This window comes from Anabrus simplex, chromosome 7 (assembly GCF_040414725.1).
Source record: "Anabrus simplex isolate iqAnaSimp1 chromosome 7, ASM4041472v1, whole genome shotgun sequence".
Taxonomy (NCBI): domain Eukaryota; kingdom Metazoa; phylum Arthropoda; class Insecta; order Orthoptera; family Tettigoniidae; genus Anabrus; species Anabrus simplex.
In genome coordinates this window covers 320,210,964-320,283,052 of record NC_090271.1, presented here as the reverse complement: position 1 = coordinate 320,283,052, position 72,089 = coordinate 320,210,964, and the positions used below count along the sequence as shown (strand labels likewise).

General features: G+C 39.2%; 1 protein-coding gene across 1 annotated transcript; it reads left to right on the top strand.

The window, feature by feature from the left end:
- Positions 1–28,452: 28,452 nt before the first annotated feature.
- Nedd8 (Nedd8 ubiquitin like modifier) lies at positions 28,453–65,904 on the top strand. The gene is made up of 4 exons (XM_067150955.2): positions 28,453–28,593; positions 28,701–28,718; positions 48,649–48,761; positions 65,438–65,904. Exons 1-4 carry the CDS (start codon positions 28,576–28,578, stop codon positions 65,520–65,522), a joined length of 234 nt encoding a protein of 77 aa, XP_067007056.1. The 5' UTR covers positions 28,453–28,575; the 3' UTR covers positions 65,523–65,904.
- Positions 65,905–72,089: the final 6,185 nt, after the last annotated feature.

The window sequence follows — 72,089 nt, the reverse complement described above, 5'->3', positions numbered from 1 at the left end:
CTTATAAGAGACTAATGAACTAGTAGCTTCATATTTCTATGAGGTCAAGTTATTACGGACGAACTGCTAGAATTAAGATTGGCTCAGGTTAGGAATTCTAAAACTATATGTTGTCCGTGTGATAGGGTGAAAGAACAGTGACTGAGAGGAGTGAAGAAACTATTGTGTACCAGGTTAAAACTCTGAACGAGACTTGGTTAATGTGACGTGTGAGACACGATAGTAGTGGAGACCGGCATCGAGTTTGGACAGTCTGTAATATATGAATTTATTTTCAGTTACCCCAGCATCAAGTCAGAACGAGTGTTTGACATCGTCATTGCAAGGAAGCCACAACCAGGAGCTGAAGCCAACACGACAACGGGCATCGATCCAGGAACGTTGGGAGCACCTGATCAGCACAACGTCGAAGGGGACACCTTCCAACTACAGAGGGAGCTGTACGAAGACGCAACACAAGAAAGAATGTCTCCAAGTGGTCAACAGTGTCTGAGGCCAGCGCCGCAGTCTATCATGAGGTGGTAGATTCAGTGGTCCACAGGGATGGCCGCTCCGTAATGTCAGCGATAACATAAGGTCAGAGCTTTCCAATTCTGTTTCAAGCATGTCATTTAAATTTAGATAGGAATATGGGGGCCGTCAGTCAACAGATTAGTTATGGTAGGAAAATTTTCCTTGTAATTTAGAGCTAGGCCTCAAACTCGAACCCCGTACATTAAGGTAGATGTTATTTGTAGAGTCCTTATTAGCGTGTTCATATTTCATTTTGATTGTGTTATTTTAACGTACGTGTGATTTTATGGGTCTGATCGAACTCCTTTGGTCATAGGAGGTTAGTCTAACAGATAGGTACTTTTATTAGATCGCATTTAGGCATTTGTTTCTGCAGACGTAGATGTGTATAGTTGTGACCAAGACGTGACCAGTAATTCACCCAGATTCACTAATAGAGCGAGCGAGTCCGAATATTTAAGAGATATGAGCCCATGATAGGCAGAATTAAGATTTGCGATTGATATGAGAGAGCCCAGCACAATTGAGAGTTTATTGAATATGGCCATGTGACTATCGCTTAATGATTAGTGTTTTTGTAGCACCAAGATTTTGCCCATGAGAGGCATAAGTAAGATTTGCGATACTGCTGGAGATATTAAGATGAGGGCAGATAGCCCAGGTGTATTTAAAAGAGGGCTTTAGCAGCAGATTACGTGAGGTGTTTCTTTGAAAGGCGAGAATTTAGCCTGCCGCCCATTTGAGCTCATAAATTAGGGGACTGCCGCGAGTGAAGTGGTGAGGGTGGAGGTCATTGAGCTTGACGTCACAGGCTTGTGAGTTGGTTATGGTCGTCTGCAGTGTGTCAAGTGTGCCAGGGGGAAGAAACGACCTTCATGTTTTGAAAGCAGGGAGAGATCTTTTTTATGTCCTCTTTGTTTTACGTAATTTTTTTAACACTGGCCCGTTTGATACTTACACGCGTGTATATGTTGATTGTGTCCTTTTTATTTTGTTTGCATAGGTATCTTTGACGCCTTACTCGTCATGGGACTAGGGTTCGTGACCGAGTCAGGTCATTGTACATTCTGTGGTGTTTTTTGTTTGCACCGGGGTTCGACGGCGCGAGGCATTGTAAATTTTATGGGAATTACAGTATATGAGTATTTAAACGGATATCCATCTTTCTAAACTTCGTTACTTACACTATTGTAACATGCTTGTTGCAGCACAACTGTTTTCGTGAAGACAGTGAACTGGTTGTCATCGGCTCAGCGTTATTTTACCCTGTCATAATGAAAAGCTCTATCCTTTGTAAATAATTCAATTTTATGTAATAAATCCCTATTTGTTAAACTTTGAATGCAGCGATGTTTCTGTTAGATATTTTATTTTATTTTTAATTTAGCCGAATCTTACCTGATTTGTCACATATCCTCTTGTTTATCTTTTGTTGCCCCGTTATACCCATGTTATCCCTGAGAAGATTGCTTATTTGGCTGAGTGAAGAGGATTGTGTTCAGGTAAGACTATGTGCACCAGCTCACGTTTGTGAGAGTTCTTTCACTACCGTACTCTGGGTTCGAGACCGGCTTTCGCCTGGCCGGAACTTCAGAGTCCAGTAGGGCACAGTACTATCAGACAGAAACAAGTACCCAGAAGGACTTTCCAGGAATCATTAATGAAAAAGGGGAGTGTGTATGTAAGGATCTTCAAAAGGCAGAAGTATTCAGCCAGCAGTATGTAAAGATTGTTGGTTACAAGGATAATGTCCAGATAGAGAAGGTGAATAATGCTAAAGAATTATTAAAATTTACCTAAGATAACAATGACCTTTAAATTAAGATACGGTACAAAATGTGAAAAATAAAAAAAGCGGCTGGAATTGATAAGATTTCGGGGGATAAACTGTACTAAGGACAGTCGGTTGGGATGTAGTTCCATATCTGAAATACCGGTACTTATTTGATTATTGTTTCCATGGAGGTGCTGTATCAAATGGAGAGTTGCGAGCTGGTTTACGTCGCACCGACACAGATAGCTCTTATGGCGACGATGGGAGAGGAAAGGGCTAGGAGTGGGAAGGAACCGTGCCTGATGTGAAAATGGGAAACCATGGAAAAACCATCTTCAGGGCTGCCAATAGTGGGGCCCGAAGACACTACCTCCCGAAAAGTGGATACTGGCCGCACTTAAGTGACTGCAGCTATCGAGCTCGGTAATGGAGAGTTGCTATAGTAGCCCCTGTGTATAAAGGAAATAGTGATTGACATAAAGCTGAAAATTACAGGCCAGTCAGTATGACATGCATTGCATGTAAGTTTTGGGAAAGCTTTCTTTCTGACTTTATTAGACATGTTTGAGAAATTAATAACTGGTTCGATACGAGGCAGTTCGGGTTTAGGATAGGTTATTCCACTGGAGCTCAGCTTGTAGGATTACAGCAAGATATAGTAGATATCTTTGGATTCAGGAGGTCAAATTGACTGCATCGCAATTGACCAGTCTAAGGCATTTGAGAGTAGATCATGGGAGACTACTGGCAAAAATTAGTGCAATTGGACCAAACAAAAGAGTGACTGAATAGGTTGCTATATTTCTAGAAAATAGAGCTCAGAGAATTCGAGTAGGCGAAGCTTTATCTATTTTTTTGCTATTTGCTTTATGTCGCACCGACACAGATATGGCTTATGACGACGATGGGATAGGAAAGGCCTAGGAATGGGAAGGAAGCGGCCGTGGCCTTAATGAAGCTTTATCTGACCCTGTAATAATTAAGAGGGGAATTCCACAAGGCAGTATTATTGGACCTTTTTGTTTTCTTATATATATGTAAATGATATGAGTAGAGAAGTGGAATTAGAGATAATTCTTCTGTATAGAGTAAAAAAATACAACGTAAGTTACAAGATCGTGAGCAACAACATGACCTCGGTAATGTTGTAAGATGGACAGCAGGCAATGGCATGGCAGGGGGTTAAAAGTCAGGTTATGTGTTTCACAAATAGGAAAAGTCCTCTCACTTTTAATTACTCCGTTGATGGGGTGAATGTTCCTTATGGGGATCACTGTAAGTACCTACGTGTTAACATAAGGAAAAATCTTCATATGGGTAATCACGTAAATGGGATTGTAAATAATGGGTACAGATCTGTGCACATAGTTATGAGGGTCTTTAGGGGTTGTAGAAATGATGTAAAGGAGAGGGCATATATGTCTCTGGTAAGACCCCAAATGAAGTATGGTTCCAGTGTATGGGATCCTCACCAGGATTACTTGATTCAAGAACTGGAAAAAGTCCAAAGAAAAGCAGCTCGGTTTGTTCTGGGTGATTTCTGACAAAAGAGTAGCGTTACAAAAATGTTGCAAAGCTTGGGCTGGGAAGACTTGGGAGAAAGAAAACGTGCTTCTCGTATAAATGGTATGTTCCGAGCTGTCAATGGAGGGATGGCGTGGAATGACATAAGTAGACGAATATGTTTGAGCAGTAGCGGCGATTGGAAACTAAAAGTGCGGGGGCAAAAAATATACGAACAACAAACAGTACCAGGGTTTGTGAGGTATAGCGGATGGGAGTGGGGTTATATATATACGTCAAAACCGAAGAAACAAGCTACTAAATGGTAAGTTTTTAATGCTGTCTGAGCGAATTTAGACAGAGAGGTAAAAGTTATCATTTTACCAACTAAAGTGCGGTAATCATAGTTTTTTTTTATTTTGATTCAATATTACACAATAAATCTTTCACAAAAGTAACAATATTGCGCATTTATTACAGTTAAATAGAAGTACAGCGTGATTATACAGTGACAATGATTTAGTATTTGAGTACACACTAAGAAACTAACAGACACTAAGGAGACTGCCAATCTGACGAATGCGCGTGGCAAGCGAGTGAATCGTACCTCAGTGTCCATAACCTTGGCAAAAAATATATAAATATATACACCACTGGTACCCTTTCTCACAGCACGTGCAAAGTCTCCATTACTTGCTGTGGCGCTGTACATATCGGTTAGCCGGGACGAACGATATGTTGTGCGTATTTCCACTAATAATTTTTGTTAGTAATTGTACCGGGAGGTACACCCCAACTCCGCACATTCAAAAGGAGCGCCTTAATAACCCCTATCTATCCAACAAAATGTGAAACTGCTATTAGAAGAAGTTGGGACTTTAATCAGAAGATGTCACTACTGAAGTACTGAGTAACTGTGTTGTTGTGAAGTTGCCTAAACTGACTTGGTTTATTTGCTTTGTGTTTGTTTACTTCAAGAAGTTTGGACATTTCTCTATAGATGTCACTACCAAAACCTATGGTCATGCACTCTGGTGCAAGGCAAAATTAGCTGTTGTTGAAAGAAATTTTGTGTTCATGGGTTTTCTCAAGTAAATTAACTTTCATTTGCTTTTTGTATATATTTCAAAGTTTGCAACACTTCTTTCTCATTCCGCCAGTTTTAAACTAGCCAATAAGTATTTTATGTAATTGTTTTTCAGCCCATCACAAGCTTCTTTTTTGTTCTTTGGGTGTAACTTTTGAGTCTGCCAATACAATTGAAAGGGTGTGTCCGGATTAGTCCAGAATCCTCTCGGACCTTCCCTTCGGGTATATAAAGTACGGCTGCTCTGACTACGTTGTCTATTGATCGTCGTCTTTCTGAGTGTGTGTGTTAAGATAGGAGGCGAGGCGCCTCATTCTTCGGCAGGCACAACATCAGACATGTAAAGGCCACCAATATTTTACCTTTCTAGCTGTCTCCACAAACGTATCCGAGGGGAAGGTACGAATTTCTGACTATGTAACCGTTTAATGTAAACTTCTTCCTTTTCATATAAAATTTCATAAAATCTTTAACTGTAAATCGGGGATAGAGAGTACGTTACCCACTCGAGTTCCCCTTCATCTTGGTTTGAGGTGACTACGTTTTCGTAACTGTTTTCTTTCCTGTAATGTATTAAATTAACTTTCATTCGAGTCACCTCAGTAGCTTGGAATTAGCCCCTGTATCACCGGGTCGAGAGCCCTGTTAGGATTTTAATACTTCATTATCTAGGAGCGCAAGAGTACGCCTCCATTCAGTTTGTGTTCGGGCCATTTATTTAACCTGTTCTTTTTCCACAAAGGCCCAGTAGGTTGGGTATTAGATACCCCCGTGTACTGACTTTTGTGAAGTGTAAATTGCGCCTAGAGGGGCCAGAGACTGTAAGGTTTTGTAATTTTTCCTTAAGCGGGCTGCATGAATGTTAGACAGCATGTAAGCTCTTTCCTAAATTTCTGTAAAATTGAGGAGTGCTTCTGGAACGCTGTAATTTGTTGGAGCAAAGTGCTCTTAAATTGGGGTATTCCTGTCCTTGTCTAAACATTGAGATTTTGCAAAGTTTTGTAAACTGGATCCGGTAACTCAGAATTTGTAAACTAAGAGCTTGAAGCCCCAAATCTGTAAAATTCGCTAATCTTGGATTTTCCAAGTCTTGTTTCAAGATTGCTATTTGTACCTGTCCTGTTGTTATGTTCACTCAGTGAAAAAGATTGTTAATTTTATTTTTTGAAAATAAATATAACCTTTTAAAGTTTTAATTCAATTTTTGATATCGTAGTCAGACCCATTCAAGCCCACACCTTCTTTCATCTCTCTGCGTCCACCAAAACACGGTAACAGTAATTAAAGAAAACAAAAGAAAGAATTAGCTGATAAGACAACAGGGCTTGTACAAACTGTATTGTTAAATAATTCTTATAATTCCTAGTTTCAGCCGGCTAAAATGCGAACACAAATGTAATATTTCTCAAAACGTTGGGGGAGGGGAGGGGACGAGGCGACTGCCTTAAATACATATCAGCGGTGACTGACTGATTGGTCGCATATAACACGATGCACCCGGTCACTAGCGGCACGATTTTAGCGTGATCGCATCCGGCAAGGTCGCTTCTGGTACGTAACCATCTCCAATAAGAGAGGACAATGTTCCAAATGTTCAAATTTGTTAGAACAAATAACTTCCCTCGGGTCATCAATAAGTTCTTCAGCATTGTCAGATCATCGCCGTCTGCTATGCTTCAGCTGAAATCCCGTACGTGCTGTATTGTTACAACCCTCCGCTAGTAAGTTCAAAGCGCTGCAAGGGACTCTAGGATAGTGTGGCTAACCACTAACATGCAAAACTGGAAGATACACACTTAGCAACTGACAGAATGAATGCTGATTCTGAAAATTCTTTGTTGTAAATGAAGTTGAAAAATAAACTTAATTCTTTATGACATTTATAAGTAAAACGTGGTTTCATTGGTCTTTAGAATGTTCTGGAATAAACACTTATTTTCAGAAATTATTCTCATATGAAACTTAAAGTCTCTCTAAATCAATGCCTAAAGTCTTTTTCTAGGTTTTACACTTCACAGTGATATTTGAATAATCGGTAAATAAATTATTTTGAAGCACCTAAAATCTTTCTAAATTAATGCCGAAAGTATTTTTAAATTATTAAATTAATTATCACACGAAAATGAACTTTCATCAACTGACATTTATAATTTGTGATTGGTAACGTAGCACTTTCAAAGAAGGATTTGAAAATAATAAAAGTGCCTCTTCTGTAAGTCAGTAACTGTGTAGTGCAATAGTTTTTAAAGTAATCACTAAGTTTAAAATGCTAAATGCACTAATATCACCTGAGAGTGTTTGTAGGCTGCAACTGGTGAATGCTGCTACACGAGCAGCAATCGGAACTCCAACGATGTTGTCAGCACCACGTCGAACCACGTACCATCTTCAACGTCGTACCACGTTCCATTTCCCTTGCTGTACCACGTATTACATCCCTCGTCGAACCACGTACCATCTCCAACGTAGTACTATGTCTCACGTCGCGTTAGGTGTTGAGTTTATATGAGGCTTAACACTCGGTCAAGATTTCTGGTGTCGTATAATGTTGTGGACACACGAAAAAGATCAATTGACACTGGATCGTGAGTGTTAAAATATAGCAATGTCTGGTTAATTGAATATTTGCAAGTCAAAAACAAATAGCATTCGTAATTGCACTTAGAATCACGTGAATTTTGAATCACAGTTTGTAATGTGCACTTTGAAAGACAGTCCGTTATCTAACTTCAAAGTTGTGCTCACTATTAGAAATAGTTTTGGCTTTTAAAATGAATTAAAGCACAGACTGCAGCGTTTGAAACACATGTCACAGTTCGAAGTATCCACAGTTTATAAATATTCACAATTCTTAAATAACATGAGTTTTTCAAGACACAGTTAATATAATGCAAGATATTTACACTGGAACACAATGTTCTTGACATTCAGAACTTGTTGTATCGGGTTCGAAGCGAAACTCAACGTTTAAAGTTTATGGAAATGGTGAGTATAAGTCCAGTACATGTCCTATACACACGATGCGTTTAACTGTCTCTAGCTGTCACCAACACAGGTCTTAAGGAAATTTTCAACGTTATTTAGCTTCACTTAAGTCTGTACTTCCTCAAAATGGCATAAAATGTCTTTAAGGTTTACTCAATTGTTTGCTATCACTGTTCAAACACTAGTCATATCTGAGAAAACTGTTCCCATTCGGCTAAGATAATTACAGTACTGAGTTTCTGATTATCAAAATACTCTAAGTTATGAGAAGTCACAGTTCAATGTTAAACACACGCAGAAATTTTATCAAGTTCGGAGATGCACCGATAATAATAGAGTTCAAATCATCACACGCAGTCTTTTTCCAAGTCTGTAACACTGTATTTGAGAATACCTGAGTTCAACTTAATGCACACCGATTTTTTACGATTCCGTAACACAGCAGAAAATTTATAAGTATCGCCTTAGTACACGCCGAATTTTCCTAAGTCTTTTAGCACGGTAGAAATCTTATGACTTCGGCGAATAACTTGGGGTAACGCGACACGACGAGAATACCATCTGACATGGTCGAGTTGTGCTTTGCAACTGCCTGTACTCTTCGAGGCGAGGCTCTTATACCCTATACTGAAAGCTGGCTGGCTCTCTGCTTCAAGCGAATAAAATGTGTTTCTTCTCCACCTTAGTATCTCGGAAACTAGTAGGCGGATTTCCTTCAAATTTTGGCTACTTTACTTTTCAAATACGAGCTTCACGCTGGTGTACTTCATATTTCCGTAGTTAACGGAGTTTTTTTGCTAGGGGCTTTACGTCGCACCGACACAGACAGGTCTTATGGCGACGATGGGATAGGAAAGGCCTAGGAGTTGGAAGGAAGCGGCCGTGGCCTTAATTAAGGTACAGCCCCAGCATTTGCCTGGTGTGAAAATGGGAAACCACGGAAAACCATTTTCAGGGCTGCCGATAGTGGGGCTCAAACCTACTATCTCCCGGATGCAAGCTCACAGCCGCGCGCCTCTACGCGCACGACCAACTCGCCCGGTTTAACGGAGTTTAGTAGATATCAAAATTGTTCGAGTACATTATAGACGGGTAAGTCAGAAGCACGTGGCGATTACGTCACCCGGCCGGTTCTCTGCCTGTGACTTAGCGCTGTCTCTCTCACTCTCATAGCGAGCAGCTGAGTCTCGAATGTTCGCTCGGCACGCTGACTCCAAATGCTAGAGCTATCAACTCGTAAATAAATTATGAATTAAAATGCAATATGTCAGGCCGTAGGCATTCCTCGTACAGTATGCATATATCAAAATTAAAATTTACGTATAGTTTGATAATATTTATTGGTATATTATGGTGTGTACATTCATGTCATCAGGAATACTGTAGTTAAAAGCTTTTATAATAAAGAAATCATAATTGTTTAATGGTAACTTTTCATTCGATCACATACATTATTCCGTCTCTGTGTATGCCATATGCATTATAATATAAAATGCATATGGCATACACAGGCCTCCGTACCAACACAGAATTTCTAACTTCTTAAATAATCGTGCATTTTACATGCCATGTGTATACCTAAATACTGTATGCGAAGTCTTATGATACAATAGGTAGTCTAAATCTAAATAGGACGAATACTGATATACATACAGTATAAGCAAAACACCGAACTTAATATTCTTTATTGAAGTAATAACGATATCACTCTCATTCACCTAGCAGCTGATTGTGCACTTGGCTAAAACATGGTGACTAAACTTTTGATATACATGTTTTATACTTCTTTTACTTATTTATATTGTACATATGTATTGTAATATGAAAAATTGGAAAATAAACGGGGTAATTTTCAGGGGGAAACACAACGAGGTGCATATGCGGATCTCCCCTGGGGTATCAGCCTTGGAGTAGCGGTAACCCAATCAATAATGATACTCGCTAATAGAACTCTCTCTACAAATAGCACTCAAATAAAGAAATCTCATATGGCTGAAGAACGCCGTAGTTGCGTTGGCGGCCCACCCTCTCCGGAGGGAGTGAAATGACCCCGTGATGATGATGATGACTGGACTGGACTCGGCCACATTTTTCCTATATAGAGTAACTGTAGTCCTTCGATGTCTTCACGCCCGATTTAAGGTTTTTCCATTTAGATATTCTCAACATGTTCAAATCGCTCTATTTTTATATAATCAATGTTATCAAGAAAGATTAGAATTGCTAGTTCACAAATCATGTCGCTTAACTGCTGGTCAGAAGATGAGGTGTACATCAGTAAAGGAGAATTTTTCAGTATAGGCACAACAATTTCGCCCATGCATACACTCTCGTGGGCGCAAACTTTGCAAATTCACGCACGAATCCGAAAATTATGAACAGTGTCCACACCAGTTCTTCAGCTGGATAATGCAAGTTATTTGATGTGTCTTCGATGTACATTAATTATATCTGTCTGTGAGAAACTAATTTTTCTCTTGCCGATAGCATCATTTACATTAAGTTTTCTTTTGCACTTGATGTACTATAAAACCTGCAGTGTACATTATCGGCGCCTGTTCCATGGCAACGAATCCAAAAGTTAAACTTTAGGTAGACGGTGAGTGCATTAAAGTAAACATAACAGAAGACGAATAAAGAGTGTGGGGAAATATTACGAATAATTCAACTTATGTGAAGGTCAGTGGCGTATGCTGCGATCAAGATGTGGACAACCACTAGACTTAGGTTACTCCTTTTCAATAGCTGGTTTAGTGAATTCAAGCCTTAAGCTTTTTGATCTACTAGAGTAGCTTGTTGTGTTGTCAAAGCTGTTTCACAAGTTACTGTCCTGATCTCTGCCACTTTCAATATTCAACACCTGATCAGTGGAAATGGTAGCCTCACGTTTAGCAAATTTACGTCCTTGGCAAAATAACTCCGACTTTATGGCTAAATGCGTAGAATGTTAGCCTTTTCTTCGATGACCCCGGTTCAATTCTCGGAATCAATCTCCGATACTTTTGATTCCCTTGGCTTTGGAACTGGGTGTTTATTACGTCCTGGGCATTCGTTTCATCCTCATTATGTCACCATCAATCCTTTCTAGAGGTTATGCACCATTATTATTGTTATTATTAATATTATTACGATATAATAGGTCAGATAACTTGTCTTGATATGCCTGTCGCAGTCATATTGTTTTGCCTGCTCTTTTCAATAATTTTATCAATATTAATACCAGTACTGTGGGCGATCAAATCTGCGATCAAATGGTGCAAATCTAACAACAGGAAATCTCGGTTATTAAGTGATTCGAAAGCTGCGTTGAATGCTATAAGCAACAAATATGATATGAATCCAATATCTGTAGATCTTAGAACCACAGTTCAACAAAGTCCGCACATCTGTTTTGGCTGGATTCACGGTCATTGTGGAATATCTGGAAATGAGAAAGCTGATCTTCTGGCAAAAGCAGCGGCTACATCTACTTCGGAAATTACTTATGACAAAACGACACCTAGCTACGCTAAAAACATCATAAAGAAGCACGAAATCCATCAGCGGAACTAGAGGCCAAGGCACCAGAGAAATATTCTTTCCTGAGGTTTTCAATCGCCTACAAGGTAACGTGTTGGTGCCAAGCTTTGAAATAACTCAATTTTTGACTGGCCATGGAAAATTTGGTTATTATTTTCATCGATTTGGAACCAATCGTCCTGATGGCCACATGTGTATCTGTGGACCCTCAGAAACAGAGGACCACCTGCTGTTTGAATGTGCTGCATTTGAAAGAAGAAGGCATGATGACTTGAACTCTCATTTAAATTATTGCAACATTGCATTATCAAAACCCCTGTATCATTTGTTTAAGAAGCCATGCTGTTACAAATATTTTATTAACTTCATTCACATCATTTTCCGCCGATAAGATACATGAATTCATTTCATTGTAAAATTGAATATGTATTTTAACTATAACCCTAGTATACTATGTAAAGTAAGGTTCCAAACTACTTTGGATATTCAATAATAATAATAATAATAATAATAATAATAATAATAATAATAATAATAATAATAATAATAATAATAATAATAATAATAATAATAATAATAATAATAATAATAATAACTAATTCGTTCGTGATTTAGTTTATAACACTTCTTTCAATATACTATTCCCTGTGCTGCATCTGAATCTTGATATTTTTAAACGATCTTCTCCGATATAGTGCAACATACAATTGGCTGTGGCTATTTACTGGTTCGGTGAAGTCGACTACCCACTTTTTAAAGCGTTTTTCAATATTTGTTGACGGTCATACAGATAGCTAGTCGAACTGATACCGGTACTTTGCCATATGCACATACGTAGACCGTATTCTCTTAGTAGCATATAAGTTATTAGGAACGTTTTGCCATCTGTTCAGAGTATTCAGAAGCTAGGGAAAATGATAGAATCAAAGAACATCTAGCAGAGGACAGTAGGCTATTCTTTTATCATCAGAGGAAGAGTATACTCTCTGACTTGACAAGTAGTAGTCAAACGTGGCTGCATGCAATCACTTTACTAAATATGAAAATCACATATATCACAATACCAATGAAAGTGTTAGTCGCCTAGCAACCTGCTAAGTACAGAATGTATTGCGGGTTAGGACAAGCCTTCGCCTGCAGTAGGGATGTAACCAACACCTCCTAGAGAATAAGGCCTCACAACTGTTCCGGATGTCTACCGTGACGTCACCACCGGGAGGCAAGCTTGAACCTTCTCAGTGTTAAGAAAGCAATGAGTGTGGCCATGTGTCGGTGCAATTATGTAGAAGTGTTTTAATTATTTTAATTGTACCAGTTGCGAATCGTTGTGTACAATGGTGCTAAAGTGTTGTGTGCCCAACTGCAAGGGGAATTACGATAATGATAACTAATTACTCAGTGGTTAGTAACTGTTACTTTTACATTCCTAGATAATCATAATGCACATAGGCCTATTAGGTATTAAACTACACGCAGCAACTGGTGATATGTAGGTATGTTTAGGCCTACTCTCGTAAGATATGAGGTTATGTTAGCTTACAATCAAGGGTTACATTATTATTATTATTATTATTATTATTATTATTATTATTATTATTATTATTATTATTATTATTATTATTATTATTATTATTATTATTATTATTATTATTATTATTATTATTATTATTATTATTATTATACACATTAAACTACATGCCTACATATGTAGGCCTATTCACTCTGTAAATGCATGAAGTTGGCTCACAGTGGTATCTTATTTTATAGGTAGGTATGCCACAGACATTTCAAAGCCAGTGATGTTTTGTGGGAAGTAACTGCTACTAATTCAAAGACAGGAAAAACTTTAACAGCTCCTCTTCCAAGACCACGACTGTCAGAGAATGCAGTCCCCTGTATCTTTCCCAACTGTCCATCATATTTATCTTCACATTCTGCCAGTTCAAGAGAAGAACTGGACAAAAAGAGAAGTAGAATAGAGAGGGAATCAATAAACAGAGCAATTGAAGATAGTATCAACAGTCATGCCTCATACACAGACAGAATTTCAGTCCACAGTCTAACACAACTGAAAAGTAAAATAAACATGTTGATGTTACCTGATGGTTGGTGTACTGTGGTGAAGGAAATGCAAGTAATTTTTCTGTACATGGATACATTAAAGCAACCAATTGCATAGCATATATAATAAGAGGACATGACCTCAAAAGTGTATTCTAAATGGGTTTTATTGCAGTGTAAATTTTCTAATGTAGACAAAATTACCAACATAAATGAAGTACATTCTTTAGTTACAAAATTCCATAGCTACATTACAGGGAGTGAGTGTAACATTGTGCAGAAATATACAATGAATAAGCTAATTCTAGGCCTAGTGGGTGAATTGATCACTGAGGAAGATGACCCCACGTTTAATTGAATAAAATCACAGTTAAAACTTTCCTTAGTTCCTAAACACAAAAGGGAGTATGATAATGATTTTCTTGTTATTGGTTCAATCTTCCAACTGATTTCTCCTCATGCTTACAAATTTATGAGACATAGAAGTAATTTAATTTTGCCACATGTTAATACTTTGCAAAGATCAATTCACCCACTAGGCCTAGAATTAACTTATTCGTTGTATCTTTCTGCACAATGTTACACTCATTCCCTGTAATATAGCTATGGAATTTTCCAGTCTGAATGGTAGCCCAATATTAGAACAGAGCCCTACATATTTTCTGGAATACATAAAACAGAAAGTTCAAGGTTTTCAACAGAATGACAAATTTGTAACTTTGATGGTAGATGAAATTCACATTAAACAATACATGGACTTCAAGGGAGGGAACATTGTAGGCTCATGTGCTAACACTACCAATGTTGCTACATCAGCACATGTATTTATGATCCAGAGCATTTTATCATCAAAGAAGGAAGTAGTTCATATTCTCCCTGTGTCCAAATTAACAGGTGATGATTTACACAGTATTATATCAAAGGTTATTGTTGGTTTGGAATCTATGGGATTTAATGTTCTGGCTGTTGTGACTGATAATAATGCTCTCAACACCAAAGCAATGTCAAAATTTTCAAATCCACCTCAACTTAAAACTGAGTATTGTAATCCTGGAATTCCTAACAAGTCTCTTTTTATCTCATTGACACTGTGCTTTTATTTAAATGCATCAGAAGTAATTGGCTCAACCAGAAAACTAATGGTTTGGAATTTGTGTATCCTGACTTTGATGATTTTTCTAAAGTTAAACTTGCATCTTTCAAAGCTGTAAGGGACTTGTTTGAGGCTGAAGGGAATGACCTTGTAAAGCATGGGTATGGTTTGACTGTCAAAACTCTATGGCCTTCAAGTTTTGAAAGACAAAATGTGAAATATGTGTGTCAGTTGTTTAATGACCATATAGTAAATGCTTTTCTACTTGTGGGAGAAAAGCACAATTTAACATCATATGAGGGCACAGCTGAATTTGTAAAAGTAATCACTACCTGGTGGCATATTGTTAATGTAAAGACCCCTTTCAAAGGTGTAAGACTTAATGATAAATTTCAACAGCCTCTCACCAACAAACCTGGTGATGAACGAAAGGTTTTTTTAATGAAGTTTGTACAGTGATTAGATCACTGGGATAATCTAGGTATGAAACGTGGCAAATTGTCTAGTCAAACGCATAGGGCTCTTACTCAAGCAACTCGCTGCCTTATACAGCTAACAGAGTTTTGTTCTGAAGTACTGAAATGGTCATATTTTCTTCCTGGAAAGTTTCAGACAGATGCATTGGAGGCACGATTTGGTGAATACAGGCAACTTGCAGGTGGCCAATACCATGTTTCTGTTAGATAGGTGTTTGAAATTGAGAAAAAAAATCAGAATCTTGAATTCAATTGAGCTGCCCATTTCTAATGGTAGGAAAATTGTTGTAAATGATATTGTTGATGAAGATATACTATTAGATCATGATTATTGTGCAGCTTCCTCATTTCAAACATTTACAAGCGAGCTGAATGTAACAGACACAGATCTTGACAGCACATCTGGTGTTGCAAGTGTTTTAACATACATATCAGGTTATTGTTGTCATTCTCTTCTCAAGAAATTTAATTGTAATTACTGTGCAGATTTCTTAGTTTTGAAAGATGTTATTGTTAGAACCTAGTCATCATAATGTTATTGACAGCTTCAATAGGGGCAATTTGATATATCCTGCAGAAACAGCTGTACACTTAGTGACATACACATATGTTATCATAAAAAAGATGTTGAGGCCAGAAAGTGAGAGAAAATTTCTTAGCTTAAATAACCATATGAAGTATGTACTTTAAGTGATGTGACCCTGCAAATTGTTCTCTCATTTGATGAATGTATAGACCACAGAAATGAATGTAGGGAGCACACTTCAGAATATTTGTATTACAACATTATTTGGAAGTGTACAACTAGCTAGCTAGTTGTTTTACGTCGCACCGACACATATAGGTCTTATGGCGACTATGGGACAGGGCAGGGCTAGGAGTGGGAAGGAAGCGACCGTGGCCTTAATTAAGGTACAGCCCCAGCATTTGCCTGGTGTGAAAATAACTACTGCAGGAACAAAACTAATGAATCCATAAAACATTGTACAAATTCAAGAAAGTCTGTAATTTTCTCAAAATAGGTATGTACAGTACTCATGCAATAGGCAAAAATATTGAAGTCTTTTTGCATTACTAGCATGCTTGATATATGATGATGTATATTTTATTAACTTTAATGCAAATGTGTTATAATTTGGACCTAGGTCTACCTACAGACCAGGTAGATGTTATGCTCCTCTTCCTTAATATTATTCTCAATTTACTACTATTATAAACTTACTTTAATTCAAAATAAAAATAGTCATTGCATGCACAGAAGACGATACAAGTTAAGAAAATTTGTTATTTTCGCAAAATGGAGGTCTGTAAATAAATGTTAAGTTAGTGTATAATATTTTTGTAGTACAGTCTGCATGTTAGGCCTAAACTAATTTTATGCATTCTCTTTTTATTTTAAAATCATTTACTTTCTATTCAGTGCCTATTTAAATTGAAATATGTTTGTGAATTTCAGTCTGCGTGTTAGCAAGTCAGCCTGGAGTAAGTTAACATTGTAAAATGCTGCCGTGATTTAAAACAGTGTGTTGTTTATCTTTAATGACAGAGTCTCTAAGCTACGGTAATAACGGCAATATAATTCAATGTCCTTTAAAATTTAAACTTTCTTTGTTGGTAAATAAGTTATTCTACAAGCTAAAAGTATTAAAATCATGTTTGTGTGTGACCATGCTTTGCGTTTCTTTGGATTGCGATCGCCTCCTTAGTGTGACGTCACAGCGCTGTTGTGAGGCCTTATTATCAAGGAGGTGTTGATGTAACACGCAAAACTTATCCGCTAGGCAGCGTAATGGTAATACACGGTACGCGCTTTCCGCTTCTCGATTGTTTTACATGAGACTTATATGGAGTGCTTCTAAATTTGTACAAAATAAAAATGATAAAATATATAAATGAAAGGAAGAAATATTGTCTAGGGTAGTTCACAATGATCACACAACAATAAGGTAATTAATATAAGCTACTACACACTACAATACTACTTAGTTTTAAGAATCTTTTTCTTCAACACCCTAAACACCCTAACAGAATGAAAATTGCTGTTAACTATTGAAAGCAATACACAAGAATGAGGCCTACACAATTCTAAACTGCAGTTAAGTCTACCCTAATTACTGCAACAGAATTCTAGTAAGAGAGTTGATACAGATACCACAGATACTATAGATCCTACAGATACTATACTACATAGTATGTAGATTAAACTAGAACGCAAGAGGAAAAATTGTGGCAGATATTCATTTATAGGACGAGGAGTAAGGGATTGGAAAAATTATCAAGGGAAATGTTCTATGAATTTCCAAGTTCTTTAAAAATGAAGAAAGGTCCCCCTGCAGTCGCTCACAATCCTGCAACTCATTTACTACTCTGTACAGTATATCACCATCCGCAAATTGGCTTATCTGTGATTCCATTTCCTTAATGGTATCAGTTATATATATAAGGAAATATAAAGTTTCGGTAATAACTGCCCTTCTGGCGAAAAAGAGCACATGAGAAAAAGTTTTAGAAATGGATTTCCATTAAGGATTGTAGATTTCCATTAATTTCGGATGTGCAAAATCATGGTTTCCGTTTCGGATAAACCCCTAAATTTTGGTATTCAGAAATAACATTGGCCCTGAAACCTACTCAAAGACAGGTGGATTCTAAATATCATGTTTGGTAGAAGTATATTCAGTAGTTTTCATGTTATAAGAACGCATACAATCAGACACCAAAGCTAAGAAATATGCAGATGCTCGTTATTACACATGAAACGGATAACAATACGGAATTTCCGACAAAATAGTCAACATACAGACACACAGTCGTTACGATTATATTTATATAGAAGATGACAGATGAGCTTGGGCACGTTTGTAAGTGCAAACCTTCATTTCAAGATTTACTGCTCGTAAACGGTAGATCATATCAAAAAACGGTCTGTACCTTCAGACGTCCCTTTTATCGCTCTACATGTTTGGTCTTAAAACATTTTCTCGTATCTTCCATATTTATGGGTTCGATTGAGTTACGATGTTTGAAAGGGAAGACATTTGGGCACATTTTAACATTTTACATTATTTTTCACATACTTATGAGGAAGCTACAATCATGAAATTTGGTTCGTATATGGCCATTGAGCGTGTCAATGTGCGTGCCAAATTCGATGACTCTATCTTTCCTATAAGTGGGTCAAACTATGTAACACACGTGTAAAAAGCACAAAATATACGAACAATCGAACTATACAGCCAAATCTACCCTATACGGGAGAGAGAGAGAGAGAGAGAAATGTCACAGGACCAAAGTTGTAGATCACTCCAAATTGAACCGCGATTGTGCCATCCGTTTTTTTGATAGGACTTACCGTTTAGCCGCGAAATACCTCGAAACGAAGGTCTGGACCGTCATTAAATTCGATATTCTTCGGGATAAAAAGTGAAAAACTTAAAGATCTTGGAAATTTTCGGTACGTTACCAGCTAAAACGCATAATTTTTTCTAATTTCAATTCTACAGCTCGTGTGACAGATTGTGAGGCAATCTTGATTTGGGGAGAGTGGGGTAAAATTTAGGACTTTCAGGAAACTATAGCTAAAGAATATGCAGATGGTCATTATTACCCCTTAAACGGAAAGCTGTACGAAAATTTCGCCGAAATAGTCAATGCACAGGCGCACGGTCATTACGATTTGATTTATATAGATAGATTAGGAATCTGTTCCACGTACACCTTTCGGGTTATGTCTGCTGGACTTAGCTTGAGAAACCGACCTTTCATGATATCTCCCTTATTAATCCTCCTGTCGATAAAATGCACAAGAGAAAAATTTTAGAAATGGATTTCCATCATGTTTGGTCGATTCCCAGTTAGGTTGGTCTTAGACTGTATATACCGGTATTCTAGGAGAGTAAAATCACCATTTTGGTTCCCTATAAAAACTCAGTCAGTTTCAGGAATTTGAAATGTTGTTGACCTTAAAACCTGCCCTTGGACAGGTGGATGCTAAATATAAAGTTTGGTTCAAATATCTTCAGTAGTTTTCAAGTTGTAAGAAATATGCTTTACACGCACCCACTCTTGAGTTAAGTCCAGTGGGACTTGTACCGAAAAATGATCCGTTAATTATATCTCCCTTATTAATCCTGGTATCGAAATGATGCACATGAGAAAAAAGGTTTATACATTAATTTCCATTAAGGCAGGTAGATTTGCATTAAGTGTGGGTTGTGTATATTTTGAGGGAGTGCAAAATCACGGTTTTGGTTTCGTATAAACCCCCAGTCAGTTCAGGGATTTAAAAACAATATTTGCCATTAAACCTAACCAAGGATAGGTGGATTCTAAATATGCAGTTTGCTGGAAATATACCCAGTAGTTTTCAAGTTATAGAAAGACAGACAAACAGACAAACATACAGACACCAAGGCTAAAAAATATGCAGATGGTCATTATTACACCTGAAACGGATAATTGTACGGAAATTCTCCAAAGTAGTCAATGTACAGACACGTAGGGATAAAAAAGGGAATTCTGGGCCAGGGGCTAATGCGCAAGATGCCCGCTATACACGGGCTCTTATAGGACAAACTCCTTGGACCTGGGCTAGGGGCTACTGCGCAAGATGGCGGCTGTACATAGGCTCTCATGGAGAAAGCTAGCCTAGGAGAGACGTAGGACTTAAGGAGACGGCTTAGGGCGATTGCACAAGATGGCGGCTATACCCGGGCTCTTATGGATAAGGCTAGCACAATGAGACTACGTTTAAGGAGATGGACCAGGAGCTAATGATGATACATTGTTCTTATAGACCTAACTCTACAGAGCTTCCTCAGGAGCTCATATTGTTAACTTATGACCTATTAGTTTGATCAGAACTGAGGCAAGGGCTATCGTTACGATTTTGTTTATATAGATAGGGCAGGTAGATTTCCATTAAGTTTGGTTGTGTATATTTTGAGGTAGTGCAAAATCACTGTTTCGGTTTCGTATAAACCCCCAGTCTTTGATACTTTGATACTTTATTATTTTTCTCTAGATCTACAATGAGAAAAATAACATGTTCAGCCCATGCCAAAATTCACTCTTTCAAACTCTACATACTGTACAGAAAAAAGAAAAGAAAAATAAAACACGCGGAGAACAAAAATGAGCAAACAAAACAATATTAATTAAAAAATCAAACGTACTCCATGGACATGCCATGAAATTCCTCAGATACTCCGGAAACGTAACCCCCAAAGTGAGGGTCACCACGGTAGTCATCCTCGGCCCTTTCATGCCACGTCCAACGTCCTTGCTGAATATTCCTGTTGTCTTCCCAGAATGTGTAGTTTAAATAAACATAATTAAAATACATAATAAAGTTGAAATAAAATCAGCAGTATTAAGAATGTCAAAGACCTTCATGCCTCTCTTAACTAGACACGCAAACCCTTGCACATTCCATTCCTCCTACCTTATTTTACTTGACCCACTCTAGGTTGCTGAGTCCAGACTTACGTTACATTCTGCCATTGCGTATTCATGCTTACGTATGCTCACGTTGCAATTTTATCCTTTTCAGCCATGCTTAATCAATTTAAATACCAAACCATACTCCACCTGAAATTTGTCATCACGTCCACCAAACCAAAGTTTACAAACAAACACCAATTCTCAATGTTCCTCCCTCTCAGCTCTTAAATTCTGCCATTACATATACCACCCTTTCTCCATCTCCACATTTCAGCAATAAATTACCGTCTCTACTGCAATTTAATACCAATACATCATCACTTAACACTCACATAATATAGCAATAATTAAACGTCCACCATCCATTTGTCATCACGTCCACCAAACCAAAGTTTACAAACAAACACCAATTCTCTATTCACATCCCTCTCAACACTTAAACAAACACCACTTCTCAGTTTTCGTCCCTCTCAACACTTATTTCAACATATACCACCTCTATTTCCAACACCACCTTTCATCTCTAGCACACACTCATCTACCATACTCAATTTACCATACACTCATACTCATCCTAATACCCATCATAATTACCTACCGAAAACTCCATCTTCCACCAAACCAAAATTTACAAATAGCCAAATTACATTACTACATCTTCATACTTTTCCAACACCACATTTCAACATCTACAAATACCACACAATCATATACCATCACATTAAATACAACTTACTCATGAGTGCACCACCACTTCTCCATACCTTTCTAACACCACATTTCAGCATATACCACCTCTACTTCCAACACTACATTTCAGACCTAGCACACACTCGTCTACCATCAAATAAATTTCCATCTACAAATACCACACACTCATACACCATCACAACCTTCAAAATATCACTTCATCTTCACCTACAAATACCAAACACTCATTCCTCAACACTACATTCTTGCATCTAACAATCTTTATTTTCACTACTCCGTATACTATTGTTCTTTTTACTTCTAGTGACTACACCCTTCTCATTTCTACCTGAATCCCACATGTCTGTCAGTTTTCTATACTTTCCTGTTTCTCTGCCACCTCTTTTGGCCGCCGCTTCATCACCATCTTCACTCTGTTGTGTACTTTTGCCTCCACCTTCAGCTCCCATCATCTCCGTTAATCTTCTGCCCTTGCCTCTTTCCCAACTCCTATTGAGACATCCTCCGGTTGCCTCTGACGTCACCTTTTTACCCGTCACTTCCCTTACTTCACTGCTTTCACTCCTCTGCCTTTCTTCTTCACTGCTTATGGCCACCCTTTCACTTGTCGCCTCTTCCTGAACTTCTTCACTGTTAATGGTTACATTTTCACTTAGCGCCTCTCTCTGACCCTCTTCACACATTACACTGTTACTGTTATCTCTCCTCACTTCCCCACCTCTCGTTGCACTGCTCATTTTTTCTTCGTCTTTTTTAATCTTCATTTCTAAGTCCAGCAGTCTATTCACAGACCAGTTCCTCTTCCAATTTCTGCCTGATACCACTAGCTCTTGTCCTTTAATAGTAGCTCTCAGTCCTTGATTTATCGCAAGTATCTTGTGTTTTTTGAGTATTTTCTCATTCCTAATAGCCTCCCATCCCACGTCTCTCTTGATCCATATTTTTTCTCTCTGCATGTTACTCGAATTAACTATCACAGCATCAGCCATCAACGTAGAAAACAGTTCTACTTTGATAGGCCTGTTGCCCCTAGTTCTTCCCACTCTCTGTACGTCATCTATGTCCACTTCGCTAAAGTTAAGTTTCAATTTCCCTTGTATTAAGTCGACTACTTTGTAAATTGTACGTACTTTGTCTTCTCTCACCTCCTCAGGCACCCCATAAATAAATAAGCACTTCTTCCTGCGATTCAATGTATTGGCATTCACTTCCGCTTTCAATTTCAACGTCTCCTCTTCCAGTCGTCCTATTCTTTCTCTTAATATTGCCACTTCCTCGTCGTTCTTTCTCACTTGTGATGTTATATCGTCCGTCATTTCTCTCAGCCATAACTTCATTTTTCCAAACTCCCTGGTTTGTTCTTTATCATATTCTTAATTTGCTCAAAGGGGCACACTTCTACCACCGTCTCTTTTACCCATTTTTTGAATTCTTCTATGTCTTCCCATCCCTCATTTCCACTAGATGGCGGGCCTGGGTTCGGCTCTACACCTCCAATCATTAGCAACATTATAACCACCGCCGCTGTTAACACTACTTCTCCTTTGATTACCAAATCCACTTTACAACCACCTGATTTTACTTCTTCTTTCTTGATTCTCCTCTGCCATCCTCCAATAGCCGCCCTGTATTGATCTACTCCAATCATTGTTGTTAAACTCCTCACAAGCTTCCTGCACTCAGCACTCACTCCTTACTCCCACTCCCGAGCTCTCTACTCATGCGTCCGCTGTCCTTCGTGGCTTAAGCTGAACTGAAACCCCCAGTCAGTTCAGGGACTTAGAAACAATATTTGCCCTAAACCTACCCAAGGACAGGTGAATTCTAACTATGAAGTTTGGTGGAAATATATCCAGTAGTTTTCAAGTTATAGAAAGACAGACAACAGACAAACCGACAAACAAACAGTCACTAAAGCTAAAAATATCCAGATGGTCATTATTACACCTGAAACGGATAACTGTACGGAAATTTTGCCAAAATAGTCAATGTGCATACACACGGTCGTTACGATTTTATTTATATAGAAGAAGAATACCTTCATGGCGAGACTACACTTTGGCCGTGAAATGGAATCTTGTCAACACTGTACTGCTACTCCTAGGAGTTTTCCTTGTAACATACAGGAAGTTAACCTCCAATTATGTTTTCTGAAATAAAACGTTGCTGGAAGAGCATTTTTCATTGGATACATATAAAACAAAGTGAAAACTGATTTAAATATGTCAATGTAAATATGAGAATAAACAGACATATATCTACAACTAGAAAAAGCAGTACAATCCTATGTCCTATGGGCTTTGAAAACTGAACAACTATGACCAATGCCAGGATCAAATTTAGGATAAAAAAGGTTTTAGCTTCATCACACAGATTTAAGTAATTATTTACGACAGATTTAAGGAGACGAACAGTATAAAATAAAAAGTATAGTCCCTCACTCTGTGAACCGCCGCAGCTCACTACTGTAGTAAAGTCATCTGCAGTATTTATGTGTTGCGTGTGTGTTTTAGACTTTAATAAAAAGTCAGTGCGTAATTATCGTGTGTTAGTTGAGTGTTATGTGATTAGCCTACGTGTGTGATTTCTTTCCTTTAACATAAATAGAGTGATTTATTTGCGTTACGGCTGAGAACGTTACGATACGACAGCAAAGTACAGTAGTACCCCGCGTTGCCTGGAGAAATGTATTAAATCCAATTAAATGCAACCCTCACCGCTAGAGCCCACAAAAGTTATCATTTGTCTATTTTCTCCCCCAATTTCTGTTACTCTTCAGTGCCGAGTATTTTTGTGCCTGTTTAGACCAAAAATAGTCCCTGTAAACGCCCCGTCCCCTTTAGTTCATAAGAATAATTTGCAACTTAGTTTTTTCTCCTTTTTATCTTGAACTTAATTACTGAATTTCACAAATTTGTGTGCTACCGTTTACCTGTGATGGTGTTGAGCAGAGCCGTTCGATACGGCAACGCTGTTGTCATAAGAGCAATACTATTTTCTTAATATGGAGTGACCTATAGACTGAGGAAATAACATAATATTCTACTGCGAATAGCAGCATAACAAGAAGAAGATATGTAGTAAATTAGGAATGAAAGAAGGAAGGATTATAACTTCTTGTGCACACACAGGAATTGAAACTGATGGCTGAAAAATGCTGCTTGCTTGGAGTCTGGAAATTCTTCATCTGAGTGAGATTCAATGAAAGTCTTTAGATATGGTTAACCATTTTCTTGTAATGCACTTGAGGTTCCAACTCATTATTTGCATGGCATATACAATAATCGTTCAGAATATCCCTGAGTTGTGACCACGTCTGTAATTTTACCTTTAATAAGGATCATGCTTACCTACATTTTTCCCTTTCACAAACACTGACTGCTCCAACAACACTGACACTTTTATTGCTACCTCAAGTTTTGGTACCTACCTCATTGATTGACAGAGTGTGAAATACAAATTCATTTGCACTACTTTCTGTCAAACATCTGTTTCCTATACAGTCAGCAAGGAGGGTTTTACAATCTTTTAAGGCTACAAAATCTACAATTTTGTCTTGCTCAGCAAGTTTTTGAACTTCTTCCTCCTCTCCTTTCTTAATTTGTTCACGCCTGCCATCTCGAATTTTTCTTGTAAATGGGCTGGGTTTGGTTAAAAAATAGGGGAGGTTTGGGAAAATCCTAGGGAGAGCACCTGACTTGAATATAGCCCTGTATTTTTTCTTGTTTTCCTTTCACCATTGTGATCAATGTAAGTCTCAAATATTTCCACATCTTCAGGAGCAAAGTGTTTCGCGCAGACTACACTAGATGAAGTAGGGTTCCAGTTGTCTCTGGGGATATATTTCAACCACGAAGCTTTCATTGCGTCATCCTTAGGAAATCTGAACACTGAAATGTGTCCTTCTTGATTAGAATCATAGTTGCTTGTGCACGAAGGAACATACCTAATGAATCCACAGCTCATTTGAATGAAAGAAAAAGGTTAAGCACACATGCTTTAGTTCTAAACCCCATGGAAATGCATGTTTATAGCCTTATTAACATAATTACGTCGCTGCTCTTGAAAATACATGTGAATCATGTCGTAAAAGAGTCGAATGGAAACAGATATGACCGTAGATCGGTCTTAAGGCCGGTCTCCACTGATTAACATTTAACACCAACATGTTAAATTTAACATGTTACAATTGACATGTATATTGTGATTGTGTCTTCCAATTGACTTTGCATGTTAACTCAGAATGTTGAGGTTAACACTTTTAACATGTTGGCGTGTTTTCCGCTCCAAGTGGAAAACATGTCAAGTCAATTCGTTGTTCGTGAGATGTTGGCACAGCTTCGGCAACTTCCTTTCCGGTTCCATGTCAACAGATACCCAAACGATGCAAACGACGTGCTTCTCGTGAAGTAGGATTATAGTTACAACACTCCGCAACACTCATTCTCTTTGTTATAAGCTACAAATACAGTACTGGTATCGATACGCGCACATGTGTCGTTCTCTGTGCACTATACTAAAATTTATAGTCAGAAATGGAGTGGAGCAAGATTACTTTGGACTTAATGATATAATAGAAAGACCTTGTTTATGGGATGTCTCATAAAAGGAATGCAGGAATAAAGCGAAGAAAGCCGACATTTTACAGGAATTCTAAATTATCCTTAATTGTTCCCGCGAGTGCATTGATAAAAAAAATCCTAGCGTCCCTCCGCTCCCAGTACAGTCGAGTATTGGAAAAAAAATCATAAGTTGGGTGCGGGAGCGGACGAAGTTTATATTTCAAACTGGTTTGCTTTTGAAGCAATGAGAAGGATGAGGTGAGGAAATGTGTCTAATAAAACTGCATTTCTAAGTCATAACAAGAAGCAACAAGGGCGAAATCCTCTTTATCTGAGTCCATTGTCCTTATTTGAAAATACTAGACACCGCCTAAATGTATAACCACAAATAGTTATGATGAACTAGTTAGGGCCTATATATAAACAAATAAAGTTAAGTTTAACATGTTTATTAAGTGTGGACACAATGTTAAATGAAACAGTATTCAACATTTAACATTGAACATGTTGATTGTGGCACCAGTTAACATTTAACACTCTTAACATTAAACATGTTGTTGTTAAATGTTAATCAGTGGAGACCGGCCTTTAAGAGGATGGCATTTGTAAATTGATGTACCAATGCTCCTTTCTTTAACGGTAAAATAAAGGAGGTAATAGGTCTAGTTAACCAGTGTTACGATTATAATTTCGATGTAATTTTAATTATGCATCGGGATAGTGTAGTGTAAGAAGGCGGCGCCCACACCTTTTTGCTTCAGAATCCTGCTGCTCATTGCCAGTCTAAATCTATATGCCTGTGATTCCGGCCATGCTTACGTCCTTAACTTCTCCATTTGCTGTCTCTTTCCTTCTAGAGTGGAGTAGCTGGCAAGACTACACCAGCACCACACGTAGTCAAGTAACAGAACTAGTACAGTACCGCGGAACTTTTGAACTCCTGAGAGATGAAGTCGTTAATACTTGACTTGAAACAACTTAAAGTAGTACTTCAAACCCGTAGAGCCAACGGCCGTAGCCGTGTTGAAACACCGGATCTCGTGAGATCTCCGAAGTTAAGCAACATTGGGCGTGGTCAGGAGTTGGATGGGTTGCCACGCGCTGTTGGTGGGGGTAAGGGAATGGAGGAGCGGAAAGGAACTGGCCAGCCTACCGCACGTGAACTCCGGCTCAGGAACACCTCTGCGGAGGTTCGGACCTGCCTTCGGGCAGAATAACCCTTACCTCAAACCCGTAGCAGCTGGTGGTATCTAAACCTGGGTGTTGCACCAAAATTTTCAGTGTCACATTTTTATAGCTTATAGAAATAACAAGAAACTCTATTACAACCGAGGAAATAAGTGGCTGTAACTAGAGTTACTCTTAATAATAATGTTATTGGCTTTACGTCACATTAACGACTGTTTACGGTTTTCGGGGACGCCGAGGTGCCGGAGTTCTTTTACATGCCGATAAATCTACTGACACGGAGCTGACGTATCTCAGCACCTTCAAATACCACCGGGCCGAGCCAGAATCGAACCTGCAACGTTGGGGTAAGAAGGTCTTCGCCTCAACCGTCTGAGCCACTCAGCCCAGCACAGTTACATTTGCCTCACTTGAACTGAAAATTTGCCGTCCTGTTTTTCATTGAAGCAAGATGTTGGTAATATTGTGGGTGGTCTGGTATGGCGTGGAAAAGAAATTACCCAGCAAGTTGGCCGTGCGGTTGGGGTCGCGTAGCTGTGAGCTTGCATTCGGGGTATATTGGGTTCGAACACCACTGTCGGAAGGCCTGAAGATGGTTTTCCTCGGTTTTCCATTTTCACACCAGGCAAATACTGTGGCTGTGCCTTAATTAAAGCCACGGTCGCTTCGTTCAACTCCTAGTCCTTTCCTATCCGATCGTTGCCGTAAGACCTATCTGTGACGGTGCAACGTAAAATGAAATTTGCAAATTTAAAAAATGGAAATAAATAACTTTTGCGAGAGGAGAGAAAGTAGGAATGAAGTAATCTCTGCAGAGTGGCGCAGTCTAACGGGGGCATTTCGAACTGTTTATCGGTAGGGGACTTGCTAGTCTCGTGTATTTCCCTGAGGCCGATATATTTGCGAGCATGCTACCTGATGCTATGCAGGCTTAGACTCATCCCTGCTGAGGTACATTGCGCGCGCTGTCCACTAGGGAGTTGCCGTAGGAAAGCAAACCCCCTGAGTATGATTCGAAGCCAGCAGCGTTTGTTGGTCCGTTACGAAGCATTAGTACAGCGAAAGACCAAAAATTGTTGATTTTAACAAGTTTTCGAATACATGTTAGATTTATTAAACTAAAATATTAGAAGAAATGATGGCAAATGAAGTGCAATATTATTGGGAGTTGTGCAACCCTGCAACAATACAACGCACCGCCCCTGCTTCAGACAGTTCTTTGCGTTATCGTAACGAACGCAATGAATGACTTGCATGCAAGGAAAATACGCCCCTGGTCCTACGTGACATATATTTTATATCTAGTACTCTTAAATTAAAAACACGAGACATTTTGCATATTTAATATTATCAAAAATGATCGGAGAAATTTTACAAATATACTTCCGTTTTAAGCCGATGAAACCTGCGTCCTGTTGCCTTCGCTGCGATAGCAGCGCTGCAGGCGTCGGAGAACATGTCTGGCCTTCATGTTAACATGAGACGCATGGGTTCAGCGAGAGCATTCACACTATTCGTATTGGCAGCATTGTTAGTTGTAAAATGACAAATGAGAAGCTGAGTGCGAGTCTGTGGCATATTGCGGCAGGAAGACTTTGGAGCGGTTTTACAATAAAGGCTAAGTTTATTGGTGACTTCTGTTTTTGACATTCGAGTAGAAAATGTTAATCAAAGTGAAGGTAAGCCGGACTCTTATTAGGTTTACGATTTTAGTGTTGAAGTAAATATCTATAATTGTTAAATATTAATTCCCTCTTTCTTTATCTTTTCATGCTGTCATCCGCAGACACTAACTGGAAAGGAGGTAAGCAGTTCTTCTGTATAGTTTTTAAGTGACCTTTTGGGTGCAGTGCAGTATTGTTCTTATGCCAGATTCTGTTATCTTTCCGTTGCGACCGTTTTACTCATTAAGGACTTTGCATTTCGAAAAGTCCGTATTGTTTTTTTTTTTAAATATCATTTGTTTATATAGGCCTATAGTGACTGAATAATGTTGAAGCACTCCAGAGCTCTATCCATAGGGCTTACAGAAATAATAAAACTTGTTTCTAAGACACCATGCAAATTCAGTTGTAGGCCCTTCTTTTACTTTATTTCCGATGGCTGCATTATCACTGAGGGACTATGACACAAGAATTTAAAGTTTTAATTTTCTCAGCTGTTGACACTCCGTTGGCAATTTGTAACAATATAAGGAAGTGAAAATAATGCAAATCTTACTTGGAATTCCGTTTAGAGGTGAGATGTGTTCATTGCGATGTATAGGAACCCACTATCTCACTCCCAAAAGTACATTATAACTCAATAAAGAGCAGCACCCGCCATCGTCCATGGCTGAAGTAGCTACGTGCATTCTTGTTGGTCAACGTGAACAGAATGCGACGTCATTGCCATCATTGCTGGTAATTATATTGCATTACCAACCCTGGCTGAATAAAAGCCCAAAAAAACACCATGTAAAGGAAACAGTGTGTAATACACAACAGCAGTAATTTAATATAATACGTTGATGCAGAATGTGCTGCTGTCACCCTACAGAATGCTAGAGACCTAATATCTGCTTCGCGGCCCTAACCTGGGGGCTTATGCCCCCTGACCCCCCTCTGCTTGGTCACAGTCCAATGGTTTTGTCACTAACCAGACCTAACCTATCCAGACCAATCGCTTCGTCACTAGCCGGACCTAACCAATCCAGACCAGTCGCTTTCTTACTGACCTGAAATATATGTTAATTAATCTTTTGTACACTGTCCAACATAGAATGTGCTTCTATCGCCCTACAAAATGCAAGAGACCTAAAAGCCGCTTCTCGGCTCTAACCTGAGGGCGTATGGCCGTGCACCCCCATTGCTTGGTCACAGTTCAATGGTTTTGTCACCAAGAGGACCTAACCAATCCAGACCAATCGCTTTGTCACTAGCCGGACCTTACCAGTGTAGACCAGTCGCTTTTGTCAGAATGCGCTGCTATCACTTTGCTTGGCAGTCATTTTATTTTCAAAATAAAGAGGTTGGCAGCATTGTTAGACTGCCCGAGTACGGTAGCCATTATTGGCGATGGTGTGAGGTGCTGTGCACATGATGTGGCCCTGCCATTGGAAACTTCTTAGACACATTTTCTCATTTTTTGGGGCAATCCTGAGCTTCCTCCGAATTGCTTCGTTTGTAATGTAGTCAAGGTGAGAGATTCCATCAACCAATGCAACATATGCTTCTCCATAACATGAAGTTGGTACTCTACTCATCTCGTAACAGGCCATCACTCAGCTCCATAGATAGAAACTGAACAAACAGCTGTACGGTGTATTTTTGACTTACGGTGTATCGGCATTCTTTTGTCACAGAGCACTCCCGTTACCTCCCTTCATCGCATCCATTTGGTTTTTATCCTTGCTCGCACTTCAGCGTTAATGTTGGTGTTACTACATGAATGAGAACGTAAGTAATAGAAAGTATTGGTCTTTGGTAGGTTTTCACCATCAACTTCAATATCACCATTACTCTGGATTATAGGTTTCTAACATTATCAGGAAGTAGAAATTAATGAAATCTTAATTGGAATGAGTGTCAGAGGAGAGAGGAGGGAATTCTGACTAAAATTTCAGAAGAGATATGTGTTCATAGCGATGTACTGGAACCCACCATCCTGCCCCCAAAACTATACATTGAAGCTTTCACGCCCCATAGTTATAGACATGATGCTGTATAGGCTTTTGGGCTTATGTCGTGTCAAGATAATAAGGTGAAATTTCTTTACGTTTCGCAAAGAACTGTGCTCTGCGTCATCAGAAGAAAATCTCAACTGTCCACAAGAAAGGCTTCTTAAACAATTTACTTTTACATTTACTTTTATAACCTAAGGAAGAGGAGCACTCGCCATTGTCCATTACAAAACTACAAATTTGCATTCCTATTGGCCAATGTAAAGTCAGATGTGACGTCATTCACGTCAATCATAACTAGATTGTATTACCAACCCCGCTAGAATAAAAACACAATGAACCTGGACATATACGGCAAACAATGCTGAATACAGGATAGGAATGATTTTATATTAAACTTACCTTAATGAGAGGAGAGTACAGCGCTGTAACAGCGGTAAGGAATTCGTGCACTCTCTGTTCTAGGGGGAAGGAGCTCTTGAACAGGGAACTAGAGGCCTAACGCCACTTCATGGCGGCTCTAAACTGGAGGAGTTTATGCCCCCAGACCTCCTTTGCTTGTCCCCAAATCACTGGTCTTGTCGGCCCCTACCCTAACCTATCCAGAACAATGGTCTTGCCCACCCCTACCCTAACCTATCCAGATCAATCATCTTGTCCAGGCCAATGTGTTTACACAGGAAACTAGAGGCCTAACGTCGCTTTGTGGCAGCTCTAACCCCTGGGGGCTTACGCTCCCAGATCCCCCTTGTTTTAATTCTTAACTAGAGAGATTGGCAGCCTTGTCGACCGCTCCAACCACGTACTTAGCGCGAAGTAAACATAAGACGGTCACTCCGCGCGAAACTGAAGCACTAATATTGGTGAGCACGGATGGTAGTACAGTAGAGTCTCGATTATCCGACCTAAACGGGACCTGGAGTACGTCGGATCACCGAAAATGTCGGATAATACAGAATAACTTTGAAAATGAACTAAAACGAACACGAAGGCTATACTGTATTACTATGTTTTACGGTACTCTATTTATTGACTTACCAATTCAATTGTACAGTACATGCAGTACTGAACGAAAACATTCCAAATGTCTTACGAAAAAAAACTTGTCAAAAATATCTGCTTGCCTGCTGATTCACGTTTTCTTGGTGCGAGATCCCGCCATCGACGATAATCCTTCACTGTGAGTCATCGTTTTCTCCTTTTGTTCTGCAATGCCTCTTTCTTCTTCATCATCATCCTCATTTACTTTAGCATTCACAAAACCAATAAAATCAGGGTCAGTTAGTTCAAACAGCTGATCTTGTGCACACCACTTACTCACATCTTGAGTCGTAGCATCCTCACAGCCAGGAATGCAATTCAGTAAGGGAACAATGTTTTCCATGTCTTCTTGTACCACCTCCTCTCGATGTTCATCCTCACTCAACAATATGTTCCAAGACTTTCTAATGTCATTGTTCCAACTTCTTCCCATGACTGCGCTATCCAGTATGCCACGTCGTTCATGCTGTTTCGTGTTAACTTTTCTATCATGTCGTTGCCATTGTCCATTTTCTCTATCAGGAATGAAAGGAGTTTCCGCCGATATTTCCTCTTCAATGTTTCCAGCACACCTTGGTCCATTGGCTGGCATAATGACGTCACGTTAGGAGGGAGGAACAGGAACATTAACAGAAATGTTTTTAAATGTCCTAGGCTTCTTTGCTTTGCCGATCATAAGCAATTTTGTTTTTAAGCTCCCAGTAATATTACTACAGGCAAGAATAGTAACTCTTTCCTAACTACACTTGTAGCCAGGTGCAGACATCTTGGCTTGGGCTGCGAGAGTTTTGATGGAAGCATCTTGAAATTCAGCCCAGTCTCATCACAATTAAAAATCTGATCACCGGTTCATCTTACAGCAAGATTTATTTCTTGAAATTCCCTTTTAAATTTCACAACCTCATCGGATTTAGCTGACAATTTTTCTACACAGATATTAAGCTGCCTAATGCCGTACCGTTTTTCGCACCGATCGAGCCACCAAGCACTGGCAGTAAAATTAGGGTCCCCTTCATTAAACTCCTTCTGGAAATACAAAGCCATTTATTGCAGAATGGGTCCACATATTGACAGGCCTTTTTCCCGGTTTTGAGTGAACCAAAGAAATAGTGTTTCACTTAATTTTTCGTACTCACATTTTTCATTGTTTTTCTAATTTTCAGTGCATCACTTGTTGCTCTGGTAGAGCACCACCTTTCAATTTCTTCCCTCTTATGTTTCCAGTCTCCCACTATAACACGTCCAACACCATAATCTGAAGCTATTTTTGAAGGGTTTCCGCTTTGTCCAGTCTCTTTAACCCACTCAACTTGTCTTTCACAGAAACAGTCACTTTCTTCCCTTTACTCGCCATACTCACAGAGGAGATGAAAACTATAACATCCGCACCCAACCAATACTACACTGAACAATGACTCACTGCACCTGTCCTTGAAAAAAACCTGGTCCTACCGCATGACTGCCAGTGCTTGTCCCACGGTCGCATCCTCCACATCGGGTGTCCCAGAAATGCCTCCACCTAAAGTTCAAATTCAGCCTATCAATGTCGGATAACACGGAATGTCGGATAAGCGAAGGTCGGTTGAGCGAGACTCTACTGTATTGATGAGCAGACATACCACTTTCCATTGCAGAGATAGCTGCTTGTATTCCTATTGGCTAACGTAAAGTGGGATGCAATGTCACTCCTGTCAGTCATGATAATTAGATTCCGTTACCAACCCCGGCAGAATAAAAGCATACTTAAATAGAACATGTAAAGGAAACAATGTAAAATATAGAACACTAGAGGCCTAAGGCCGCTTTGCGGCTGTAGGGCTTAAGCTCCGAGACCCTCTTTGCTTGTCCCATATCACTGGTCTTGTGCAGGTCCTACCCTAACCTCTCCAGACCAGTGGTCTTATCCAACTCTTACCCTAACCAATCCAGGCCAATGGTATTTGTACAGCAAACTAGAGGCTTAAGGCTGCTTCGCGACTCTATCCTTCGTTTATCCCCATAGCAATGGTCTTGTCAAGGTCCTAACCTATCCAGACCAATAGTCATGTCCATGTCCTACTCTAACCAATCCAGACCTGTGGTTTTGCCCATCCCCTGCCCTAATCAATCCTGACCAATGATCTTGTCCAGCCCCTACCATAACTAGTCCAGGCTAATGGTGTTTTAATTCACCTTTCCACCAGTAGCCCCTTAGTTCCTAAGTAGACAGGTTGGCAGCCTTGTGCACCACCAGAGAAGGCCATGAGAAGTAAACAAAGGAGTCATTCCACGCGTACGTGTATGTGGTCAAAGTTTGGTAGCCAGGGGGTTGTTAACATAGAGCATTTGAACCCAATTAATGAGTTGTTCTGGAACTCCATGATCTCGCAATGCATACCAAATTGAAATTAGATGGTGTGGCATGTGGTCAAAAGCCTTCTGACGATCAAGAAATGCAGTGTGAATGGGCTTTCCTTTTTTCACAATGTTTCTCAGTGAGCTGTCGCTTAGGCTACGATTATTCAAAAATATTCTTCTTCTCCTTTGTTTCCTAGTTCACAACAGTTTGGGGTTTGCTCTAAAGCTGTAGGTCCCACTGGTATCTGGACTGCATCATTCGTCTTTTCACAAATTTTTCTGTGTGTAGCTGTCATGTGCTTGAGTTATAATAAGCCTTATACTTTTCAGGTTACAGTCTGTTTGTCCCAAGATTTCTTGAGTACTGTCCTGTGAACCTTCCATTGTTCTGGTTGCTGCCATCACTGAAGTCATTGTAGTACCCTATTCTTATTCATATGGCAGACATGACCAAACCATCTGAGTCTTCTCATCTGGATTGCTTCTTCAATTGTTGAGTGGTCATCACCTTGGTTTCCGAATGGTTTCATTTTAATTTTTCGGATGGGACTTCTCCTGTCTCATACATCTTACACACTAAATGAAATAGCCTTGCCATGCTGGTTTCTCCTAAGGCAGTCAGTAATGCAGAGGGAATGTCATCAATTCCAGGTACCTTGTTCCTATTTAGGTCGCTCACAGCTCTGTCAAACTCTGACCTCAAAATTGGGTCTCCCATTTCATCAGCATCAACAGAGTCTTCTTGTTCCAGAACCAAATTATCTAGATCTTCACCTTGATACAACTGTTGGATATGTTCCTGCCATCTTTCTGCTTTGTCTTCTTTCCCCAGAAGTGGCTTTCCATCTGAGCTTTTAATATTCATACACCTAGATTTCCTTTCTTCAAAGGTTTCCTTGATTTTCCTGTATGCAACATCTACCTTTCCTAGGACCATACAACCTTCGACATCCTTGGACTTCTCCTTCAGCCAGTCTTCCTTAGCTACCTTGCACTTTCTATCCTCTTGATTCTTTAATCGCCTCTATTCTTTTCTGCCCTCTTCATTACTAGCATTCTTGTATTTTCGTCGTTCATCAATCAATCAATCCTGAGTTATTCACTGATTCTTAGTTGATCTTTTCTTCCTTCCTAACATTTCTCCAGCAGCCCTGCTGACTTCATTTTTCATGACTATCCACTCTTTCTCTATTGTGTTTCCTTCAGCCTTTTCATTTAGTCCTTTTGCAACATGTTCCTTGAAACAATCCCTCACGCTCTTTTCTTTCAACTTTTCTAAATCCCATCTTTTTTGCATTCTTTCCTTTCTTCAATTTCTTCAGCTTCAGATGGCATTTCATGACCAACAAGTTGTCAGAGTCCACGTCTGCAATCCAACACCTGGTTCTGAATTTCTGCCTAATCATAATGAAGTCTATTTGATACCTTCCAGTGTCTCCAGGTCTTGTCCATGTATAAAGCCGTCGTTTGTGGTTTTTGAACCAAGTATTGGCAAGGACTAAATTATGATCAGTGCAGAATTCAACGAGCTGACTTCCCCTTTCGTTCCTTTGTCCCAATCCGAATTCTCCTACTGTATTACCTTCTCTACCTTGGCCTACCACTGCATTCCAGTCTCCCATCACAATTAGATTCTCGTCACCTTTTACATACTGTATTAAATCTTCTATCTCTTCAGATGTTCATTCGATTTCCTCATCATCCGCTGAACTAGTAGGCATATAGACCTGCACTAATGTGGTGGGCATTGGTTTGGTGTCTATCTTGTTGACAATAATTCTTTCACTATGCTGGTCGTAGTAGCTTACCCACTGCCCTATTTTCTTATTCATTATTAAACCAACTCCTGCATTTCCTCAGTTTGTTTTTGTGTTGATAATTCGGTAGTCGGCTGACCAAAAATCCTGTTCTTCCTGCCAACATACTTCACTTACACCAACTACATCCAACTTTAGTCTATCCATCTCCCTTTTCAGATTCTCAAATCTGCCACAACGATTCAAACTTCTAACATTCCACGCTCCGACTCGCAGAATGTCAGTATCCATCTTTCTGATGATCACCCCCTCTCGTGTAGTCCCCACCCGGAGATCCGAATGGGGGGACTTGTTTACGTCCGGAATATTTTACCCGGGAGGAAGCCATCATCAGAACATCATTCATACAGAGAGAGCTGCATGTCCTCGGGAATTAGTTACGGCTGTAGTTTCCCGTTGCTTTCAGTCATGTAGCAGTATCAACACAGCTAAGCCATGTTGAGTATTATTACAAGGCCATATCAGTCAACCGTCTAGACTGCCGCCCATGCAACTTCCGAAAGGCTGCTACCCCCCTTTCGATGAACCATTCCTTAGTTTGGTCTCTCAACAGGTACCCATGCCAGGGATCTGACAGTCAACTCATCTGCTAGACTTTCATCCTCTGAAGGTCTTGGTATTTGAACTGCTGAACTTTGTTGATTGGTATGACATTGATTTGAACCTTAGCCCACACCCTTTCTGTTGTTAGGGTCCTGTTCTTAGTTACATTTAGTTTCAGGCCATAATCTGAGGCAGTGTTTGCTACACGGTTCAGTACGTACAGTTTGAACCCCACTACGAGTACCTCTGAAGATGAATACTGGGGTTGTACAGTAAATACGGCCATGGTCACTTCCCGTTCCTAGCCATTTCTTAACTGGTAACCATAATACCCATCTGTATCGGTGTGACGTAAAGCAAATTGTAAATAATAAATATGTACTTGTCTTTGTCAGTATCGGTGAAGAGGGGTGCACAGCTGTGAGCTTGCATGCAGGAGCTAGTAGGTTTGAACCTCACTGTCGGCAGACCTGAAGGTGATTTTCCATGTTTTCCCATTTTCACGCTAGGCTAGCCCTTAATTATTAAGGCCATGGCTGCTTTCTTCCCATTCCTAGCCCTTTCCTATCCCATCATCGCTATAAGACCTAATCTATGGTGGTGCGATGTAAAGCCAATTGTAAAAAAAAAGTATCTTCCTCCAGTTGGTGGTTGAAGACTATTTGGTTACAACATCCTCGACCCTGCTGGAAACCTGCCTGTTGCTCGCGACCCATTTGGTCTCGATGTTTCTTGAGTCTGGCTTGTAGAAAACAGAATGGAAAGGAGATTTATTCCATGGTAGTTCTTTCATTCCTTGCTACCACCTCTCTTCATGGTAGGCACAACTATATCTTTCTTCCACACAGATGGTCTGTATGCTAGAACTTCAGTATAGTCTTTCTGTATAGCGCGTTGCAGTGGGCACAGAGGACAATACTCACTTCACTTTAGCAACTATGGTACTTCTCTTGTTCAGACAGTACTACCGTCTGTTCAGGTAAATCCAGGGAGAGGAGGAAGTGTCTTTCTTTATTGGTCTGCGCTCATCCTGGCTGGTGACAAAGAAACATCTAACATGACATGTCTCTTGAAGGGAGTGTGGCCCCATGACAGACCATTGGTCTAATTAATAATAATAATAATAGAGTCAAACCAGCTTTAATGGGCATCTTTCTTCAGCTGACACCTCCCTGTACGGATATTTTTCCACAAAACCAATTTTATTTTATATAAGACTGGCTGCAGTACCCGTCATTGACGGGGCAATCGTATAGAATGTGCAAAGTTATCTAACTTTCCAGCTACTTTCCGCCAATATTCAAGCAGGCTGTTTTACTCGGGATGCAACAGTAATCCCATCTATTGGAGATGAGTGGCAACAGAAGAGACACATCACATTACAACAATGATCAATATAATGTTATTGTTGATCAGTTATATGAGCCTTCGATATTTTAGGTCTTCACATTTAATTTTCTTCCAACTGAGATGTTACAGCATGTAATGTAAAGAAAGTCTTTCATTACTCCCTCTTGTTTTATTCTTCAAATGATCGTTCCTTTACGACTTTGTAATTTTTTTATAAGAATCTTTACATATTTTTCTTGTCGATACGAAGCGATGACCACGCTGTTTTACACCTTAAGACAATCATGACAAAAACCATCCCCAGTTAACACGATTTTAAACAATATTTCCATGTTAACAATGCTTGGCGTTGATATGGACTAAGCAACAAAAGTCTAAATTAATTATTCTGTTATCATAGTTGTTGTTGTTGTTGTTGTTGTTGTTGGGAATTCAGCCCGAAGGCTGGTTTGATCCTTCACAGTTCCGCCAACAGCTGTCATAGCCTAGGCGTCACTGAAGAGGCATACTATGGAAGTGAGGAGTGAGGTAGTTTCCCCGTTGCTTTCCTTTTATCATAGTTGGTACGGTAAAGCTGTGTTAAGACATAAATGATTGGAACTTGTATTCTGTATAACTTTTGTTACAGTATGTAATACTTTTTGATAGGACCAATAACATAGTGTCCCATCTCGTGGCGGAGATACATTTCTTTTCCTTTTTAAACATTATTATTCCTTGTTTTAATTTCGCTCCATTTGCAAGGTAAAAAATGGAGGCAATCATTTACTGAAATGCGTTCCTCTGTTATCGGTTTTTCAAATGATTTAAATGTGATTTGAATTGGTGGATCGCTCTGATGATCTAAGGTCTAAAATGTTTTTCTTTGTGTGCTTCTGTATGCGAGTCTTGCAACTTTGGTCTTCTTTACTTGGTTGTCATTAAGCCTTTCTTTATGATGTTGTGGGAGCCAGTTGACTTTATACTCAGTATGACTTTGCCCTTACATTAAACGTGTTATTGCATTGTTTATGTTTGTTTAGTTTTGCAGTTTTTTTCTCTTGTTTAATTCTGCTTTCATTGAGTAATTGATGCCTGATTTATCTCTGGGAGATTGCATGCTTGTTATATTTGATATGTGCTCTTGTTGTAATGGATTCTTGATCGCATCGTCGGCTATTTTAATTTTGAGCTTGGTTTTTGCCCGACTGAATGAAGGTCTTTAGCCTTGTTTCGGCAATTAATCTTAATGGAATTTCAACGATGAGGCTCATTGCCAGAGACTTACATACTGTATGTCCCATTTGTATAGCTGTGTGATTACTTTATGATAAACGAAGATGTCTTGTTTATAGGACATTTTGAATGGATAATTCTAAATTCCCATGGAGGGAATTAGATATTTTTCACCAATAGAGCATATCAGAAATGTCAAAAACATATCAGATGTAAGGCTTTTCAGGTGTTTGCTCTATTAACCAGCGTTTTGTCTTAGGTCTGACACTAGACTCATCAGAGTGGGATGTGTCAGACCCTACCCACTGACGCTGGGGTGTATGCAGGTGAACTTATCAGAAGCCCTTATAAGAGGCACAGTCTGATTACTGCATACAGGAGATAAATCTCCACAGTGGAATTATTGCCCGCCAAACAATTCCGAATGGATAATTCTAAATTCCCATGGAGAGAATTGATATTTTTCACCAATAGAGCATGTCAAAAATGTCAAAAACATATCAGATGTAAGGCTTTTCAGGCATTTGCTCTATTAACCAGGACATTTTGTCATGGTAAGTGTTCAAGAAAATTGATTGCTTGTGTCTCTGGAAATATGTATGCGCCTTAGTAGCATTTGAAGGAGAGTTTTATAGTACGGCGCATATGTATGGGAGACTGTGGGCTGGTGTGGTCATTGAGTGTATGTGAGAAATAGTGTTTATTACTGTGTGAAAGAAGAGGTTTTAATTATCTGCTTTGGTTTTATTCATTTTCCTCATTTTCTGTGTTTCTTTTCTTGCCTGGGTGCACCCTTTTGGCTTGTAATTTTTATACTTTTGACCAAATCTGTAGTAACCATGTTTACCTTAATATTTTTAATCTCGTGGTGGCTGCCATGTTGCTTTCGTCTAATGCGCGAGTCACTGCTTTTCCTCGCTTGCGTCTGAGACCTTATGTGTCGTCAGCCTTTTCCATCCATTCTAGTGTTGGCTACTGAATGCATGATTCGAAGCAGTGTATCGATTCATTCAAGTGTCCGAGTGAATCGATTCACAGGAACGGCGAGCTCACGGCACACGATTCAGCTTACTCCCAGCGGACAGTGCTGAGTGGCACACTTACTGGACGTTGACGGGGAGCCGAGCTTCCGCTGCAGCGAGAGTGTGAATCATGGCACATCGAAAGAATCATGAACGAGCGCGGCTCAGTGAGAGACAAGTTACACACGGCTCCTTATCGGCTCACTGGGCACGCGGAGAGCCGAGCTTCCAATGCTGCGAGACATACAGTGAGCCAAGGCACACCGAAAGAATCGTGAACGAGCACGGCTCAGTAAGACACAAGATACACGGCTCCTTATTGGCACACTGGACAGTTGGACACTGGCGGAGAGCCGAGCTTTCGCTGCAGCGAGACATACAATGAGCCATGGTACAGTACCTTGGAAGAATCGTATGCTATAATGGATTCTCGAGCTCAGTTCATTTGAAAATAATACCCATTTTCATTCATTTTGCTTTTCTTACAGGGAGGTTTAAATAATATACGGTGTTATTTGCAGTGTTAAAAAGGTAGTCAAAACATAATTCTGAAGTAACTAGTAAGTAGGTAGGCTATTAGGTTATACTATTTATTAGTTTAATGAATCTTAGTATTATAACTTAGTTGACATTTGACAATTAAACTCTTCTCTAGCCTGCCCTATGACTATGAGTCATGTTCATGACCACTGAAAAGTACCTGTTTTATATTGGGAAGAACGGCTCAGTATTCTCTCAGTTTATATGTCACATCGTTGCACAAGACTTCAATCACATGTGGACAGACGCAATAACTTAACCAACAGTATGTTGAATCAGAAAACCAGCGGGCTACTGTACATCTCGGGTAGCCTATACAAAATATGATTTTAAAAAAATCCTCAGCTGTTAGAAAAATACATATTTTCAAAAATGACAGAGCGAGTTGTCGTGTGGTTAGTATCGCGTAGCTATGCTCTTGCATTCGGGGGATGGTGGGTTCGAATCCCACCGTCGGCAGCTGTTAAGATGGTTTTCCATAGTTTCCCCATTTTCAAACCAGGAAATGCTGCGACTGTACCTTAATTCACGCCATGGCTGCTACCTTCCTAATCCTAGATCTTTCCCATCCTGCGTCTCGGAAACTTTCGATGTATTAGAGTGACTAGCATTATTTCCTAAGAAAGGAGTTCATAATATGAAGACCAGATGGCAGCTGCGAGCACTGAATGCTGTTGCTGCTGTTTTACCAGCACATAGTACACAGATGCAGTAGGAGCGGTGACTAATGTGCCGTGAATCGGATCGCTGTATCGCTTCAGTAACGTGAACGGAATGAAATGAATCAATTCAGTAAAATGAATCGAATGTCCCATCACTAATCCATTCACCTAATTATATAATGATTATATAAGATGTGGGAGTGTGTGCCTCTATTGTTTTTTCTGGTGTGGGTGTAGTCTTTGGCCTGGGCTTTTCAAAATATACTAACTTTAAATTCTTGGTACAAATCAAAATTTCGATAGAACTGAATTATTCAATCTCAGTATTATTTGTCTTTGCAAACGAGGTGGAATATTGAATTAATGCACAGTGCCTGCAAGGTTATAATATTGCACCATGAAAATAAATTATTGTACAACTTGTTGATGCTCTTGTAGGAAGAAAATGAATGTATGACTGAGTAGATTACCGTCACCCTAATAATACCTTTTACATTTCCTACTCTTGACTCGTTTATATTTCATCTTGACCAGATTTAAACTGTTGTACACAAATGCCTGCATTGGAGGTGTTTCTGAAAGGAGCTTGGAACAAGGACACAAATTTACTTTTACAGCTTTAATATTGAACAATATTTTATTTTTGTGCCTCGAAATTCCACTATGTGACAAAGTTGTGAGAGAAATACTGATCCGCAGCACAGGTATCGCTTAGAATGAAAATTCGTTGATATACTTCCTGCAATACTGAACCTTAGATGACAGATGTTAGATATTTTCTAGGTGCAATGACTATTTGAAACAGCTGCATGTAGGCATTTCTTCAGTTCTGACTATTTCAACAAGTTGGATCATCTTGATATACCAAATCTTTACCTTTTAATTCTTGAAATGTCTCTAGGAAGACAGGGATATGTTGCATATGCATTACACTTCATCAGAGATTATAGTTGTACTTCCAGCTGATGAATTGATTCTGAGTTTATTAATTGGTGGGTAGTGGCAGTTTTAATGCATACTTTCCTTAAATTTTGTCTTTGAATTATCTCTACGTAACTTTGCCTCTCAGATTTTGTAGCTTTAGAGGTCTCCTATTCATCACTGTCTGCTATGCTTATAATGCCCTTTCACTTCAGCCGGAACCGCGTACACTCAGTAGTGCTAAAGTCCTCCGCTACACAGCTTGGAGCGCTACAAAGATATCCCTCACCATCTTCGCATCTGTTGCGGGCAGATTAAACTCTTATCTTTCGACTGAAGGTTTTCTGATCAGGCACTTAATATATTCAAATTGTTTTATTGTGTTGATATAGATGTTGATTCCCATAGGAAATCTGAAATATTTGTCCCGAAGGAGTAAATTTATAATACCAATATAAATGGTCCCTTATTGGACATTATCAATTTTCCAGCTAACTCATTCTTGGTTGCCAGCGTTTCACCCCAGTGTGACCAACTGATGAGCCCAACCAGGAACCAGGAAACCAGGAATGAGTTAGCTGGAAAATTGATAATGTCCAATAACCGACCATTTATATTGGTATTATAAATTTACTCATTCGGGACAAATATTTCAGATTCCCTATGGGAATCAACATCTATATCTGATTGCCAGGCAGGCATCAATTTTTGGTAATGAGACCAAGTCTCTCATAGTGCGTTGGTACTGCCGGTGGCTCCAAGTAGCCTACGCAGTGGCCTCCACGGTATGCACTAGTCATGCATCTTGGTGGGTGTGCTATTTACCAACTGATGAGCCCAACTTAGCACACTGGGGCAAAACGCTGGCAACCAGGAATGAGTTAACTGAAAAATTTAATGTCCAATAACGGACCATTTATATTGGTATTGATCTATTGTTTCACAAGCAATTTTGTCAAGAAAGATTGTAATTCCTAATTTCCAAGTCATTTTGGTTAACTGCTCATCATGACTGCTGTCAGATGAGGTGATTCTGTACAAGCAGAAATAATTCAGTCACTCTTCCACACATTCTGGTAGAAACAAATTTTGCAGCTTCGCACATGTATGAGGAAATTCTGGACATCAAAGGTAAACCATCATAAATGCAAAAACAATGATTTTGAGAGGTTTTTTATTTGCAACTTGTTCTGGTCATGTCTTATGGGTACACTAGTATTGTTTGTTTTTCAGGAATGCAGATAAGCTATGTCATACTATCATTTGTGCAAGAAGAACCCAGCAATAAACTATGGTATATGATCATTCAACAGTTCAACTTTATGCTGCACTCTGTTTCATATTGGCTCTTACGATAGTTTACCATGGTCACAGCTGTTGATTCAACTTATCTTAAAGGTAGCAAAATATGTGCTTCAACAGTTTCTTTCTGCTCTCCTGTAGTGAAATGTCAGTTACGATAGTTTACCTCTGACGTTCAGAATTATGGTCATTACCCATACTAATTCTTCAGATTGATAATGCAGCTTATCTGAAGCGTCTCTGACGTGAAGTAAATCTGTCAATGGGGAACTAATTCTACTCTTGCGGGTCAGCCAATAGCTCAGTTTACACTGAGTTTCCTTTTGCACTTCATGTACTATAAAACCTCCAGTGTACACCACCGATGCTGAGACCTGAAATTTAGATAAACAGGGAGTACATGTAAATTATAATATAAACATAATAGAATAAGAATAAAGACTGCACGAAAATTCAACGTGGGTGATGTTCATTAAAGTTGTCAATACCCATTAAAGTTGTCGATACTCAGTATTACTAAACCACAAGTCTTGTTTAATTACCAACATCTTCAGCGAGTGAAGTTATAGACCAGAAAATTTATGTGAGAAGAAATATTGTGCAGGAATTGGTAGTAGTTTGATAAGGCATTTAATAGGCAGCACAATAAATTACTCATAAGTACTGTCCTATTTTCTTTTGCATCTTGAATAGGTAAGTCATCAGATCTATTTCTAGATCTAAGAGCTTTTGTGTGTGCTGAAGTGTCCCTAGGACCAATTAATCTATGTAACCTCAAATACCGAGCTTGATAGCTGCACTCGCTTAAGTGCGGCCAGTATCCAGTATTTGGGAGATAGTGGGTTTGAACCCTACTGTCGGCAGCCCTGAAAATGGTTTTCCGTGGTTTCCCATTTTCACACCAGGCAAATGCTGGGGCTGTACCTTAAGGCCATGGCCGCTTCCTTCCCACTCCTAGCCCTTCCCTGTCCCATCGTCGCCACAAGACCTATCTGTGTCGGTGCGACGTAAAGCAACTAGCAAAAAAGTAACCTCGAATTGTACTGTACCAGGGATCTTGTCAATAATTAGAGAGATCGAGCAAGTGGCTGTGCGCTTTGGGTTTTGTAGCTATCAGATTTCATTTGGGAAGTAGTGGGTTCGAACCCCACTGTTGGCAGCCCTGAAGATGGTTTTCCATGGTTTCCCATTTTCACACCAGGCAGATGCTGGGGTTGTACCTTAATTAAGGCTACGGTCGCTCCCTTCCTCTCCTAGCCCTTCCGTATCCTGTCGTTGCTGTTAGACCTATTTGTGTTGGTGCGACATAAAGCAGATTGTAAAAATAAAATAAGATAGAGAACACATTCTTTCCAACTTAATTCAGCCTTTTCTGCTCTAATTGAAGCCTGGCTTTCACTAAGTGTATCACACCTGTTTTACGTGACATATTCCCTATATAGTGATTCAGTGTGTTCCTTGATGGTAATTTCAATTTCTCCCTATTGGGCTTGTACTGTTTAGGTGAAATAATTTATCAGAATACACATTGTATTAAAGAATTTTCTGGCCATTTGTGCAATTTTTAAAACTAAAATTTCCAATCTGGTCTGAAATTAACAAACATTTTATATTGGAACGGTATGTTTGTTAATTTCTAGTGCAAATTTAAACCTGTGTAGTGGTGGTTTTGGATTGGTGCAACTACCTCTTCTATGATTCTATCTCTGTTTGTAATTTTTTAAACTTTATTATTTTCATGCCACTGTTTTATTCTTGGTGACGATAAACATTTTATGGCTCTTAAATAATTATTGTGAGCATAATTTTCGGTCTATACTTCAAGGGATGTGCTATTATGGTCATGTTGGTGTTTATAACATCTTCCTGTTTTTGATGTAGGCCTTGACTATGTAGTCATCGTCTAACTTTCTCATTTTCCACAGTTCACATGTTTTACAGTTCCTCCTTTCTGGGGTTATAGGTGTTTTAAATTCCTTCAAACACAGTGAGGGAAATGTTATTCTTCAATTTCTTTATTCTCAGCCCTGAGCAAAAATCAGATGGAGAATAATGCCACCTGACTCGAAATTGAATAGACATGGATCTCTAGAAATAGCACTGAACCATTTCTGACTGAGCTTAATTCGTGACATTAAATCTCCTTTATTTTCCCACCCTTACTCTTACAAAGGTGCAGAGATTCAGCTACCACAGTACTTGAACAATCTCCAAAGAGTCTGTCAGTTTCCTTATCTTGGTTCAATAATAAAGGATACTAGTAGGTGCGAAAAAGAAATTAAACGTCGCATCATTCTAAGACGTACAGCTATGGCAAAATTAGAGGTGATCTGACAAGATAGAGCAATATCTATGATTACGAAGAAAAGATTATTCCTTTCGCTTGTGTTCTCGATCTTCGTGTATAGATGCGAAACTTGGACCATAAAAGCTAAAGACAGGAACCGAATCAACGCCTTTGAAATGTGGTGTTGGAGAAGGATGTTGCGAATAAAATGATTCTGTCATCCGGGAAATTGGAATACAAGAAAGTCTATGCCAAGATTATGAGAAGAGAGGATGACAACCTGGAAAAATTTTTAGTCCAAGGAAAAGTTTCTGGCATGAGGATGGGTGGCAAAAATATGGTTTGATCAAGTACGAGATCATGGACTTGTTGTGGAGAATTACTCTCTGGAAAACTCAAGTTCATACAGAATGGCATCATCTTTATGAAAGAAACAACAAAGTTCTTGGGTCACGATACTCGAGCCATGTGTAGAGACTCTGTTAGTATGGCATACTTTAGTATACCATCATAGCTAATCATTCACTGACGATAAACATTATCACTTCATCTGGATACATATGTACATGCAGAATAATTGAAATAATGAAACATAGTTAATTCATTTGAAATTTGGAAACACCTGGAATATAATATATATATATATAGGTTCCTAAAGCATGATACTCATTCAGTCATAGCTAATGAATACAAAACTCATTCGCAGTCACAAATACTTCATTGAACACAAAAACACGTGTAGTAACAAAGGAAATGCTAGTTGTTAGTGTAGATGATGTTCAAATTCTAAAACTAAGTTTTCACAACAGCCAAGGTACTCGACCGAATTTCAGATTTCTCTTCTTTATTGCCAAAAGAATTGATTTGTAAAGCTCAGGGGTTAAACTGAAATAATCTTAAACTTAGGACATGACTGAAGGAACCTTTTTTTGAGACTGTATACCATTAATAGTACTTACGTATTCTTGCGCATGTTGAATGTCTAATTTTTAAAGTTTTAGACCTCTCAAATTACTAATCAAATTCCACAAGCTTAATGCATATGCTAGGCCTAAATAATAATGGAGGTTTTGTCTCTGATTTTTACCAGAGATCAGTGCTGACGTCAAGAAACATAAAATTCTGTCTTAGATTTTAAATAAGAAGTGGTCTTAAAACGATACACCCCTAACGGGTTTTGACTGAGGGTTGAGGAATGATAACAAAAATATGCATTTATACGAAACCATTTGAATTACAAAGTTTCAAATGATATCCTAGGTGTTAAATAACAGGTTTGAAACAAATTTAACCCCTCAGAGAGTTAACTGAGTGTCAAGATCCTCCTCCGAAACAGTTTAACGTACAAAGACAAAATTCCAAATAGTTGTATATATTTTAAATCTTAGGCGTGAAATAAGGAATCTTTTTAAAAGTTCCTCCCCTAAAGTGTTAACCCCTAAAATATTAAATGGGGTTAGCTCCGCAGAAATTATTAATTCCTCCAAAACCATTTGACGTACAAAGTTGTAATTTTACGAGAAGGCTATTCTTTTATGTCCTAAGTGCAAAATATCGCATAAGTTACTTCATAATATTTCTCTCCTAAGGGTTTTAAATGGGGGTTGACTCTCAAAAATACAATATCCATTCTTCCGAAACCATTTCAGACACAAACTTAAAATTTTACATGAAGGGTGGGCTTCTGTATCGTAGATGTTAATAAATATTTAAAAATATTCACCCCTTAAAAAAAAGCATTCATTCGTCTAGTACTGTTCAATGTACAATATCAAAGTTTTACAGCTTGGTCGCTTTTACATCCTAGATGTTAAATAACATAGGGTTTAAAACATTACAATTCTTCTCTACGGGATTCAGATAAGTGTTACATCAGAAAATAATAATTTCCCCAAACCCTGTTTGATGTATGAACTGAGGGTGTACTTTACAGGCTCAGCCTACAGTGGACTCTTCAAAATGTAAAACTTTGAATAATAACGTTCAGTTTAAAACCATAGTGAAGCTAGGGTATTTTTCTGTCCTTCATAATTGACTCTAATATGTTGTTTTAAAGGGAAAAGTAATCGACTCTGACGATATGAAATGCTCGAATGGTGGTGGTAGTGATTACTCTAGAAGAAAATCTGGTCTGTGTCAGAAAATAATTCCTATAACTTCTAGTTCGAGTGGTGATATTAGCCTATGAAAGTGATAACATCTCCAATTTCATGATGGTAAATGGCAAAAAAATGAAATGGTATTTCTTTATGAGGATATTTTTAGTGCTACAAATGGTATTTTCTTCTAGCTCACATTGCTACAAGGCTCCTAAAAAACAAACTCTGTCAGTTGTATAAATTATTGCCATTATCTCTTCGACATTGTGGCAAGGAATGTCATAAATTCAGGTGTAAACATATTTTTCACAAGATAAGCCCTAGAAGTCCAGTACCATAATTTTGAAATGTCTCGCATGTTATCGATTGCATGGCATGCAATCAAACCGTGTGAGTTGGCCATACAGTTAGGTCACGTAGCTGTGAGCTTGCATTTGGGAGATAGTGGGTCCAAATTCCACAGTCGACAGCCCGGAAGATGGTTTTCCTTGGTTTCCCATTTTCACACCAGATAAATGCTGGGGCTACAGCCGCTACCTTCCTAATCCTAGCCCCTTCCTGTTCCGTTGCCGAAAACCTTGGATGTGTTAGTGTGATGTTAAACGAGTAGCATGCAATCAATCGTTATGTCACCACTGATCTACACTTTGGGCTGTTATCCAGGTGGCAGATTCCCAATCAGTACTATACCTAGTCTGTTCTTAAATGATTTCAAAGAAGTTGGAAATTTATTAACATTTCCGTTGATAAATTGTTCTAATCCCTAATTCCTCTTCCTAAAAACAAAATGTTGTTCTCAAAATATTTCAACTTTATCTTAATTTTATGATTTTTCCTGCCTTTAAAAACTTGAACTAATCCACATATATTTAGAAGTAAACTGATTTGTTTGGTTCAGAAATTTTAATACATTATATTATCACTTATGTTTGTGCAGATAGAGATTGACATTGAGCCAACGGATAAAGTGGAAAGAATTAAAGAAAGAGTAGAAGAGAAAGAGGGAATCCCTCCTCAACAACAGCGCCTTATATTTTCAGGAAAACAAATGTGAGTATTAATGGCATATTATTAATATCTTCTCTTTTATGTGTTTATGCTGATATTTTCTTTCAGTTTTCAAACAAGCTATAGTGCTTTTCACTGACAGGTTATACTGATGAAGTGGGTATGAAATGTCGGTAAATAATGTCAACTGGGGACAATCAGTACATTCTCTTAGGAATTCAGAACTGTAAATGTCGATCACGGTCTGAGGAGAAGGATGTTCATATTGGTCTCTTTTAAATAATGCCGTATAATTTATTGAAAACAGTCCAGTAATCCAGTCAAAAATGTCAGCTAGGCTCAGTAGCTCACTCAATAGAGCACTGGCCTTCTGAGCTCAAGTTGGCAAGTTTGATTCCAGCTGAGTCTGGTGGATTTAGGCTCAAATGCACCAGCCACGTGTCAGTAGATTTACTGGCATGTAAAAGAACTCCTGTGCGACAAAATATGGCATCTTGGCATATCTGAAAACCCGTAAAAGTAGTGTGTGGGATGTAAACCCAATAACATAATTATGTAACTCCTTAACCTACGAGGGGGCGCTCGCAGTCGATAAGACCGCACCATATATTTACTCACAGCAATTACAGTTCATTGTTGTCATCATCATCATCTTCTGCAGTTTTCAGCTTTTGGCTGGGTCTGCTTGGAACATAAGCCTCTCCATCTCCTCTTGTCTTCCCACCACCTCTCCCTAGTCACTCTTGCCCAGTCCTCACCTCTTCTCTGTACACACTCTTCCACTTCTTTTATCCACTTGTCTCTTGGTCTTCCTCTTGGTCGTTAACCTGTTATCTCCATTTCGTGCATCCTCCTCGAGATGTTGATTCCCATAGGGAATCTGAAATATTTGTCCTGAATGAGCAAATTTATAATACCAATATAAATGGTCCGTTATTGGACATTATAAATTTTCCAGCTAGCTCATTCTTGGTTGCCAGCGTTTCACCCTCGTGTGCTAGGGTGGGCTCATCAGTTGGTACCTAGCACACCTACCAATACGCTGGCTAGCGCATACCGTGGAGGCCACTGTGTAGGCTAACTGGAGCCACCGGCTCCATACCATTTATATTGGTATTATAAATTTGCTCATTCAGGACAAATATTTCAGATTCCCTATGGGAATCAACATCTATATCATCTGATGGCCAAGCAGGCATCAATTTTTAGTGATGAGACAAAGTCTCTTAGTGCATTGGCACTGCCGGTGGCTCCAGTTAGCCTACGCAGTGGCCTCCACGGTATGCACTAGCCAGCGTATTGGTAGGTGTGCTAGGTACCAACTGATGAGCCCACCCTAGCACACGAGGGCGAAACGCTGGCAACCAAGAATGAGCTAGCTGGAAAATTTATAATGTCCAATAACGGACCATTTATATTGGTATCCTTACCTCTGTCATTCTCTTCATGTTTCCACGCTATCTACGTCTAGATGCCTCTATCCTATTCTGTAGTGGCTCTTCGTTTACTATATCTCGAACCTTCTCATTTCTCATCTTATCCAATCTTGTCACTCCGATTCTGCTTCTCAGAAATTTCATTTCACTTGCCTTTATTCTATTCACGGCTCTCTGCCTCATTACCCAAGTCTCAGCTGCGTACATCAGAATAGGTATATAGTACATCCTATATATCACCCTTTTGCTTCTCTGAGGGACATCCTTGCTCCAAACCAGGCTTCTGACACTTTTCAGGAATGCTCCTGCTTGTCTTCCACGCTCGATTATTTCATCATCATTTCTTCCACTTCCGTAGTACTTGAAACTCTCTGCCTTCCTAAGTTGTTCCCCTCCAAGCAATATCCCTCTCGTAGGTCTCTCCTTCTTTGTAGTTGTGATCACTATCTTGCTCTTTTGGGCATTAAATTTCATTCGATATTGTTCCACCTCATCTACCCAAGCATCTAACTGTTCCTGGATATCCTGTTCCTTTTTTCCCCAGACTAACAGGTCATCTGCAAACATCATCGCTTTCATTTTTCCTTCTCCAATTTTCCTTGCCACTTTTGTCATTATCTTGTTACTTGTATATATCTCAATTTACACATTTATTTGTTAATTATTATTATTATTATTTTTGTGGGAGGGGGGTATTTCTTTTGTGTTTTGTACAAATGATTTCTCTTTTATTTGAGCAACATTGTCCCTGTGGCGTACTGATTTCCTGACATTTATTTTATTGCTTATTCATATATTTTTGTTGTTTTTCAGTTAACGGATTGTATCTTTGACTTCATAATGGATCAGAAAGAACAGGAAAGAATAAATAAACTTCTTGAGAGCATTGAGAAGGAGGAGACATGGAACGAAGCACCAGCAGGGGAACAGGGTGCATTTCGCCAGAGGCTTTTTGAAGATGTTATCAGACAAAATTCCACAGATGTTTCGGAAGAGGAAGCTATAATATGGAAACTGACGTGTCAGCTGAATCCGAGGATGACAGTGAAGTGCTGCCAGTAGTCAACCCTGTTGTAAGTCCTGCTAGTGTTTCGTTTCGTGTCTTCTTTTCAACGCACCCAAGAGGTTTATTTATTCCTTCCTGTTCTTTCTGATCCATTATGAAGATACAGTCTGCTAACTGAACAATACAATGAAAATGAAGGAATAAGCAGTAAAATAAATGTTAGGAACTCAGAATGCCACAGGACATGCACAGGACACTTAAATCACCGCATTAACACAATCACGACTGAGGGATCGACAATGCTGTATGTGCTACCCAATACCTCCTAGTAGGATATGATTAGGGTGAGGGAGCCGTACAACAATCACTTAACAGCTAGCAAACAAACAAATACTGCTGCTGTCGAAAAGACCGCGGCGCATCTCCTCCTGGGTTAAGCTGTCTTTATCAGTCCATTAACAATGAAATAACTGTTAAATTTAGGGAAGTAATTTCATCTCACTACCTTGACCTTCATTTCACTTGATCAGGTGTCCAGGTCATATCATCTACTCCCACCTCAGTACATTTCTTGCATAATTCTTTAAAAAGTGTGTATATAACCTAGAAAGTTAACACATTGTTGACATGGCAGAACAGCCTTGAAGTGCACCATATGTGGACACCAAGACTTTTTTTATTAAAAAAGAAACTGTATTCTGTATTTCATGACTATTGCTATGAAAACATGTTAGGGTAACTTTTCTTTCAATCATTCAGAAGTAAACTACTGAGGTATCTCAACACTTAAAATTATAAGTGAAGATTTCTCATGGCCTGTAAAGAAGTGTTTTGTATGTTCATATCGTTGCCTACGTTATAATACAAGGCCTGGAAATAGAGCCCGTAAAACGCTATGGAAGTGGTTACGCTGAAGTTCAATGCCGGGCCGCTAGGATCGCTATCTTGCCCCCTTCTACCAGGTTCGCGCCTTTAAACGTCTTCATTAACTGAGTTGGTTGTGAATGTATTGTGTATTTGTCTGATAAGCATTCGCAGTTCCAGTCATGGTTTATTCACGAAAAATTAAAGGTAGTGGAATTTCGTTTCACAAGTTTCCAGTGAATGTTCAATGTTCGAAACATTATACAGAGGAAGTATTACGCATGAGATACGACTTCAAGCTGATCGAAGTAGGCCTCTGTTCCTGAACAAAGTTTTGATCCGAGTTACGTCATAAGAATCGGGCGATCCCAAAATTTGTCACTGGACTTTTTTTAAACTATGCTACCGTGACCGGCAATCATTTGAGAGGTATCTTCAAACTCAGAAATCTTAAATGAGGAAACCAACGAGGAAAATAATTTGCCCAACAAATTTCACGAAAATGAATGTAGCAAGAGCTAAAAATATTGTATTTTCCTCTGAAACAATCTCTGGTTTGAAAAGTATGGAGGTGGTTTTGTCCCGAGAGCATAAAATACAGTTTAAAATAAGCCATTTGTTTTATGGAGCATTTTATTAAATTGTTCAATGCGCATAACGTCTGCAACACCTCACATGGGACATATTCAGGAACGAGAACAAACGAGCACCTTTTAACCGGGAGAGTTGGTCGTACGGTTAGGGGCGCGTGGCTGTGAGCTTGCATCCGGGAGATAGTGGGTTCGAATCCCACTGTCGGCAGCCCTGAAGATGGTCTTCCGTGGTTTCCCATTTTGACACCAGGCAGATGCTGGGGCTGTACCTTAAATTAAGGCCATGGCCGCTTCCTTCCAACTCCTAGGCCTTTCCTATCCCATCGTCGCCATAATACCTATCTGTGTCGGTGCGATGTAAATTCGCTAGCAAAGAAAAAAAAAAAAAAAAAAGCATCTTTTAGTACTGAAGATGAACTCCTCAGTTGGTTAATTAATGATTTCCTGTCATATATTAAGAAACTTAAAATGCATTCAGAGAAAGTAAAAAAGAATCATGAGAGAAATGTATCAGGCATAGATCTTGACTACCCAGTCCACTGTGGCCTGCGCAAAATACCTCATAAGTATACATTTGCATTATGCATTGACAAGGAACGTAATGAGCTATGACATCGAGCTCTTCTTCAGCTACCTAAGACACCAAGCGGAATACAATGACATTATGGTTCGTGTGGCAAAAGAAAAAACAGACTGTAAAGGCTGTTTGGAACATAATCTGTTCTCCAGCTACTCAAAGTCCAACATTGTGTCTTATTCGTTTTCAAGATCGAGGAGCCCTCAGATACCGAAAATCATCGTCTGTGGCACTTCTGCAGTGAACGACGGAATTTGTCACTTCCGCTACGCAATACTCGTCGCGAAGAGAGTTACTAAAAGGTGTACGTTTATCTTTTTGAAAGACATGTTCAACAGTGAAATTAAGTGTGGAAAGTGTAAAGGCGACAAACCACCTCTTTTTCTACTATGAACATTTCTGAGACCTCTGTTAGACAACATTGCTTTGAGCCACGCAAGTAGAAGAGAAAGTTTTGAAACTTGTTAAGAAGCCCCTCAAAAGGAAAGTTTTGAAACTTCAATGACATATCCAAGCCAATGCAGCACCGCTCTATAAATAAAGTACTGTCAATACTGGCAAAAACATTCAGTTCTTTTTATTTAGCATATACTTTACTTATTGACATATACGGCCATGCGAATACAAGGGGGCAAGACCGCGATCCTAGTGGCTGAATGGTGAACTAGGAAGCAACCCTTTTCCACGAGTGCATTTCAAGGCCTTGTATTATAGCGTAGGCAACGGTTCATTGTGCATTGTTTTCTTTGATTTCCATTTGTGACTTCAATGCTGCTAGAATGTTGTACACAAAGCCTGTAGTTTGTTGTACACTCATTGTTCGCTTTTCTTTGTCGCATTGTTGTTGAGTAATTGTAGATATAATCTGAGTGTCCTCAGGCATTCTCGAACATTGTTGACTGCCTGCTCATGCTGCATTTGTGAACTTGTTGCTACTTAGATTATTACTGTGTGAGGTCATTTTTACTGTCTTTGCTTCTAATACTGTGGAGATATTTCAATTCTACATTTGCATTTTGCTCGTACATGCGGTGAAAGAGGAGAGTTTGCTCCAAGTCTTCCAGCTAGTTACATTGGTAAATTAAAAAACGGTACCTCATTTCAGATGAGAAAGAGACTGGAAGAAAAAAATACACAATATACAAAACTGCCGGATAAGGGAAATGATGGCGAGGTGAAACTAGAGAGAATGAAGTAGAAACTCCAATTTGTCTCTCCAAAAGAAATCTTTGAAAATTTTTTCATGATGAGGTACTTGAACACATCTTAAGGAAAACTGTTTGATATGCTCTCAGTGAAAGGAATATTCTAGATTTTACTTTCAGCCCCCATAACTAAGGGGTTTTGTTGTGAAAGTCTTATTTTTACCGGACACCATAGACTACATTGAGAAAGAGTGTATCAGTCGGAAGATAAAGACTTAGGTGAATAAGTTGTCAAGGAAGCAATACCAAGAAATAAATATCTGAAGTTGAAGAGACTCATTCATTTTTGCAATAATGATATTGTCAACGAAAACAAGAGTGACAGGGGCTTCAAGATACAGCCTCTGATCAAGATGATGAATGCAGCTTTTCAACAGTTCAATGTGTTTTAATTATGTCAAGCAGTGGATGAAATTATACTAAAGTACTACAGAAAATAACCCAAAAACAGTTCATCAAAGGCAAGCCTATTAGATTTGGGTACAATTTTTGGTCCCTGTGTGGAGCAAGTTGTAATTGTTTCAATTTCAGTCTGTATTATGGAAAGAATCAGACCGAAGGTGAAAGACAGGATACGTTATTAGGATCCTGTGTTGTTTTGAACATGATGGACTGTGTGGAAAATCCTTGGAGTCACATAGTATTCTTTGACAACTTTTTCACTCACAGAGACCTCCTGATTCATTTCCAATCCATAGAACAAAAGGTACCATAAGGGAGAATCAAACAAGTGACTGTCCTCAAAAATGAGTAAAGAGATTAAGAAAAACCTAGAATCTGTTGTCAGAATTGCATTGTAACCCTCTGCATACAATGTTTCAATGTGTACCACAAGAAGTGAGAGTTGATGTACGTGTAATACCTGTTGCTCACGGTAAAATTTTCTGTCAAATTTATTGTACAGTAATTTAATTTTAAAAAATTTCTGTTGCTCACGGTCAAATTCAAGTTTTATAAAACCTTTGATACAACTTTTCATAAAATAGGACATGTTCTATTCCATAAAATTAATTTTACGAAACAAACCAATCAGCGAAGCTGACATCACGATGATGCTGGCGCTATGTCGTGAGAAGATTGTTTTCCTATCTTCCAAGATTGTGAAGCTCGATTGTAAACAAACAATTCTTTCTAAAAAGGCAGGATCCGGGTGGACTAAGGAAGCTGTTAGTGTTTTACTGGACGAATACCAGAAATATCCTTGTTTGTATGAAGTTAAAACGCCATTTTACCACAACAGAAATGCAAGATGAGAGGCAGAAAACACAATCGCTAAATTCCTATATGAATGCTGGTCTTCTAACCTAAACTAATTTTCAACCAAGGACAGCAATCCTCTACCTTTCTCTCTTCTTTTGATCCAGTCCCGAGTCGAGCATTTCCTGGCATTTCTTTTCTTCCTTTTTACCACTGTACGCTTTGTTTGTTGGAGCTGATTCTTGGTTTAAAAGTTTAGCAATAGATGGCAGCAGATACACATCTTAGTTCAGATGTGAGTTCATAGATGGCCATCCCGATGCTTCCACGGATTTTATAAAATAATTTTACCGTGAGCAACGCAACTTGTTTTCACCAAAATTTTTATAAAATTAATTGTACAACAAATTTCACGAAACATACTGTACAAAACACTTTGGAGACTTGATATCCTCATATGAGAACATGTATTATCTTCTTATCTGCAACACTTATCCTGAAGAGTATTTTAAAACATCATTTTTGAATAAAAATCTCTTTAGAAAGTTAGAAAAAAATATTTAGGTGTTAATGGATTAAGACTAGGGGCTGTATTTTTTGTAGTGGCGATATGCACAGATTTTTTTCACACAGTCTTCTTTCCTGTTTATATATGACCCAATAGCAAAATGAACTCTCAAAATATCACAAAATATACCCTATTTTATATTAAAAAATGCAGAATATTATTGAAAAACCCTTCATTAAACATTTAAATGCCCTGAGAGCTTGACATATTCTGCAAGGAAGATTCTAATGTGTAAATACTGTAATGTTCGTATTAAGTGGGAACAAAAAGACACCTACGATAAAAACTGCAGGGAATCAGACGCACACAAAAAGAAGAAGAGAACATGATTCTAAACAGCAAATAACAATCAGCAATTCTCTACACATCGCAAAGAAGTTGAAAAGTGATAAGAGATCAATGGACACAACAAAAACATTCATGCAAGTCAACATTCCTCTCGAGAAATTGGATAATACTGGTATGAGGGAGTGGATGAACAAGTATATAATAAGCTAAGATAAATAATTCAATCTTTATTTTAAATATTGACTGTATTTGTTGGCCTATTATAAATAAAACACCTGTTTGAGTAGCTCAGATGGTTAAGGCGCTGGCCTTTTGAGCCTGAGCAGGCAGGCTCGATCGTGGCTCAGTCTGTTAGTATTTGAAGGTGCTTAAATACATGGTAGATGTACTGACACACAAAAAAAATCCTGAGGGACAACATTTTGGAACCTTGACATTTCCAAAAACCATTAGTATTGTAGTATTAATAATACTTCTGTATTAATTTCTTGCAGTTCCTGCAAAAGTATCAGGAGCAGTGTAGAAGCCTCTATCATTGGCCATTGGCTTTGGTGGACTGGGCATGTGTTCTGTATGAGCGACACCAGGCTTCGTTGCCAATTTTTTTTAATGGTCAACTCCGGCACAAGACCCCATGGTACCCCTTGGAGGCATTATAAAGACCAGCTTAAACAAACCATGAAGGTCACAAACATTAACCCTGAAACCTTGGACACATTTGCTGAGGATCGTCTGCTTTGGCGCCAAACCACTTCTAGTGTTGTTGGACTGTTTGAGAAAGAGTGTCACAGACATGGTGAGGTTAAATGACAGTTATAACGCAGTCAGATTCAGCCTCGTCCTCCGCTAGCCATCGAGTGCAGTCTGTGTGAACACGTTTCACATTAGAATTGGCTTGTTCTGTCATCAAGAGTACAAGTACAAACACCACTGAGTGCTAGTGGATTGTAAGCAGGAGAATTTGTATATAGTCTGAAACTAGTAGCAGCTGCTGCTGACTATGATTTATATGTATATTTTTTCTACAGGGTGCTGGTGACCTTTCACAGGCAAGTGCTTGCTGCCAAAATTACATCCTCCTTGCTAAAGTGGAATAAAGCTGTGAGAAATAGAAAACTCTAATGAAATTAACATTTTTAGTTTTTATAACTGTTACGTTCTTTGGTCTGTTGAAACTTCTAACAAACTGAAGAGTCTAACAGTTATAAATAAACTGAATTGAAACTGAAAAGAAATGGCTTCAAATATCACAAATGAAACTACCAATCAGAAAGGGGCAGCCATTTTCATAATTCTGTACCATATACTGTACTTCAAATTTATACGTTGCTTTGGTGAAAATTTTGCAGAATGTTGACTTAGAAGATTGTTGTCTATCTATAAGTAAGCAATTGTGAAGTACTCTGAAGACTACAGTGATGTTGTTGGCATATCCTCTGACAGTGCTTCATACATGACAAAGTGTGTGCGTACTGTCAATGGCTTAATTTCAGATGACTTAATTTGTGTGTATGGTTCATGTTTGTGAGTTACTGTAGTCACGTCCTAGTTTGTGAACCATGGGCAATGACTGAGTGGCCTAGTAAGTGGTCCTGAGAGTCGGGATACCAGTTGCTACGGAATGGGAGTGGGCATCTCGGACATATTCTGAGTCGTGGCCCTCCTTATGCTCAGGCGGCTAGGACTATACAATTCACCGGTGGTCCATAACCCGTTAGAGGAAAGATCCTCACTTGGACTATGTGCAAGTAGGGCAGCATCCTGCTTCATGAATTTACCGAGCTCAGAACGCTTTAAGCAAGCCTCGGACCTATGGGAGTAATGGAGTCCCACTCCTATTTGACAGGCGAGGGACTCCTTGGATACAACTTGGCGAACGAAATGGAATTCGATGGGGAGCTATCAATATTAATGGGGCTTATGGAAGAAAGAAAGTAGAACTGGCTGAGTCAGCAAAGAGGATGCATCTGGATGTGCTAGGAGTAAGTGATATTCGGGTAAGGGGAGATAATGAGGAAGAGATAGGAGATTATAAAGTGTACTTGACGGGTGTTAGAAAAGGAAGGGCAGAGTCTGGGGTAGGGCTCTTTATCAGGAATACCATTGCACACAACATAGTTTCGGTTAGGCACGTAAATGAGCGAATGATGTGGGTAGATTTGTCAGTGGGAGGAATTAGGACAAGAATTGTGTCTGTGTATTCACCATGTGAGGGTGCAGATGAGGATGAAGTTTTTTTTTTTTTTTTTTTTTTTGCTATGGGCTTTACGTCGCACCGACACAGATAGGTCTTATAGCGACGATGGGATAGGAAAGGCCTAGGAGTTGGAAGGAAGCGGCCATGGCCTTAATTAAGGTACAGCCCCAGCATTTGCCTGGTGTGAAAATGGGAAACCACGGAAAACCATTTTCAGGGCTGCCGATAGTGGGATTCGAACCTACTATCTCCCGGATGCAAGCTCACAGCCGCGCGCCTCTACGCGCACGGCCAACTCGCCTGGTGAGGATGAAGTTGACAAGTTTTATGAAGCATTGAGTGACATTGTGGTCAGGGTCAACAGCAAGGATAGAATAGTGCTAATGGGCGATTTCAATGCGAGAGTTGGGAATAGAACTGAAGGATATGAAAGGGTGATTGGTAAATGTGGGGAAGATATGGAAGCTAATGGGAATGGGAAGCGTTTGCTGGACTTCTGTGCTAGTATGGGTTTAGCTGTTACGAATACATTCTTCAAGCATAAGGCTATTCACCGCTACACATGGGAGGCTAGGGGTACCAGATCCATAATAGACGATATCTTAACAGACTTTGAATTCAGGAAATCTTTTAGGAATGTACGAGTTTTTTGGGGATTTTTCGATGATACAGACCATTATCTAATCTGTAGTGAACTAAGTATCTCTAGGCCTAGGGTAGAGAAAGTGAAATCTGTCTGCAAACGAATAAGGGTAGAAAATCTCCAGGACGAGGAAATTAGACAGAAGTACATGGATATGATTAGTGAGAAGTTTCGAACAGTAGACAGTAAGCAGGTTCAGGATATAGAAAATGAATGGGTGGCATACAGGGATGCTGTAGTAGAAACAGCAAGGGAATGCCTAGGAACAACTGTGTGTAAAGAATGGGAAAAGGCGAACATCTTGGTGGAATGATGAAGTGAGAGCAGCCTGTAAACATAAAAAGAAGGCTTATCAGAAATGGCTCCAAACAAGGGCCGAGGCAGACAGGGATTTGTACGTAGATGAAAGAAACAGAGCGAAACAAATAGTTGTTGAATCCAAAAAGAAGTCATGGGAAGATTTTGGTAATAACCTGGAAAGGCTAGGTCAAGCAGCAGGGAAACCTTTCTGGACAGTAATAAAGAATCTTAGGAAGGGAGGGAAAAAGGAAATGAACAGTGTTTTGAGTAATTCAGGTGAACTCATAATAGATCCCAGGGAATCACTGGAGAGGTGGAGAGAATATTTTGAACATCTTCTCAATGTAAAAGGAAATCATCATGGTGGTGTTGCAAACAGCCAAGCTCATGGGGAGGAGGAAAATGAAGTTGGTGAAATTATGCTTGAGGAAGTGGAAAGGATAGTAAATAAACTCCATTGTCATAAGGCAGCAGGAATAGATGAAATTAGACCTGAAATGGTGAAGTATAGTGGGAAGGCAGGGATGAAATGGCTTCATAGAGTAGTAAAATTAGCGTGGAGTGTTGGTAAGGTACCTTCAGATTGGACAAAAGCAGTAATTGCACCTATCTATAAGCAAGGGAACAGGAAGGATTGCAATAACTATCGAGGTATCTCATTGATTAGTATACCAGGCAAAGTATTCACTGGCATCTTGGAAGGGAGGGTGCGATCAGTCGTTGAGAGGAAGTTGGATGAAAACCAGTGTGGTTTCAGACCACAGAGAGGCTGTCAGGATCAGATTTTCAGTATGCGCCAGGTAATTGAAAAATGCTACGAGAGGAATAGGCAGTTGTGTTTATGTTTCATAGATCTAGAGAAATCATATGACAGGGTACCGAGGGAAAAGATGTTCGCTATACTGGGTGACTATGGAATTAAAGGTAGATTATTAAAATCAATCAAAGGCATTTATGTTGACAATTGGGCTTCAGTGAGAATTGATGGTAGAATGAGTTCTTGGTTCAGGGTACTTACAGGAGTTAGACAAGGCTGTAATCTTTCACCTTTGCTGTTTGTAGTTTACATGGATCATATGCTGAAAGGTATAAAATGGCAGGGAGAGATTCAGTTAGGTGGAAATGTAGTAAGCAGCCTGGCCTATGCTGACGACTTGGTCTTAATGGCAGACTGTGCCAAAAGCCTGCAGTCTAATATCTTGGAACTTGAAAATAGGTGCAATGAGTATGGTATGAATATTAGCCTCTCGAAGACTAAATTGATGTCAGTAGGTAAGAAATTCAACAGAATTGAATGTCAGATTGGTGATACAAAGCTAGAACAGGTCGATAATTTCAAGTATTTAGGTTGTATTTTTTCCCAGGATGGTAATATAGTAAGCGAGATTGAATCAAGGTGTAGTAAAGCTAATGCAGTGAGCTCGCAGTTGCGATCAGCAGTATTCTGTAAGAAGGAAGTCAGCTCCCAGACGAAACTATCCTTACATCGGTCTGTTTTCAGACCAACTTTGCTTTACGGGAGCGAAAGCTGGGTGGACTCAGGATATCTTATTCATAAGTTAGAAGTAACAGACATGAAAGTAGCAAGAATGATTGCTGGTACAAACAGGTGGGAACAATGGCAGGAGGGTACTCGGAATGAGGAGATAAAGGCTAATTTAGGAATGAACTCGATGGATGAAGCTGTACACATAAACCGGCTTCGGTGGTGGGGTCATGTGAGGCGAATGGAGGAGGATAGGTTACCGAGGAGAATAATGGACTCTGTTATGGAGGGTAAGAGAAGTAGAGGTAGACCAAGACGACCATAGTTAGACTCTGTTTCTAACGATTTAAGTATAAGAGGTATAGAACTAAATGAGGCCACAACACTAGTTGCAAATCGAGGATTGTGGCGAGATTTAGTAAATTCTCTGAGGCTTGCAGACTGAACGCTGAAAGGCATAACAGTCTATAATGTAATGTTTGTATGTATGTTAATTTGTGTGCATTGTTGGGTCCACAAAGTAGATGTCATAAGTAAGCTTGTGCCCGGCTGCTTTACCAGTCTGTGTAAGTGTGTAAGTATGACTAATAAAACATTCAAAAATACCCAGAGGCGCATAAATATTTGAAATTCCTTCAGGAGAAATAAAAGCATGGCGAAAAGACAGTCAAAATTTTTCCCGACTGAGTGAGTTGGCCTTGCGGTTCAGGGTATGCAGCTCTCAGCTTGCATTCGGGAGAGAGTTGGTTCAAACCCTACCACTATTGGCAGTCCTGAAGATGATTTTCCATTGTTTACCATTTTCGCACCAGTCAAATGCTGGGGCTGTACCTTAATTAAGGCCACAGCCGCTTCTTTCCAGCTCCTAGCCCTTTCCTATCGCATTGTTGCCTTTAGACCTATCTGTGCCAGTGCAGTGTAAAGCCAGTTGTAAAAAGGAACTTCTCCTGATGTCCATATTAACCCGCTGGGGTTTGTGGCTCGATTCAGCTGTCTGTATACAAGAATATCTCTGACCGGGCGAGTTGGCCGTGCGCGTAGAGGCGCGCGGCTGTGAGCTTGCATCCGGGAGATAGTAGGTTCGAATCCCACTATCGGCAGCCCTGAAAATGGTTTTCCGTGGTTTCCCAGCAAATGCTGGGGCTGTACCTTAAGGCCACGGCCGCTTCCTTCCAACTCCTAGGCCTTTCCTATCCCATCGTCGCCATAAGACCTATCTGTGTCGGTGCGACATAAAGCCCCTAGCAAAAAAAAAAAAGAATATCTCTGTGATCTGGTTGAGTACTTAACGAGAGTTGGATGATGTTGGTGATGCTGTAAAATATTTCAAGGATTTAAGCAGTAATTAGCAGAAGGCTGTATTGTGTGAAGCTCCCTGTGCTAAGGAATATTGGACCTCTGTATCACAGTTTGTAACAGTACTAGAAGGATCATACTATCTGACTGCTCCGAAACTCACCCTTAAATGATACATTATAGTTGGAGGGTTTGATTTAATCAGAAAGTTAGTTTTAGGAGAAGAGACAGCTATTGCCCTGAACCAGCTTTCAGGAGAGAAAAAAAAAAGGCAATGCAAAGTCACCTCCGTACAGGCCATGAAGGCCCTTGGAGGAGTGGAAGGTAAAGGCTTCCACCATTGTTAACCTCGGCACTTGATGGGGTAGAGTGGTTAGCTGTACGCCCGTCCGCCTTTGCCCCCAGGAATTAACCTGGTACTCATTTTTGGTGTAGGCTGAGTGAACCTCAGGGCCATATGCACCTCCGGAAGTGGAAATATCGTTTCTTAAATTTTATGACTTCCTGATGGGGATTCGAACCCACGTCCTTCCGGGCGAACCGAGCACGCCTTTACCGCCTCGGCCAGGCAGCCCCTTTTCAGGAGAAAGAAGAGGAAAAAATACAGAATCTGGCAAGAAAATACAGAGAAAAGCTGAAAAAAATTAATTGAAGAGGATCCAGCTAGGAAAATATTTCAAGCAACTGTGGCATTATTATATTTCCTGAACATGCTCAGCAATGAATTGAACTTTATTCTTGTGGACAGTTTGAAGAGCATACCCCTGAACAGTTTTTTCAGGGCTAGATGATGTTGCAAAATACATTGAAAGCACATCTGGGATAGAAGAAGAAAGAAGACATTGTTAGTGGAAATTTAGGAGAGAAGACCACAGTGAATTTGCATGGGCAGCAAGAGGGGTGTTTCTCTGCTTGTACAAAGATACTTTCTGACTGTCCGCACAACTCTGCATGCTCCTTGAAACCCCTTATCGCAAAGTTAGTTAATCTACTCCATACTCGGGAAGATTTCACAAGAAACATTGATTAGTATGACTATTTATTTTGCAGAATACCTACTGAGGTAGTGTCAGTTTTAACCCCGACATCATCTGTTTGATTTCATCAAGTATAAGGCTCCTAGTTAAAATCAGTACAAAATACAAGCATCCATAGTGAACTACTAATCCATGGCCACAGAACAACAAGAGGCAGTATTATACAGGATCGGTGACACTGCTTCAAGTTGGAGTACAGTACATATGCTGCTAGTTAGACTCCTATACCCTACTGCATAAAGGGTCAAAGGGCAAAGCGATTAGAGTCCATTTTGTTACAGTTTTAATGATGGTGGTTTGGATGTGTGATGTCTGCTAGGTGACCAACATCATCCTCCATGTATAAGAGCAACACAGAAGACTGGCACCTGAAATTTATGCTGCTATAGCCTAAAATATCTCTTAGCACCTGGAATTTGTACCTCAAAATAATTGAGTGATTCATCCAGAACATAATACAACCCATTTTTCTGTCATTCATTCAACTGCAGGGAGACTTACTGTTCCAGTAAGAACCTGTTCATCCCTGTACTGTTTGTGTTGCTCAGCATGTTTTTCCAAGGTGTCAGATGATATTGGCCCTGTCACCCATTGAGCGTGTGTATGACTAAATTTGGTGCTGTGTAGCCCAGACTTTGACACCGACGACATCTTTTGCCCAGCTGTATCCCCCATTAGAATGTGCATGGAACTTCATTCAGGAGAGTAATTCTTTCCATGTGGGGGTTGCAGCAGTTCTGTATGATGTACTGTACTGAATTGGTGTATAGGCAAACTCTCTTTGCAGACTTTGTGCATTCAAATATGGTCTTGCATGGATGAGAGTGCAAAATATATGAAATGAAAATCCATAGCCTGTTTCCAGTCGTTCGACCTGGTCAGGAATTGAATAAATGGAGCCCCCATCTAGCAGCGAGGATTGTGGTGGCTGCTGAAGCCTGTCGCACCCCCCCCTGGGGCAATGATTAATGACTGACAGATGAAATTAAATTATATTGGAGTGTGTTGCTGGAATGAAAGATGACAGGGAAAACCAGAGTACCTGGCGAAAAACTTGTCCTGCCTCCGTTTTGTCCAGTACAAATCTGACGTGCATTGACCGAGATTTGAACCACGGAACCCATTGGTGAGGGGCTGGCACTCTACCACCTGAGCCATGGAGGCTACAAGTGTGTGAAATATATTTGATCCTGATACATACATACATACATACATACGTCTTCATTATAGACTATTATGCCTTTCACCATTCAGGCTGCAAGCCTCTTTGAATTAATTAAATGCTTCCACAATCCTCTATTTGAAACTAGCTCTGTGGCTTCGTTTATTTCCATACCTCTTTTTAAATAATTGGAAACTGAGTCTAACCATTGTTTGGTTTCTAATATGATTTAGGGCCGATGACCAAGATGTTAGGTTCCTTTAAACAACAAGCATCAAGCATCTAATGATCTAATAAGATAAGCAGAGGAAGAACAAGTGTAACCCTTATCGTCTCGGTCTCCCTCAACTTCTGTTACCCTCCATGGCAGACTCCATTATTCTCCTCCATTTGCCTCACATGACCCCACCACCGAAGCTGGTTTGTGTGTTCATTCGTAACTTAGCCTTTATCTCCTGATTCTGAGTACCATCCTGCCATGCCTGTTTGTACCAGCAATCATTCTTGTTACTTTCGTATCTTTTACTTCTGAGGAGATATTTTGAGTCTGCCTAGCTTGCACTCTCATACAGCAACGTTGGTCTGAAAACAGACCGGTATAAAGATAATTTCATCCAGGGATTGACTTCTTTCATACAGAATACTGTTGATTGTAACTCGAGCTCACTGCATTGCTTTTGCTGCATCTTGATTCAATCTCACTATACTACCATCCTGAAAAATTACACTTAAATATTTGAAATGATCTACTTGTTCCAGTTTTATATTCCCAACCAGGCATCCTGATGTACAGGATTATTTCCTCCTCCACCATAGTACGTTTGTAACTTACTTGTTGGAAACTAATTATTTTTCTTTCTCAGGAATGATGAAAAGACAGCTCAAGACTACAAGGTTCAAGGAGGATCTGTACTGCATTTGGTGCTGGCTCTTAGAGGAGGAATATGACTATGTAAGACTAATAAGACTATGTAAGACCATCTACAGCTGAATCACATCCCATCTCTTCAACTGTTGTGAATATTTCATTTGATTTTGTATAAAGTATTAAAGTACTCCATGTTGCATAGAATACATTTTTTTATAACTAGCTTATTTATTGTATCCTATTTGCAATTCTTAAATTTGTCTCACTTTTACGGATTGTTTATTAATCTCATGCTCAGAACGTCTGAACGATAATGGTGAAGAACTTAAATGTTCCTTTATTTGCAAACAATGTTGTTATACATAAATTGTCTGTAAGGAAGAAGCCTTTAGTAATGCTTTCATTTTTCTTCTGTTTGAATTCAAAAATAAGTTTCCACAATAAAGATTTCTGTTAATATTACATATTAAACTTTTTCTTCTCATATTTCATTTTTTACTTCATCCTGCTGTGATGGTGATTTTCATCTTTTCTTCATTGCTACAAACATAGTTTAGTTTTTGGCAGTTATTATTCATTTGCTTGTCAGCTTAAACAGAAGTTACTATTTTAAGCTTTCACAGTCTTAAATAAATTGTGCATCTGTGTGAATCATGATATTGAACTTGTATTGACTGGTGAAACAAAGCAGATTGCTTAATTTTAAGTACTACTGTACATAGTAGTTTTTATGATTTAAAAATTTGTTGTCATTGGGAATTTTTTTCTCCTTTGTATGTATTCAAAGGAGAAATAGCCCAAAATTGGGTGTCCATGTTTTTTGGAACAAACTATTTTGTAACCCATTTATGCCAAAATTAATTTTTAGTTCACAGACTGAAGATTTGCAAATAGATATGTTCAATGTGGACTGCTATTCACATAAATATGAATCAAAATTATTTCATTCACTTAGGTCTTGTGTAAACATATGGGTTGTTAATAACCTGCTAAGCACTTGCTCAGGAGTGAGGTTGAGAGACTTACCATGCTACAGTTTAATTATTTGCGAGTGTACGATATATATAGTTAAAAATGAGCTCTTTCATATCAATCGTTACAGTTTCCCCTTATGAGAAGACTATTTTGTTTGCAGAACACGTAATGAGATCTCTTAACCATCTGTCCCGCTTATGATGAATTGCAAAGCAAGTATGGGAATAAGGAAAGTTACAATTAGCACATGCTTTGAGTGTCTTATTACTATAAATTTTGAATCAACACTTAGGTTGTTCACTTATTAGAAAATCACTGTAGTGTTCTTTCCTTTGGTGCTCATTTGTAACTTCAAGCATCAAAAGTGGGCATCCATCATCCCTTTAGAACTGTTCCTCATTGTATCAAATTACCTTAGCAAATTTTTGATAGAATTACAGGACATCTAGAGAAATTCCGTAGCTGCGGCATAGAATCCATGCATTATTCACGCATAAATCAATCACTATATGCATCCAGAAAAGCATCCAAGTAATATGCAGAGTAAAATTAACTTTTATTAGGATCACAAAAGATAAATATCATGTATTTCCCAACAGAAAGAGTATGAGAGTACTTCTTCATTTCTGTGATTTGTATCCAAGTCGCTGGCCACATTCTGACACTTATTCAGGAGGGTCACTGAATTTTAGAGGACAATCCAGAATGAACCTATCGTTTACTGGTACCTACAGTGCTACCTTGAAGGTAGGCACAATTTAATCTGTGGGATCTTAACAGTCTTCATCTCTATACCCTCCTCCATCTTCTGGCAATCATACAGAAATACCAAACTCAGAGTCCGGGATGTCTGGGAAATCAGCTGCTTCAAGCTCCTTTAGAGTTTTTGTACTGTCAGCTGTTTTTCTCTGCTAACAATTTATAAGTTTATGTATTTGTGCATGATCACTATTTGTAACCGCTCAACGGCTTGGTTACATAAATAACATAATAATAATATCGTTATGAAATTTTAAACCCAAAAGAAAACTTTAGGTTCAACAAAAGCAATGCACTACAAAACATAAACAACAGGTTAGGACACATGACAACTACAGAATGGATGTGGAAAGCGGCTTGGAACCCTGCAAGGTAATGGAACGTAGCATTTTGTCCTTTTCTCGGTTGAAAATACACGTGTTGTTGGTTTGTTTCATGTGAAGGTTTATTATATGGACTCCAAATCAAGAATGATAGCAACAATGAATAATTATGTTCAGAAATATGTCGAGGGGCACTGAAACGATCTAGTCGACAATTCAACAGTTTTGTGTAAGACAGCAAAATGCGATGGTCGAAAATGACCCACCTGGGCATATATGGGTTAAAAAGGTGTACTGTTTACACTGTTTTCATTATGATTTTAACTCTGGCAAGGGGAGGCCACAGCAATGGGTCACCAATTTCATTCAAACTTTAATCTGTGTGAAAAATAAACAGACATGTTTCTAAGGGTTTGTGTCATTTGCCCTTATTTAACAGCTTGCATAGGACTTCATGTTGGCAATTTGAATATCTGTAGAACCGCTGGTCAAGTAGTCGGCATCCCTGACATCCACACAGTCATCTCAGGTTTTGGTATTTTTTTCTGCTTTCCTATTTCTCTTTCTTTAACCTTAATTTGTGAGCGGGTCCAAATGGCGAATTCCTAAATGAACCACAAGCCACATTATTTCCCTCCCTCCCCTCCTCTTCCAAGCTCACAAATACATCCACACACCCAGATGCTCCCTTCTTCAATCACCAACCAGCCTCTCGCATGGCTGTTCGGCAGTACAAACAATAACCTGGCACAATACAAAATAAAATGAGGAAAGTGAAAAATACTTTGTAGCTTTGGTTAAACTCACCAATTAATGAGAGGTCTGCGCCTTTGCTTGAAGTGACAGTGTTGAAATGTCTGGAGATAGATTCGACACAGCCACCCTCAGAATGGAATGTAGGTGTACATCACTGATTCGGGAACATAATTTTTATTTTATAAACGTCATTTTTGAAAATGTTTGTTCGCTGGTATAAGTACTCATAAACATGTACAAGTATTTTCTCGCTAATTTTAAGAAGCTGGAGAATTTTTATTACTAAGTATCCTGTAAAAGTTAATAAGATTTCCCTCTGTGAACTTGTCCCTTAATTGGGAACAGCACTAAAGTTCAGTTAGTTGCAGCTGTAATTACAAGAAATTAATGGAGAAAGTCTGATCCTTGCCTGCCTTTAAGATGGGAATCATTATGAATCTTAGAACTTTCCTACAGCCCAGCAAAAGAAACATCATGTCAAGGAGAGAACTACAGATAATTCAGAGATTTTTCTTGTTTTATCTACAAACTCTAATACAAGATCTTGTCTCAGCCTGTCAAAAAGTGGGACTATCCATGAACCTTTCTAAAACCAAAGTAATGCTTAACAAATGGGCCCCAGCAGGAAAGCTGCATGTGGGAAACACCACATTACAACAGGTCAATGAATTTGTCTATCTTGGGCAACTTGTAAACATCAAAGGGGACTTAAGACCGGAAATCTTCCGACGTATCAAACTAGGATGGCAAGCCTACGGAAGAAATTCTTCAGTCTTCAAATCCAACATGCCACCCCACCTAAAGAAGATAGTCTTTGACCAGAGTGTTCTCCCCGTACTGACTTACGGTTGTGAAACCTGGACATTGAGCGAGTTTGTTAAGCAAAAACTCAGAACAACCCAAAGAGCTATGGAACGGTTCATGCTAGGCTTGACGAAGAAAGACAGGAAGAGAGCAGATTACATCAAGTCAGTCACAAAGGTCAGTGACATTTTAGAAAGGGTATTTACCCTAAAATGGCAGTGGGCAGGCCATGTTGCTCGGAGAACTGATGGTAGGTGGACAAAGCTTGTGCTTGAGTGGTGTCCGAAAGATCATTTCAGACCAAGGGGAAGACCACCGGACAGATGGGATGAAGACATCCGGAAGATTACTGGGATCAATTGGCAGAACATCGCTCAAGACCGTCCCAGATGGAGAGACCTCATGAAAACCTACTTTGCTTCAGACTTAAAGAGGCCACATCGTAAAAACGATTGAATATGGGTGATAGTGATATCTCCTTTCGATGTAAATTACAACGAAGTTCTTATTAGCTACGTTTTCCGGTATCTACAGAAAACATAAATTGAAACTTATGCACATTATAAAAACTCTGCCAGGGGGACACATAATATGCCTCTGTGGGCTGTATGTTGAGCACCCCTGCTTGAACCAACTTGAAAAAGCACCGGTATTCATTAATGATTAATGAGTACTGATAATTGTTTCAAAATCTACAGTATAATCATGACGAATAGAAGAACAAGTGTGAGGACTCGCAGAGTTCAAGCACGCCCCGCCAGGCAGTGCTAGAGTGGGCTATGTCCACAGTACCGATCAGCTGCTCTTAGGAATGAGGCCAGAGGAAACATATTACTCCGTAACTGATAAGTATATACACTGTCTTTTGAAAATAATGAGAGATTACAATTGCAATACCACAGCAGAGTACAATGGAGAAAATCATACACGGAAATAAGAGCTATGACCATCACATTGCGAAAAGCACAGGTTACTCGAGTGTACCTATACAGAACACAATTCCCAGCATATTAAAACAAACACCCATGAACTATTTAAAGGTAATACTGTACCTACCAACTCAGTTTGTTGGTTGCTGGACTTTCGAAAGCTTGCGTGAAGATTTGGCGGATGTTGGAGATTGTAAATCTCGTCGAATTTCTTTCGTTCTGAAGAAAAATTGGCACGTCAGATAATGATGAACAAGTCTGGGGATTATATTCATAACATGTTGAAGACAACAGCCAGCTCCTGAAGGATCAACTGAAATGTTGTCTGCGGAATTGATACAATCAAAAAAATATTTCACCCCTCATCGATTTTGAGTTCAGTTTTTCCACTAATTACTTTCTTTGTCTGGAAAAGAATGTCAGTATACTTTTCAAAGGGCGTGTTAAAAACACTTCATTATTGCTTTAACCGTAGTCACTTTATTTCGGTGAGAACTGAAAATGTACTTCGATTATTGTCATGTAGAGAACGGGCACAGGGCGAACACTTAATAAATTTAGAAGAGTGATTAACAATGTACCCAGCCAAATGGTACACTAAACACTTCTCAATCAAAGAGTTTCGAAGTGCGCTGTCAAATTCAGGTACAGAGCTTTCCCAGTCTTCGATATTTACTGCATCTTGAACCACAAATTTTTGCTTATTGGAAGTTTCCACCATTTGTTCCACTGTCTCGTTATGAATTTCCATATTCCGGGCTAACATACGCATCTGATTAACATACGAGCTCAAGATCATCTCTGCCGGGCTGAGTGGCTCAGACGGTTGAGGCGCTGGCCTTCTGACCCCAACTTGGCAGGTTCGATCCTGGCTCAGTCCGGTGGTATTTGAAGGTGCTCAAATACGTCAGCCTTGTGTTGATAGATTTACTGGCATGTAAAAGAACTCCTGCACCTGTATTTCTATCCTTCAGTGGTGAAAAGAATCTCATATCATCAACTACTCTACCATAGCCTGACTTACAGCCAGGCATAAAATGGTACGGCATGTTGAATTATTAATTTAATCAAGCCACATAAGATACGTGCTTTAAGTACACAACACACAGTGAACTGAGTTTAGGAACTGAAACCAAAGAAAATTCAACTTATTGACTAAAATATCGCGCACAGTAACAGTCTCCCGCACTTTCCTATACCCGGCTTGCCAGACTTACTGGAGTACATGTTGGACGGAATTCCTTGCAGTGGCGGGGCCACAAACTACCATGCTATAATGGCTGAGTCCTCACACTTGGTTCTTCTATTCGCCATGGTATAATATTTCGCTGATTAAAAATCAAAAATGTATCCACGTCCCAATTTATAATGAATTTGTTTGAAGATTATAAGTACGCTATATTTTACAGTATTATCCTGATCTGATTTCTTCTATGGCAAATGAAATTGATGTGAAATGATATGGCACACTTGAATTCCAGCACCTCGGCGTCTCCGAAAACTGTAAAAGTAGTTAGTGGGATGTAAAGCCAATAACATTATTATTATTATTATTATTATTATTATTATTATTAAGATCAGCTCCCATTTAGGTTCACAATTTCCTCGTACATTTAGGTATCTAGCTTGAATTAAATTTCGATTAGCATTTTTTAGGTGCTTTTGAGTTATAATATTGTCTTTTCGGCATCAGAAAGTAAACTAGAATAACTCAAATTTTGATCAACATTAGACTGATTTTTTAATTCTCCATTCGCTGCTGCACTCCCGTCTTAAAGCTTCTTTCTTTTCCTGGTGGTGTCTAGGTTATTTTTCCTGTTGGGCGTTTCATGGGACTTAATCTCACTTGAAAGGTATTTCAGAAAATTAGGAAAGATGTGAGGCACTGCTCCTGGACGTAATTTCCATCTCACACGAGAGATAGCCATTTTTTGCCATTCACTATAAAATTACCTGATTTTACTATCAAATCATCAGGGAAATGAACTTGACAGATTCTGTTATTACGCGTTAACTCTGTATCCTTTCGTGGAATAGGTCCTGCCCCATTTTTCAAATGTATTTCTATCCTTCGGTGGTGAAAAGAATCTCATATCATCAA

Excerpts from the sequence above, each read along its gene's own strand:
- Nedd8 (XM_067150955.2), top strand. Across the intron at positions 48,762-65,437 it reads ATATTTTCAGGAAAACAAAT|GAATGATGAAAAGACAGCTC; the intron begins GTGAGTATTAAT and ends TTTCTTTCTCAG.